At 40.3% G+C, this 60,151-nt stretch overlaps 1 protein-coding gene and 1 pseudogene across 5 annotated transcripts; both read left to right on the top strand.

The window, feature by feature from the left end:
* The first annotated feature begins 8,947 nt into the window (after nt 1-8,947).
* LRRCC1 (leucine rich repeat and coiled-coil centrosomal protein 1) lies at nt 8,948-56,694 on the top strand. Of its 5 annotated transcripts, none has more exons than XM_040993769.1 (19): nt 8,948-8,958; nt 25,486-25,494; nt 27,399-27,403; nt 29,101-29,268; nt 31,392-31,567; nt 31,671-31,880; nt 34,942-35,138; nt 36,348-36,495; nt 41,123-41,271; nt 43,926-44,130; nt 44,677-44,816; nt 47,502-47,703; nt 49,837-50,022; nt 50,618-50,792; nt 51,662-51,825; nt 52,492-52,700; nt 52,784-52,921; nt 53,578-53,713; nt 56,357-56,694. In XM_040993769.1, the coding sequence occupies exons 4-19, from the start codon at nt 29,106-29,108 to the stop codon at nt 56,477-56,479; spliced, it is 2,721 nt and encodes a 906-aa protein (XP_040849703.1). In that variant the 5' UTR covers nt 8,948-8,958; nt 25,486-25,494; nt 27,399-27,403; nt 29,101-29,105; the 3' UTR covers nt 56,480-56,694. The 5 variants fall into 5 exon arrangements, with proteins under 5 accessions (XP_040849703.1, XP_040849713.1, XP_040849687.1 ...); XM_040993753.1 differs by lacking the exons at nt 8,948-8,958; nt 25,486-25,494; nt 27,399-27,403 and adding exons at nt 23,064-23,178; nt 24,899-25,104; nt 25,412-25,477 and having other exon boundaries at nt 31,671-31,830; nt 34,940-35,138; XM_040993745.1 differs by lacking the exons at nt 8,948-8,958; nt 25,486-25,494; nt 27,399-27,403 and adding exons at nt 23,064-23,178; nt 24,899-25,104; nt 25,412-25,477.
* LOC121165207 lies at nt 45,324-46,563 on the top strand (annotated as a pseudogene).
* Nucleotides 56,695-60,151: the final 3,457 nt, after the last annotated feature.

Raw genomic sequence — 60,151 nt, 5'->3', positions numbered from 1 at the left:
CATCCATATGAGTCCCAGTTTCAGTCTGGCATGCTCCACTTCCAATCCAGCTCCCTGCTCACAGCCTAGAAAAGCAGTAGAGGAAGGCCTAATGCGGGGGAGACTTGCACCCACATGGGAATGCTGGAAGAACTCCTGGCTCCTAGCTTCAAATGGGCCCAGCTCTAGTCACTGGGGACATTCAAGGAGTGAAACAGCAGATAGAAGATCTCTCTATTCCTCTCTTTCTCTTTCTTTCTCTCTCTGTAACTCTGCCTTTCCAATAAAATAAATAAATATGCAATTTAAAATAAGAAAATTGAAACAATGTACATCAGTATAATGTTTTTAAAACCATTACATATGGGCCCGGTGCAGTGGCCAGCAGCCAAAGTCCTTGTCTTGAATGTGCCTGGGATCCCATATGGGCGCCGGTTCTAATCCCAGCAGCCCCACTTCCCATCCAGCTCCCTGCTTGTGGCCTGGAAAAGCAACTGAGGATGGCACAAAGCCTTGGGACCCTGCACCTGCATGAGACACCTGGAGGAAATTCCTGGCTCCTGGCTTCAGACTGGCATAGCACTGGCAGTTGCAGCCACCTGGGGAGTGAATCATCAAACGGAAGATCTTCTCTGCCTCTCCTCCTCTCTGTATATCTGACTTTGCAATAAAAATAAAATAAATCTTTAAAAAAAAAAACGATATGTTTTCAAGCTGTACCTAACCCTATATACTTGTCTGTATAGAATATAAAATTGTATTTAAAGAAAAACTTCAATTTATAATAAGCAATATAATTTGTATGCCCAGAAAAAAATGTTACAGAGAAATTTTTAAAATGCTTTATGATGGAACTGACTTATATTTATTTAAATATCTTGCTTGAGTGGGAGCCATTGGGCACAGAAGTGATGCCACAGGTTGAGATGCCAGCATCCCATATCCGAGAGCCTATTTTCAGTCTTGACTTCTCTGCTTCTTATCCAGTGTTCTGCTAAGGCGCACCTTGGAGGAACAGACGATAGCTCAAGCTCCTGAACCTGTTCCCGAGAGGAGAGTCCAGAGGGAGTTCTGAGCCCAGACTTTGGCCTAGCCCAGGCCAGACTTGTTGCAGACATTTGGGGAGTGAGCTAGCAGGTAGAAACTCTCTGAGTCCAACTCCACCTTTCATTTCAAGAAAAATAAAAATAAAGAAATAAAAAAGTTTGATTGTAAAATATTGAGTTCTTACATGCTACCCAATGTTTTAAGCATACAGCAATGCCACTGACCGCCTCCAAGCTAATTTTCTTGTGATCCTCACCTCCTGGTGCTCAACTCCTGTGTGGCTGGTTCCTCACTGAATCAGGCCCAGCAGGTGACCAATAAAATGCAATGGAAATGATACTGTGTGGCATCCAAGGCTAGGTCACGGAAAGCACTGACTCAATCTGAGAGAAACCAGCTGCTGTGTAAAAGAGGCACGAAAATAAACCTGGGCAAAAGGCCAAGTATGGAACTCATAGGGCTTTTAGAGTCATAGGCAGCCCCAGCTTGCAGGCATCTGACTGAGCTCCTTTTGGGAGCTAAAAAGACCTGCCTTTTCGGGTTTACAATGTAGAAGATGAAAAAAGAAGAGAAGAGAAAAAGAAAAAGAAAAAGAAAAAGAAAAAAAGAAGAAAGGAAGGAAGGAAGGGAGGGAGGGAAAGGAAGAGAAAAAAGAAAGAAAAGAAAAGAAAAGAAAAGAAAAGAAAAGAAAAGAAAAGAAAAGAAAAGAAAAGAAAAAAGGAAGGAAGGAAGTCAAGCTTTCACTATATGCAGATGACATGATCCTTTACATAGAAAAAACCAGGAGACTCAATACAGAAACTGCTAGAATTTATACGAGAGTTTGGCAGAGTGGCAGGGTACAAAATTAATGAACAAAAATCAACAGCCATAGTGTATGCAAACAGCCCCAAGATGGAAAAAGATCTAACCAGCAAGATACCACTCCAAATAACAGGAAAAGTATGAAGCATCTGGGAATAAATCTAACCAAATGTGTAGAAGACCTATTCAAAGAAAACTACAAACTACTCAAAAAAGAAATTGAACAAGACCTCAAAACATGGAGTAACATCCCATGCTCCTGGATACGTAAAATCAATATCATTAAAATGTCTATTCTACCAAAGCAATATATATTTTCAATGCAATTCCAATCAAATTGCCCAAAACATTCTTTACGGAACTGGACACAATGATTCAAAAGTTCATCTGGAAGCACATAAAACCACGAACAGCTAGAACCATCCTGAAGAACAGGAAGTTAGCAGGGGGAATCACAGTTCTGGACCTCTGGACATACTATAGAGCAGTGGTTATCAAAACAGCCTGGTACTGGCACAAAGATAGAGAGGAAGATCAATAGAACAGAATAAAACACCAGAAGGGAACCCACACACTTACAGCCAAATAATCTTCGACAAAAAGACCAACGACAGTCCAGGCAAATCGGAAGGTCTCTTCAGTAAATGCTGTTGGGACAACTGGTTGATAGCCTGCAGGAACAAAAAGATACACCTGCATCTATCACCATACACCAAGATCCAATCTACATGGATAAAAGACCTAAACCTACATCCAGAAACCTTCAAATTCTTGGAAGAAAATGTAGGAAATACCCTGCAAGACCTAGGAGTAGGTCCTGACTTTCTAAGAAGGACACCAAAAGCAATAGCAGTTAAGAACAGAATAAACAAATCAGACCTCATCAAACTAAGAAGCTTCTGTACAGCAAGGGAAACAATCAGCAAAGTAAAAAAGCAACCCACAGAATGGGAGAAGATCTTCACACACTATGTAGGGGATAGAGGGCTAATCTCCAGAATATACAAAGAACTCCAAAACAACCAAAACACCAAAACAAACCAAAACAAACAAGCCACTCAAGAAATGGGCACGCGAAATGGGCAAACATTTCACAAAGGAAAAAGCCCAAATGGCAAACAAACATGAAAAAATGCTCCAGTTCCCTGGCAATAAGGGAAATCCAAATTAAGACATCGATGAGGTACCACCTAACACCAGTAAGATTGGCCCACATATAAAAGAACACCAATGACGCTTGCTGGCGAGGATGTGGGGAAAAGGGAACCCTACTCCACTGCTGGTGGGGCTGCAGGTTGGTACAGCCTTTATGGAAATCAGTATGGAGAACACTTAAACAACTCAAAATCTGCATACCATATAATCCAGCAATAGCACTCCTAGGAATATATCCAAAACACCTGTTTCATGACAAACCAACATTCACCCTTATGTTCATAGCAGCACAATCAGTAATTGCAAAAACATGGAAGCAACCGAAATGCCCATCAGCAGAAGATTGGATAAGGAAGCTTTGGTTCATCTACTCCATGGAATACTATACATCTATTAAAAAAAGACAAAATGCAGTTCTTTGTGGCAAAATGGGCCCAACTGGAAACTACAATGCTAAGGGAAATGAGCGAATCCCAAAAGGTTAGATACCACATGTTTGCCTTGACTTAACCTGTAATATTTTTTTGAAGCTATCATTGATACTGTCTCAAACCATGTCTTTTGAAAAATTGAACTTGCATTATTTTTCACATATTGTTTACTCAATACTATGTCAATTAATTCCATAACATGGTATATTATTGCTGATGTTTTGTTAGGGCTTTTAACTGACTAGGATTTTACTCTGTTAGCTCTACCTTCAGACCAGAGAAGGTCTCCCCAAGAAGTCACTGAACTTATCTGGACAATAAGATGCTGGACTCAATGCTGGGTATGTGCTTGCAATGAAGGAATCTCAACTGAACTTGAACTGTGGTTATGCAGCAAGGTGGAGGAATCCACCATGGGGGGAAGGTTATGGGAGGGGTGGGGGGAATCCCAGTGCCTATAAAACTGTATCACATAATACAATGTTATTAACAATAAAAAAAAAAGGAAGAGTAAAAATAAAACTAGAGAAATCACAATTCCAGATCTCAAGACAAAGCAGTGGTCATCAGCACAGTCTGGTACTGGTAACAGAAATAAAGAGGGAGATCAACGAAACAGAAAAGAAACCCCAGAAGAGAGCCCAGACATGCACAGCCAACTAATCTTCAACAAGAAAACTGAAAATAATGCCAAGGAAAAGGTTGATCTCTTCAACAAATATTGCTGTGGCAATCAACTATACATGGATCAAGGACCTAAATTCACACCTAGAAACCATCAAACATTTAGAGGAAAATGTAGGAAACTCCACGAGACATAGGCCTTGGTCTAAAAAAAAATCCTAGACAAGTCATCAAAGCACAAGCTGTAAAGGCCAAAATAAACAAATGGGACTACATCAAACTAAGATGCTCCTGTATAGCCTTGGAAATGGTCAACAAAGCAAAGAAGTAGCCAACAGAATGGGAGAAAATCTTTGGATACTATACAATAGATAGAGGACTTGCCAGAGACCAGCTCCAGCTGACTCAAGCGCTTGCAAAGGATGCGTGGCTCAGTGAGATGATATAAAGGAGAGATAAGACACGGACCACTATGGCATGATGCTCATAATGGACAACTCAGCAAAGTTGCCTTCTTTATTTATACAGAAATCTTCACAAGATTTTGCACAACATCCAATTGTTTCATTTTTACTTCATGGTTAAGAGAATACAAAAACAATCCTAAAAAAACATTATCTTACTTCAAAGAAAACATTTTCAACAAACCATTACTCATTCAAACCTGCAGTCACCTGGCTGAAGCCAAGAACTCCACGGTTGGCAGCACATGTGGTTACATAGTGACAAGTGGATTACTTATGCTCAAAATCAATTTTTACTAAACACAAACTAATATTGCTTAAAATATTAAGAGTACAGAATTAAAAGATCATCAATAAAAGGATTTTATAAAAGCATATAACAGATTCTTTGCTAAATCTTACAATCAAATCAAGCATAAATTACTGTCACCTTCACCTAGTACTCATTCAATTGTTTTTTTGTTCTTAATATTGATTTAATTATTGTTTTGTTCTTTTGTTAAAGGGCAGTGAAACAGATCAAAGCAACTCAGCCAATCTACAAACAGTGGGCCTTTACAAGAAATTTCCTTTTATCTTTATAAACTGTTTTCTTTCCATAAATGTGAGTGCCAATATAAGACAGAAGTTTTTAGAAACTGTTTCTTTCCCTAAATATAAGTGCCAATATAAGGTTGAGATTTTAAGCCATTTTTGGGGGGTTCACATTTGTTTCCCTTTAGAAGATGCCCCATATACTTTCGGCTTTCTGTGGTGAGAAACCAAAATGCGGCATATTATATGTTGTAACAGTTTGAGGCGCATGGTAAACAACTCTTTGTACCCTCATGATTGCCATCTGTTCCAAGATATTATCAAGCCATTTCATAAGGAAAACATTATTTATACTAGGGCAAACTTTAGAACAAAAGTGGGCACATAACAGGATGTTTGAGGACATTGTGGGCTCAATTGTACTATTGTACACTTTTAACTGTGTGTCATACTCTTACGTTGCTAAAGATGTTTTTATCGTAACATGATTGATCAATTTGAGATGTCATACCAGTCACCAGAATCACTTCACATTAGCAAAAATACAACACCCTCAGGAGACTTCTATGAAACGTCAGAGAGGTGACTGAGTGTCCATACAATGGGGTGAGGCAGCAATGAGGTGACCAGAGACATTCTGCCGGGCCAGAAGCTCCTCATAGCCCTGCTAACCGAGGAGCGCTGCTCATCACACACCCATGCCATCCGACCCAACTGCATGGCTCCCCACAAAGACTCATATCCAGTGTTTACAGAGAGCTTCAGAAACTCAACAAAAGCAAACAAGCATCTCTGTTAAGGAATGGGTGAAGGAAATGAGCAGACATCTTCCAAAAGAACAAACTCAAGTAGCTAACAAACATACAAAAAAACACTCAGGTTCACAATTAAAAGCCACATTGAGGTTCCACTTATCTCCAGTGACAACTGCCTACATACAGAATTCTATACTAATAATACCACCTGGTAGCACACATGTGGGGAAAAGGTACCCTACTCCATTGCTGATGGGAGTGTAGACAAGTGCAGCCACTAGGGAAGTCAAAATGGAGAGTGCTCAGGTAACAGAAAATTCATCTACCGTATGATCCAGCAATCCCATTTCTGGAAATAACATTCAAAAGAAGTGACACAAACATATGAGAAAGTAACCTGCATCCCCATATTCATTACAACACAATTCACAACAGCAAAGACATGGAAACTACCTAGACATCCACTGGAAGATGAATGAATAAAGAAACTATGTTACATCTACTCTCTGAAATACTACTAAATCATTAAAAGAATGATATGCTACCATTTACAGCAAGGTGTTCCCAATTGGAGACCATTAAATGCTCAGTGAAATAAGCCAATTGCTAAAGGAAAGAAATCATATGTTCTCTCTGATATAAAATAACTTTCACAGACAATGCAAAACAAATGGATATCTAGGTAAACAAGTACATACCTGTATTTGCATAAGGAAGCTGCATAATGGAGATTAGAGTGCCAGGAAACAAACCAAAACAATACTGCATTATGCATCTCTACCACTAAATAAAAGAAAGATCCCCAAATGAAACTGTTAAATATACCTTGACAATTTGATACTAGTTTTTCTTTCAAGGCCTATTCCTTTAATGTCATGATATATGTAAACATCTGATTGTTGGAATTGTGACTGCAGCTGAAGGAATATAGTATTGTAATAATATAGGATAAATGGAGGGGAGGAATGGGAAGGGAGAAAATGGAGTGTCTTTGGGGAAAGGCACATATACCTACAAAACTATATAAACTATATAATGGAAAATAATAATAACAATAAAAAATAACTTTTAAAAAATCACATGGAAACACAAGAGACCCTGAATACATAAACAACAGAAACAAAGCTGGAGGCTTCAGAATACAAGAGACTTCAAGTCATATTTCAGGGAAGCTGTAATCAAAACAGCCTGGCACTGCCACAAAAATAGACATGTAGGTCATTGAAACAGAAAAGAAATCTCAGAAAATTAACTCACACACTTACAGCCAACGAATTTTTGACAAGTGAATTGAAATCAATGGAGGGAGAAAGCACAGTGACTTCAACAAATGATGCTGAGGAAAATTGGACCTACATGTGCAGATACATGAAACAAGCACACACCTTACACTTTATACAAAAATCAACAAAGTGGAGAAACAGTCAACATAATGGGGGAATCTATTCAAAATGTGCGGGATTTACAAAGAGCTCAAGAAACTCAAGCATAATAGACCTACCATATAACCCTAGCCTTTTACTCCTGGGAATTTACCAAAACTAAATGAAATCAGCTACGCTTCAGTTATTTGTACAACCATCTTTATCGCAGCTCAATTAACAATAGCTAAGGCATGGACTCAAACCAACTGTCCATTAATGTATTATGGGATAAAGAAAATGTGGTATTTGTACACTATGGAATACTATTAAGATTTAAAAAATAAAACATCAAATCCTGTCTTTTGTGATGATATGGATGCAACTGGAAACCATTATGCTTAGTCAAATCAGCTAGTCCCAAAAGAACAAATATCATATGTTCTCTTGGATACAAGGCAGCCTTCACACAAAATACAAGTTAAACAGATAAATAGGTAAGCATGTATATACATATATTCTCAAAGAGGAACTCTATAATGGACTAGCCTACTGGAAACTAAAGGTATGTTGCAGTATGCATCTCTATTCCAGAATAAAGGGAGGACTCCCAATAAAGCTGTTAAATATATCTTAACAATCTACCATTGTGTGCAACTACAATGTCACGATACACTTAAATAGCAGAATGATGGACCTGTGACTATTACTGAAGGACTATACTATCATCATAATACAGAGGAAGACAGTGGGGACCGGGAATGGGGAGGATGGGAGGCAGAATTCCTGTGTCTATGGAACTATATCATGAAAAAAAAATTTAATAATGTATATAAAATATGAAAATAGTCTAGGGCTATAAACAATAATTGAAAAGATGTTCAAATTTACTCACATAAACTTTAAGTCATGAAATCACTAAAAATCTCATAATGTCTAATTTCTATCAATTTTATGCATTTAAAAAGATAGTTTGGCAAAACATTGTGTTGGCAGCAAAACTTACACATGGGCATTTCTTTTCTGTTGTTTTTATTTTAGCTTCCACATATAACAGAGTATGAGGGTGTTTGTCTCTGAGTGGCTTATTTCACACAACATGATGTCCTCCAGTCCCAACCATTTTGCTACAAATGACAGATGCTCATTCTCTCTCTCCCCACCTCCATGTATGTGTCTGTGACAAACACATTTATTTGACCTAAGCCCATCTTTCCACCCAGATGTGGAGTTCACAGGCATAACTGGGGAAGACTTGGGGCCTTGGTCCTGGGGATTACTCCCTCAGATGCCCACAAGAGTGCAAAAAGGGAGCCTCAGTAGACTACTTCCTATGTGGAGGCTCTCTTCCCCCATCCCATCCCCACCCTGCCCCAGCCTGTAACCATGTGTTTGCTTCCAGAAATGTCGCAGCTCAGCAGTGAGGACAACTTCTTGGGGTGGAAAAGTTCACTCCCTCCAGTGTCCTCCTCCTTGCGTTGAGCAAGCTTGTCCCTCAGGGTGCTCATGGTCCAAAGCCCACAGGAAATGAGCCGGAAGGAGAGCATGTAGCTCTCATGGTGTTGGAGCTAGTAACCCAGCTGTGCAAGAGCTTCTCGTGGCTGTCTTCCATGCCCATTGCCAGCCAGCCCTGATTCGGACAGTGGTCGAGAAATAAAACCTGGGAGCTAACCGCTCTCCTGCAGAAACGGGAGGTGTTGTCCATGCCCCCAGATCACAGCAGAATGCTGTGATCCAAAACATGAGTGCGACTGGCACCCTTCGTATGACATTGGAATTGCCTAGCTTTGGTCTGGTTCTGCAGGTTCCAGAATGCAGGGTTGCCATCAGAAGCTGATTTTGGCGGTGAAGCTGATTGCCAGAGTAAAGCAAGCTGGAGCCGAAAACGTTGGTTCAACCTTGATGCGAGGTGTTAAGTCGCCGTGTTCCTAATGAATACGGTGTTAGCCTCACCATCCAACTTCACCAGGCAGTAGCTTATGGAATCGACCAAATACAGTCATTTTCATTTAGGCAAATGAGCTTGGCCACAGGCAGCTTGGCACCGGATTGGCCCCGCCTCCCAGAGCTCCACATGGCCCTTGCAGCTAGTGTGTGTGTGTGTGTATACGTGAGGCATTTAGCTGCTGAAGGTGACGACACAAACCACTTAACCTTGTGCCAGCGTGTGCACCTGCCAGGAGTGCCACAGGACGCCTGGACCCACCAGCGCGACAGGAATGGCTCCGGCTCCACCCAACCGTCAGCAGACACGTGGAAGGAGTAGGCCAGCTTTTCCCTAGGGATGCCAGGGGAGGGGGTGTGACCCAAAAGCTATCACACCAATGCGCTAGAGAACTGCTGATCTGTGGGGAGGTTGGGAGCAGGTAGAAGCTGATTTGGAAGAAAAGTTCCACTATAATGGTACTGTGGGAGCCCGGGCAAGCACGTGGTGAAGGGGCTGGACAGAGTCAGGAAGCTCCTCAGGGGAACGCCGAGATTCAAAGGTCTGGTCTTCACCACCAGCTATAAAAGTGACCAGCAAACACGGGCCAGGAGAAGGATGCTGAGGTACAAAGAAGCCAGACTGTCCACGAGGTCCTGGCAGGTGGAGAAACAGATAGGCGACTTCCCACGGGAGTGACAGCTGCATTCAAGGGCTTTAAGGGTTGTTCCTCGTGCACCTCTATGTTATGGTCACTGTCATCTTCTGCACTTTCATAAGGTCCTGACACCTCCTTCTGCCCTCTCCGATTCCCGTCGCCATCGGGGTTGCCCGGTCGCTCCTCCCCTAGATCTTCAGGCGGTGAGGGCGACGCTCCTATTCCTGCCTCGCTTGTCTCAGGATGCTTCGACGCCCACCTCGACACCTGCCTCGACGCCCACTGCGACACCGACAGGGTCCCCCTTGGCGTCCCTGAACTGAGCCTGAGCAGCCAAAGCCGGGCCAGCAGCCCTAGGAATCCGCTGCCCACCAGGTGAGGAGTGAAGGTCATGGAGTGAGGGGCACAGAGAGCACAGAGGGGAGGGATGAGACAGTAGCTGGAGTCACTGCCAGATGAATTTTTTCGTTTCCACCAGTCACCCGCTTGGCACACACCACAGTCTGCAGGATTGCTGGCATCTGCAGGATGTAGAAGAACATGCCCTCTGGCCTTGAAGTGTTCTCTAGCAGCACAGGGCTGACTGGTACCCTAAAGCAGAATGTAATTGAGCAGCAGCTATACCTCCACAGCTCAAGTCTAGAACTGCGGGCTTCAGGGTGGAAGAAGGCAATAATATATGCTCCTTGACAATAGCCAAATATGCCAAGTATGGCATGTAGCATAGCACAATGGATTTAAGAAAATTTAGAACACACAATAGAATATTATTCAACTACACAAAGAAATTCTTCTATTTGCATCAAAATGGAAGTAATGGAAAGATATCAACATTGAGTGAAAGAACCCAGACACAGAATGACAAATACATCATTCCCCTTACATGTGAGAGCTAAGAAACTCCTGGTATATCAGTATTGCCGCAAATATAGGTCTGATAAACTTTTATATCTTTGTCAAACCAGTAGGTATGAATGATATGCTACTACAGTTTTAATGTTGTGTGACTATTTTAAAATTTACTATGAGTGAAGTGCACATTTTTCCATTTGATTATTATATATTTACATAGCCCTTGCCTGTTTTCCTGTTGAACCAGGGTCTTTGCACTTTTTACTTGTTGAATTCTTTATTTTGTGGTATATTAAGTATTACGCCTTTGACTATGATGTACATTTAAAATGTGTTATCTCAAAAAAAAGGAAGGTAGGAAGGAATGAAAAAAAGCAGGGAAGGAAGGAAAGCAGGGAGGGAGGAAAGAAGAGGAAGAGAGCAAGGAGAAAACGGAAAAGAAGAAGAGGGAGGGGAGGAATAAAGGGAAGTGTTGTTGTTCTTAGAATAATATCTGTGAACAACATTGAATCAGTCCTCTTGTATCAATATTACATTTGCAAGGGCATTAATGAAAGTTGCATTGTAGTAATTACCATGCATTTGCTGTGGCCCTTAGAATTTATCAGTAAGTTCCTAACAAAGAAAAAATAATAAAGCCACTGAGGACAGAGATATTCTCTTGTAGTCAGAATGGAAGGTCTGTGGCATTGGCACTGGTTGTCAAGCTTTTGGCTTACCTTTCTCCAGCAAACTGAAGTCCCTCGAAGCAGGGCAAGGGTGCACACTGCAGTGAGTGATCCTCTCTTTATGTGTACTTTCAGAGTTCTATGCTGTTTAGGGTTCCTGTCACCTCTTCACTGAAGTTTTCCCTCAGTCAGCTTTTCTAGAAATTGAGTCCTTCCATTACAGTCTCATTTTTTTCTCTTGTGGAGGCAAGTGCAAGGTCTCTCTATTCAGCCATCTTCAATCTCTCCCTTTGCTTTCTTTATTAAAAGTCGTTCCTTCTGATAGCTTTGGATTTAGGCTGTTCTTTTCTTCTCATTTTTCAAGTGAAGAGGCTGATTCAATACTCAAGACTTTTCTTCCCTAAGGAAAACTCAGGAAAAGATGGCTTCACTGGTGAATTACATTAAGCATGTAAAGAATTACACCAACATTTTAAAACCCTGTCAAAAAAATGGAAGAGGAGGAGGGGAAAAAATCCCAGTTGACAGTACTAGGCTCATATTACTAGATGTGGACAACCATTTAATAATATTCCAAGAAAATAAAATTGTAAACTAATATCTCTTTTTTTTAAAGATTTATTTTATTATTTTTTTATTGGAAAGGCAGATATACAGAGAGGAGAGACAGAGAGGAAGATCTTCCGTCCGATGATTCACTCCCCAAGTGAGCGCAATGGCCGATGCTATGCCGATCTGAAGCCAGGAGCCTCTTCCAGGTCTCCCATGCGTGTACAGGGTCCCAAAGCTTTGGGCCGTCCTCGACTGCTTTCCCGGGCCACAAGTAGGGAGCTGGATGGGAAGTGGGGCCGCCGGGATTAGAACCGGCGCCCATATGGGATCCCGGGCGTGCAAGGCGAGGACCTTAACCACTGCATCACCACACCGGGCCCAACTAATATCTCTTATACTACAGATATAAAAATCCTAAAATTAATGCAAGAATGTGAATCAAGCAACTTATTAAAATGATTATATATCATGGTCAAGTGGAATTTATACTGAAATATGAGTATAGTTCCACATAAAGAAATAATTAGGGGATCAGGATTGTGGCATGAAGCAGAGTAATAATCACCAAAATATGTGTAGAAACAGATGCTCCCTACTGCTACTTACAAATCAGAAGCAAAGGAAGGCAAACATGAGTTATAATTTCATACCACCAGAATGACTCAACTTCAGATTGGGAGCTGGCATTGTTGCATAGCATCTTAAGCCTCTGTCTGCAGCACCAGCCACCCATGTCAGCACCTACTAATGCCCTGGCTGCCGCACTTTAGATCCAGCTCTCTGCTGATGCAACTGAGTTAGCAGCAAAGGATGACAGAAGTGCTTGGGCACTCCTGTGGAAGTGGATGATGAAGCACACAGCTCCTGTCTTCACCTGGCTGGGCCAGGCTTTTGGCAGCGACGTGAGAAATGAACTAGCAGATGAAAAATATATCTCTCATTCTGTCTCTCCCTCTGTCTCTGTAACTCTTTCAATTAAATCTTTTTTAAAAAAAAAATTTTGACAATATTCTAGGTTTACAATGATGTGCAATTTGAAATTATCTAATAAAAAGAAAATCCAAAAATGTTAGTGAATACTCACTGAAACTTTAAATTTAATGTCAAAAATGAGAGAAATATTTAAAATCCATATCAAGTAATATTACATTATTATTATGGTACCTGTAAAAGCTTTCTATTCTTGTGAGTTCTCTGACCCTCATACCTTATACAACCTTAGTTACTACTCCTATAGAACAACGAAAATCTAACAGTAAATTTTGCAAACTCTAATTTCAAAATCTATGAAGAAAAAGCTAAGTCCTTTATCCCCCAATGTGAGTGCTTAAAGCTGGGTCATCATCTAGAATCTAGAAAAAATATCTTTCTTCTGCACAGCTTCAATCTCAAAGTTCCAAGTTAATAAAATAAATAAGTACCAATATAACAAGGGACACTAGACGTCACAGTTCTTGGATAAGAGTCAGTAAATAGCAACACCAGCAAGCCACTCATTTGGCCCCAATGCATAAAATCCTTTTGTTGACATTGTAAGGTCAACAGGAGGTGAAACCTCTCTTGTGTGTCCCTGTGGTTCAGGGAAATATCTACCTCCCTTAATGCTTTCTTTCAGCACAATCACTACTACTGCTTTTATACACCTGACCATTATTGCCATACATCATTTCTTCACAAAGTACGCAGAAAAATGGAATTGGAAGATATTTATTTGATGAAGAAAAACCCTCAAAGCCATGCAGTTTCTTCATAATACTCATTTTTTATAAACAATTTGAAACTCATCAAAACCATTGGTTTCAATTTTTTGGCACTGAAGTAAACTTATGTTTTAACTTTATTTCACAAACTGTTTTATGCTTGCATGTTTGCTAATTTCTCTCTCCTCTAAAATTGAAAAATATCTTATCCTGACTAGAATGTATAGACTTTGCTATGACCCAAATATCTATTTGGTATATTTTAGGGGATGTAAACATTTGGAAGTTGATTAATCAAAATGTGTAGCCAAGGGTCCAGTGCAGCAGCCTAGTGGCTAAGGTCCTCACCTTGCAAGCGCTGGGATCCCTAATGGACGCCACTTCTCCCATCCAATACTAACCAGGCCTGACCCTGCTTAGCTTCTGAGATTAGATGAGATTGGGCGCGTTCAGGGTGGTATGCCATAGACTGGGCGCCAGTTCTAATTCCTGTGTCCCCACTTCCCATCCTGCTCCCTGCTGTGGCCTTGAAAAGCAATTGAGGATGGCCCAAGCCTTGGGACCCTGCATCTACGTGGGAGATCCAGAGGAGGCTCTGGTCTCCTCGCTTCAGATCAATGTAGCACCAGCTGTTGCGGTCACTTGGGAAGTGAATCGTTAGATGGAAGATCTTTGTCTCTGTCTTTACTTCTCTCTGAATATCTAACTTTCCAAATAAGATAAATCTAAAGAAAAAATACATAGCCAAGACGTGATAGCGGCGGACACAGGCTTTATTTGGGTGATGACTTGACTGATGTGCCAAGAGGATAGAATACAGGTAAGCAGGACCACTGTGCAACATAGGAAAGGAGGCAAGGGAACTCCAGGAGGAGCAGAAAGTCTAAGCAAGGTGTACGTGTCTCGATGTACCGCTCAGCAGCACCATTCGCACGCCTGGTCAGAGAGCACTCAACCCAGTGGCGGCCTGGCATCTCACCTATGCTCATAGACTTCAGCTGGCATTTCACAGAATATACAAGTCAGATAACCTCTAGTTAACTAAAAGTCTGCTTGTTGAAGCTATGTTTGAAAGAACTGGATAAGCAAATAAAAGTTGATTTTGGCGGTAGCTGACCTGAGTTAATGAATCTCAGCTTCCTGAGAAGAGGCAAGCAACCAGGCTGTTTGCATGCAGATGTCATCCTTGGCTCATTTACATAACTCGCATGAAAAATACTATCCAAAGAGACAGACAAAACACAACTTTATTTCTTCACAGCCTACAAAATGGATGAATAAAAGCATGAATTAATGAATATTCACTGGATGGATTAATATCCACACAGTGAAATAAATTAGATTAAGAGCAGCGGCCTGTGAATGTTTAATGCATATGTAAACTAGCTTGCATATGTCTTCATGATTAATATATACTAACTATAATAAAGGGATAATGTATGTATTCATTAACTCCTATTATGAGGTTATCTAATGTTAGTGTTTCACATACATTAATTCATCCAATATCATCAAACTAATCCTGTAATATACAATTATCTTTTATGGATGACACATGTGGATTTTAGAAATCACAAGGTCCTTAAAAACATGTGGGTAGTAAGATGTAGAAGAAACTTTAAAATTTTGGCCATTACAATCCAAAATTGACATTTTTCCCCTTAAAGCACAATGCCTTTTCTATCTACAAAATACTACTGTAGCGTTAAATAAGAACAACTATTATGCCTCCACAGGAGAACTCTCCAGGCAGAAAATCTGGAATATTTTTTTCATTTAACCAGCTGTGACTACCCTGGTCAGTGACATGTGTAATTTTTAAAAAATAATTAACATGTAATACATTTTAACTCTGGCCTTAAAGGTGGCTGGAAAAAGAACAATTCCCAAGTTAATCATCTTTAACTCAAGTGAAGCTCAACGTAACAATTTGCAAGCTTGTGTAAGAAGGAGATGGCTAAGAGGACATTTTTTGGAGAGCCTAGCAGAAACTGGAGGGAAGGTGCAAAAATCAGCTAGCCACGTAAAGCCTCAAAATTGCTCTTCAAAATTTAGAAAACAGAAAAACTCAATGTCATACAACTCTAAAAGGAGTATTAAAATACTCCTTGAGTATGCAGGAATAATACAGCAAAATTGTTGTGATCAGTGTATGTACCCTGGGATACAAAAAAAAATTGTTAATACTTGTTGAAATATCTTTGTAGTTAACTATATGTTCAATTTCATTAGAGTAAGTTTTCATTAGAGTAATTTTTGCTAGTCATATTCAAATGTGTGCATCTACGCACATCCACTGAAGTGAGTAAGTGGTAAGACATTTATATGGTTATCATATAAATGTTTTTATGGCAAAAAAATATGTTTTGGCCAATATAATTTTATGATAACAATCAAGCTTTAAGAAAAATGTTCACTCTTGCTTTGTATTATTATTTTTTTTAAATGTAGGACAGAGGGAAAAGAAAGATGGCCAATCATAGAGGAAAAAGAAAGGTGGCCGGTCACAGAGGAAGAAGGATGGCCAGTCCGGGGAGGAAGGTGTGGCAGTGAGTGGAGAGAGAGCTGTGGGAGAGAAGTAGATGCAGCTCAGAGCTGGAGAAAGAAGATGGCCGCACTCGATGGGCAGAGCTCTCAGGAGTACTGTAGAGAGAAGCTGGAGCTGAGTGGACGAAGACAAACAATTGAAAACGCCCGAGGCTGCAGCCAGCAGTGCAAGAGAAAGGTGAGCACAAGCGAGTTACGCGACGACACCCAAACCATACGCAGTACAAAAGCCTAGTGGATTTGGAAACAACAAAGGGAACCGAGGCAGGTGGACTCCCATAGGAGTCTCCAAAAGAGGTAGCATGTGGTAAAAAGCCATAGGACAAAGCACTGACGCAAACACCAGTGAAGGGAGGCAAACCTGAGGGGAATACCATGGGCTACTGATTATCTCTTCATCAAGGTAGTCATGACTTTGGGGAGCGAACCAGTTGATGGGGGCATGTGGGAAACAAAGCAGACTCCACCCTACACTCAGAAGGTCCTCACCCTAAAATCTCTGAGCTATAGGACCATCTGAGAGGGGGACACTGGAACATAGAGAGGCAGAGACTGAATTGGGATCTGCTACATAAATCCTAGTGAGTAAACCACAGCTATCATCCAAATGCATTTGTGTATAGGCAGACATTAGGACCCCATTGCACTAATTTCGATACCCAGAGCGCGAGCTAGACAGGAGGGGACAGTGAAGGCTACCTTGGTAAAATCCCTGCAGCGAGGGCATCCCAGAAGAGAACTGCAAGTTCCTGTGGGTTGTTGTCTGGCACAGCTCTGGGAGAGATGGGAAGCAGCAAGGCTTCCTGTGTACAGCTTCTGTGCAGCTTCCTCATGCCAATGGGCCCTAGGTGGCGTGAGTGAGGCAGGCTTGACTGGCATGCCTTTGTGTGGCTCTGCAGCTACCCAGGTGCCTGCCTCAGCTCCCTTGTCCCAGCATCTACAGCACTAGGATAGCAACAACCCCCAACGTGTGCCCAGGGCTTTGGTGGAAGTCATAAAAGCACAGCAGGGAACTCTACCACCAGGTAGAAACTAAGGGATGTCTGCTTAGAAGTCCAAGGAAATCTCTGCTCTCCCACCTCCCCTCCTCTCCTGCAAAAAGAGTGAGATATGCCCTTGCTTCTATTTCCAAGATGTCTCCTTTCTCATCTGAAGAAGATTGGAGGTAAGCCAGACACGACTCTTTTGTATCCAAGAGTAACAGTTACCCAATTACCAACTAGGGTGGATCCCACCTGGGAACACCCAAGGCTGAGAGAGGCAGCTAGTATGGCACAAACTGGAGACAGAGCCTGGAGACAGAGGCAGGACCAAAGCACCGAAGCCTGAGCCTGAAGTCCCCTGGCCATAAGCTCAAAAGCCCAGACAAGAGCAAACAGGAAATTGTGTACAGAGTGGGAACAGTACAATCCACCCACAAAACTGGAGTGACAGACACAATATAAAGACAGAATCTAGACCCAGCACAGTAGCCTAGCAGCTAAAGTCCTCACTTAGCATGCACCGGACTTCAGTTAGGGTGCCAGTTCTAATCCCAGTGACCCCCACTTCGCATTCAGCTCCCTGCTTGTGGCCTGGGAAAGCAGTCAAGGACAGCCAAAGCCTTGCAACCCTGCACCCATGAGGGAGACCCAGAAGAAGCTCCTGGATTCAGATTGGCTCAGCTCGAGCCATTATGGCCTCTTGGGGAGTGAAACATCTTCTTGGATGGAAGATCTTTATCTCTGTCTCTCCTCTGTAAGTCTGAATTTCCAGTAAAAATAAATTAAATCTTAAAAAAGAAAGAAAAGAAAGAAAAGAAACATAGAAAGAAAGAAAGAGAGAGAGAGAGAGAGAAAGAAAGAAAGAAAGAAAGAAAGAAAGAAAGAAAGAAAGAAAGAAAGAATGAATCTGCCTGAAAAGAAAATCTGCAAATCTGAAATACAATGGGCCAAGGTAACAGACAAAACAAATTAGAAAACCAGTTTTTCCCCTCAAAAATGAGTAAAAGACTATCTCAATCTTAAGATCAATAGGACAAAAACATCTCCCGGACAAGGAAGTAAAAAGAAAAAAAAATGGTAAAACTCTTCAGAGACAGCGAGAGAAAAAGGTAAGAATTTAAGAAATATATTACAAAGATAAAAGCTACAACACAAGAAATAGAAATATCAAAATATCTATACTGCCAAAAGAAATATAGATTCAATATAATCCCAATCAAAATCTCAACATTCTTCACAGAGCTGGAAAAAAAAACAACCTAAAAACCCATTGGGAATCACAAGAGGCCATGAATAGCCAAAGCCATCTTAAAGAATAAAATTCAAGCTGGAGGAAACACAATTCCAGACCTTAGGACAAATTAAAGGGCAGTGATAATCAAATAATCTGGTACTGGTACAGATACAGAAAGATCAATAGAATAGAACAGAAACCCCAGAAGAAAGAAAGTCTTCACATGTACAGCCAACGAATCTTCAACAAAAAAACTGAAAATAATCCAGGGAAAAGTTGGTCTCCTCAGCAAATAGCCACATGAAGAAGTAAGAAACAAGACCTTCACTTTTCACCTTACACAAAAATCAGCTCTACATGGATTGAAGACGTAAATGTGCACCCAGAAACCAACAAACATTTATAGAAAAACAGGAAGCACTCTACAAGACACAGGCCTTGAAAAGTCATTAAAGCACAGGCATTCAAGGCTAGATTTTAAAACTGGGGCTACGTCAAACTAAGAAGCTTCAGTACAGCAAAGGAAAGGTCAATAAAGTGAAGAAGCAGTCAAGAGAATGGGAGAATATTTTTGCACACTACACAACACGTAGGGGACTAATATCCAGGATATACAAAGAGCTCCAAAAACACAACAATAGCAAAACAAGCATCTCTGTTAAGGAATGGGTGAAGGAAATGAGCAGACATCTTCCAAAAGAACAAATTCAAGTAGCTAACAAACATACAAAAAAACACTCAGGTTCACAATTAAAAGCCACATTGAGGTTCCACTTAACTCCAGTGACAACTGCCTACGTACAGAATTCTATACTAATAATACCACCTGGTAGCACACATGTGGGGAAAAGGTACCCTACTCCATTGCTGATGGGAGTGTAGACAAGTGCAGCCACTAGGGAAGTCAGAATGAAGAATTTTCAGGCAACCAAAAATTCATCTACCATGTGACCCAGCAATCCCATTTCTGGAAATACATTCAAAAGAAGTGGCACAAACATATGAGAAAGTAACCTGCATCCCCATATTCATAACAACACAATTCGGCAAAGACATGGAAACTACCTAGACATCCATTGGAAGATGAATGGATAAAAAAGCTGTGTTACATCTACTCTTATAGGAAACTACTCAGCCATTAAAATGGATGATATTCTACAGTTTGCAACAAAGTGGTACCAACTGGAGACCAATATGCTCAGTGAAATAAGCCAATCCCAAAAGGACAAACATCATATGTTCTCTCTGATATGACAATTTCACCCAAAATACAAAACAAAATATTTGTTTATAGGTAAACAAGTATTCACTCATAAGCTCTGAAACAAATGCTGTAATTGAGACCAAAATTCCAGGAATAAAAGAATGGTAGTATGCATCTCTACTTCTGAATAAAAAAGGGTCCCAATGAAATTCTTAAACATACCTGACAACAAAATACTAGACTCTCTACCAGTTTTCTACCTACAATGCCACGACCCACATAAAGAGTAGGATGCTGGAGTTGAGACTACAGCTGAAAGACCATATTATTGTAAAATACAGCAGACAGGGGCAGGGAGGAGGAGGAGTAGAGGGAGGGACAGTGGGGAAGCCCTATACCTGCAAACATATAAAACATAAAATAAGCATAAGAATGAAAATTACAGGATAAAATAAGAAAGGCATTAGAAAATGGTCCACCAAAACTTGAAATGAACAATTGCTCTGGAACGAGGAAAAGCTCCATTAGCACAAAATTCCTTTTTAAAGGAGTTATTTACTGGAAATGCAAAGTCACAGAGGGAGGAAGGGAGGGATGAAGACAGAGAGAAATGTATATATAGAGAGAAATATCTTCCATCTGCTGGTTCACTACCCAAGTGGCCACAACAGCCAGGGCTGGGCCAGGCAGAAGCCAGGAAGGAGTCTTCAACTCCATCAAGGTCCCCAATGTGGTAACAAATGCCCAACTACTTCAGCCCTCCTCCGATGCTTTCCCAGATGCATTGGCAGGGAGCTGGCTCAGAAGTGGAGCAGACAGGATGCATACCAACAGTAAGCATTCGATAAATACTAGTCAAAACTGAAGTATTATTGTAACAACCCCTTAATTTATTCATTTCGCTCAAATTTCTTCTCTCCACTCCAACTTCCATTCAGTTTTTATGGACTACTTTATAAAACACAAACTAACCACATCCCTTCCATAAATACTACTCTGCTATCAAGTTCCTTTGCATCTCCTTCCGAACTTTCTCACAAACCTACAGCCATTTCCACACCATCTCACATCTCCACTTGCCTTCAAAACACTTATCATTTTCCCAGCTAGTTAGCCACAGCAGGTTCTGAACAAAGGTTTAATTCAGGTTCAATTTTCTGTCTTCTTGTTGCACACACACACACACACCCCTTATCACCTTTCTAAACAACATATTACCCTTTCCAGAACAGATGCTATCCTGACTCCCGCACAGCACCATCTTACTGCTCAATTAAAGTGCCTGTCTCCTGCTTGCTCTCACACTACTAAGACTGAGGTCAAGCGTATTGCTCTTTAGGAACCACACAATGTCTTCCAACGCAACCATGAGAAGTGAGCCCTGGGGAAAGTGAAGCACAGTTTAAAAACATGATACAAGATCTCAGAGGGTAGTGGTTGAATTCAAGCTGTTGCTTTCTTTAGAATGCCAGTGATACAATATTTTAATTTTAGAACTGAGATGTCATGTAGATGCTAGTTTTAAAAAGTTTATTTGATAAGTAATGTATTAGAGGAAAAAATGAAGATTCTTATAAATGTATAATCAAAAATAGGCAAAAATACCATTACTCTCAAGAGCGTTAATCCTTAAATATGAGGACAACAAAGATACAAGCTACAAGTTTTTTTTTTATCTCTATTCCCTATAGCCAGTTTTCTGATTGATAAAAATCCTTTGATATTGGAGGAAAGATCCAGGGCATTTATATCGTGATGACACATTTTTTTTTTTCTGAGATCACCTATTTGTTTTAGGTGAGACTATAATATTAGCCCCATTAAAATCTGTAGTGAATATTTATAGTGTTAATGATGATCCCAGTCAACAAGTAACCATCCCTTGCACTTGTTAGCTTTACATAAAACGATTTCATCCTCATTTCAGTATTAGCTGTGACCAGCTGGTCCGATCTCTGCAGGGCTCACACATGCATGTGTGTATCCTTCACCAATGTCATGAAGTGGTCATGCCCCTCTCCTCCAACATACACTTCAATCCTAACACACAACACCATGTATGAAGAGGTGCATTCCTTAGGAGACCATCAGGTCATAAAAGTGGGGCCTTGGTGCATGGGATTAACACTCTTCTAAATGAAATCCCAGAGCCCTCTCAGCGCTCTGTGTTTCTGGGGAGGAGAGAGCAGCAGGTGGCAGTCTGCAGCTGAGAAGAGGGCTCACACCAGAATCTGACCCTGGCAGCAGCCTCATCTCTGGCTCCAGGCCTCCCAAGAGCGAGAAACCCCTTCCTGCTGTGTGGAAGCCAAAGCTCACTCAAACACGCGGGGAGACCTATTTCAGCTACAGACAATCTCTCATTCTTCACTCGGTTAGCCTCGGCTGACATAAATGCTGGCTGGGCAATTATGAGACAGAAATGTCAGCTGTAGTGGAGGCGTGGCTTACCACCCTCAAGGCACACTTTCTAAAACACTCCTCTAGCCAAAAGTTGAGGACCAGCCCAGAATCTTCTAACAGATCTCACTGCTGTCTCCTGTTGAAAGGAGTTGTAGATATGTTACACACAATTTGGCTACAGTAAATAATGAATGTGGCCATGTGTCTTAGAATCTGGCAGGAAGTCTCCAATGTTAGATTTGAAACATACAAAACTTAAAAATAAAAATAACCACACCATGATTAACAGCTGTGAACTACAAAATAAACAGAAAACAAAATCCTTTTAGATACGCATTATAAAATTGCAATGTAGTCAAATTAATTTTAACTGTTTTCGCATATTGATTTTCACACTAGGTGTTAACAACAAAATAGATGGACTAACGTGGTACTATAGATACCTAACGTGTACTTTTTGCCAGCACAAACAAAGAAAACCGCTGCAGTCTTATTTTGTTCCCCTTAAAGGGTAACCTTGGAAGACTTAACTGCAGGATAATGACAGGGTCAAATTTAAAGATATCTACTTTTTGTTTCCATCTTTAAATGCCATGCCATGAATCGGGACGCAGTGTCCTCAGGAGAGTTCTCTCATGCAGGAATGGATTTTCCATCTAATTCATTGAATACGGTCTCAGTCATCAATCAGCTCCTCTTATAAAACTTGTCGACTACTCACAGCATTTACAATGAGCTTGGATGTCCCTGCGCTATTCCTAGCCATGCTGTGTGGCAACTCCTCCTTCCCTCCCCTGGGCTGAGGAGGCTTCTCTCTCAGGGCGCAGCGAGTGGACACAGTAAGACCCCCACAACGTTTTACGAATCAACAGCAAGCGGCATGGACGGTGGGGACACCCTGTACACATGTGTGAGGCCGGGTCGGGAGAAGCCACGGTAAAACCGCCTCGGGAAGAGACAGGCTGTCACGCCGAGCCGCCCAAGCTTCTCCTGCTGACCCGTGGCGCCGTTTTACGGCAGAGCTGCGGTAAAAGCGACCCCGGCGCCGGCGCAGAGCGGCGTGGGCGTTTGCGGCAGCGTGTGGGCGGGAAGGGCCCGGCTGTCGGTTGAAGGGGCGTTCTCGGCCCGCCCCCCACCCCGGGCCGGTACCGGGCTCTGCGCCCCAGCGCTGGCCGCCGCCTAAGACCCCCGTCCGCTCCCCGTCGCTGGTGCCATGGAGGCGACGGGAGAGGCAGAAGTCGGAACCGAGGAAGGCGACAGCAGCTGCGGGGATGTGTGCTTCATGGACAAAGGTCTACAGAGGTGAAGGGCGCCCCGCCTCGCCCCGCGGAGCGGCCGGGGCCCGGGGCTGCGGGCGGCGGGAGCGGGGCGGCTGCGGGCGGCGGGAGCGGGGCGGCCAGGGCGGCGGGAGCGGGGCGGCCAGGGCGGCAGGAGCGGGGCCCGGGGCTCCCCGCACCCCACGGCCCAGGCTGTGCCCTCCTCACCGCTCTGCGGGACCTCGAACCCGGCCCGGGCGCTTGCCGCTGCTCGCGTCTGCTGACCCGGGCTCGGCACTGGTCACTGCGTTGCTTGCCCTTTCATGGTTGGTCTCGTCTGTCCCTCAGTGGCAGTCTGGTGTCTCCAGGGCCCGCGGCTCTATCGCTAGCTTCTCTTCCCTAGTGTCGCCTCGCTTTCCTGGCTGCGGTGTTAATGTCTTGGTGATGCTTTCCACAATACGCTGTTGAAGTCATCGCTTGCTGCCTGAACTTGTGCATGTGATTGGAGGTTCTTGGTTCTGAGTTACTTTCTCTGTCTGCTCTGGAACATTTCTCCAGCTAGGCTCTTTGGTTAGCTACCCAGGGCTGGAAGAGGTCCTCGCTGTCTCCCCTGCACTTTTGCTCATGTTGTTCCCTTGTACAGTTGTCTGCTGTGCCTTCTGTGCTACTGATGAGAAAGTGCTTCGTATGCATTGAGTGATGAAAGACAACCTCAGTAATCCGCCAGACTTCATGCATGTGGCGAGACATTAATGTTTAATTCAGATCCATTTCTGTCTAATCTCACAGGCTGCTGTTTCTACGTTCCACAGCATGTGTTAATTTCTAGGAACAGAAATGTGTCAGAAAATGTAGTGGTTGTGGTTAAGAGCATATAGTAATAGTGTCAGAGAACTAAGAGTTCAGTAAGTAACACATTGGATAATGGGAACATTCTTAAAACACTCACACTTAGAGATTTCTGATCTGAAATCCGTGGCTGCTTCCCTGCTGCAGAATTAAGTCGTCTTCAGTGGAATAGTAGCAACTACAGAGCCTGCAAGCCTTCAGAGAAGGTTCCAGTTGTAAATAGTCATTCAGAGAGTGAAGTGATGGCTTCTGCTTAGGAGAAATACGTTGCAATTTTCAACAGTTGCAGTGGGGACTTCTTTTTCCCTACAAACAGCAATAATCAGTGCTTCTATCAGAAGCTAAGTGCATTCTAGATTGAATTAACCCTTGTAGGCAGTGAGGAAAATAAGCTCGTAAACTAACTCCAGCATCAGGTCGGAGCTCGGCTTAACCTAACTGCAAGACTGTGGGCAACTTATTTAATTTCTGTGTGCTTAAGTATTTTTAGGAAACCTACTGATTAAAATTGCTGTGACAACCAACAACCTAATAAGTAAAACGACATTTTAAAAGGTCATTTGTTGAAGTAACAGCAAAAAAAAAAAAAAGAGAGAGAGAGCAAGATTGAACGGGAGGAATGTTTAGATTTTAGAGCTCCTACAATTACTGACTGTCCGCGTGTAGTGGCTGGGTTTGTCCAGTTTCACCTACCTTCCTTGAGAGGGTTTGGGTTCATACTCATAGTCCAGGATACTTGTTCATATTGTAAAAGCAGTGTCTGAGGAGACATTTGAAGGCCACCCCAGTGGTAGGATTCCACTGTAGCATGAAAAGCAGCACATGCTGTCTACATGATGTTTGACTAATTTTGATTATTTGGTCATGCATTTGAAATGCCTGCTTGCTTTTTTTTTATACTATATTTTCTTTTGTAGAATATCACAGTTATCTTTAGATTCAACCCTTCATGCCATCAATCTCCATTGCAACAACATCTCTAAGATTGAAGCCATTGATCATATTTGGAACTTACAACATTTAGACCTGTCATCTAATCAAATAAGTCAAATTGAAGGGCTAAACACTCTGACAAAACTATGCACTTTAAATTTGTCCTGCAACTTGATCACAAGAATAGAAGGTTTGTAAGTGATTTTTATGTAATACTTTGCAAAAAGAAGATGACTTGAATTTATTTGCCCAAAAGAATAGAATAAAAAATGATCAGAATCTCTTGAAAACTGACACCAAAATTCATTACACAAAGTTTTCCTCATAAAGTTATCAAGTTTTAAAGACTAAATATTTTTAAAAATACCAGTAAAATTGATTTCAGTGTTACCGGACTGGGTTTGCTTCGTAGCAGCTGGAACCAATACTGCAAAGCTACATCCAGTTTGAATAATTATGTAAAGGCTTTATTTTCATTCTGTTTTATTTTGTTTTAGGACTTGAAGCACTAATTAATCTGACTAAACTGAATTTATCTTATAACCACATAAATGATCTTAGTGGTAAGTAGATAACACTTGTTTTCTGTAATGCTGAATGTTTTAATGCATGAGGAGGAAGCTTCAACTCAGCATGTTCGAAAACTTACACATGTTTGAAATCATTGTATTCATTTGTTGGTTTTATTTTTGCTCCCCGCTCCAAAAACAATACCTTATGCAGGTGCTTAATATGCCAAAAATAAAAAGACCTATTTATACCCTTCAGCTTAAGTAGCAGCTGTTTAATTTTTCAGCCTTTTTCCCTCTAAAGACATGAAAACATCAAAATTGAGTTTTAGCATTTTATGCAAACTACTGTATTTTTTTAAAGATTTATTTTATCAGAAAAGCAGATATATGCAAAAAGAGATATAGGACCCGGCACCGTGGCCTAGTGGCTAAAGTCCTTGCCTTGAATGCTCTGGGATCCGATATGGGCACTAGTTCTAATCCTGTCAGCTCCACTTCCCATCCAGTTCCCTGCTTGTGGCCTGGGAAAGCAGTCAAAGACGGCCCAAAGCGTTGGGACTCTGCACCCGGGTGGGAGACCCGGAAGAGGTTCCGGGTCCCGGCTTTGGATTGGCGCAGCACCAGCCTTTGCGCTCACTTGGGGAGTGAATCATTGGACAGAAGAACTTCCTCTCTGTATATCTGGCTTTGTAGTAAAAATAAATCTTTTTTTAAAAAAAGAGAGATAGAGATAAAGAGAAAGATCCTCCATCTGTTGGTTCACTCCCCAAGCACCCGCAGTGACCAGAGCTGCACTGATCCGAAGCCAGGAGCCGAAGCTTCTTCCAGGTCTCCCACATGGGTTCAGGTCCCAAGGCTTTGGGCAGTCTTCAACTGCTTTCCCAGCTCACAAACAGGGAGCTGGATGGGAAGTGGAACAGCTGGGATTAGAATCAGTGCCCTTGGGCCTGATGGCGTGGCCTAGCGGCTGAAGTCCTCATCTTGAACGTGCCTGGGATCTCATATGGGTGCTGGTTCTAATCCCAGCAGCTCCACCTCCCATCCAGCTCCCTGCTTGTGGCCTGGGAAAGCAGTCGAGGACGGCCCAAAGCTTTGGGACCCTGCACCCCCGTGGGAAACCTGGAGGAGGTTCCTGGTTCCCAGCTTCAGATCGGTGCAGCACCAGCTGTTGTGCTCACTTGGGGAGTGAATCATTGAACGGAACATCTTCCTCTCTGTCTCTCTGCCTCTCTATATATCTGACTTCGTAATAAAAATAAAGGAATCTTTAAAAAAAAAAAAAGATTCAGTGCCCAAAGGGGGTCCCAGCATGTGTAAGGTGAGGGCTTTAGCCATTAGGCTACTGCACTAGGCGCATTACTGTAGTGTATTGAGCAAACTACTTTGAAAGAGAAAATTTTAGTCACTTTTAAAGTACAAAGTTTTCACAGTATTTCAGCAACATAATATTTATTTCAAAGTTTGCACAAGAATTGCTCAATTTAAGTCTTTATAGTTGTCCTTTAAATTTTTTTTATTTAAAAGACATACTTCAAGAAGGAGAGACAAAGAGAGAAAGATCTTCCATCTGCTGGTTGATTCCCCAAGTTGCCACAATGGCCAGAGCTGAGATGATCCAAAGCCAGGAGCCTGGAGCCTCTTCTTCCGGGTCCCAACATAAGAGTAGGGAACTGAGGACTTGAGCTACCATTTGGTGCTCTCTTACCTCATAAGCAGGGAGCTGAATCGGAAGTAGAGCAGCCAGGACACGAACTGTTTCCCGTAAGTGATAAGGGCTGTGAAGAAGACAGAAAACGAGGCAGTCACATGTGTTCTGTTAGATTCGTGAAATAAAAGTATATGTTCCGAAACACTTCAACAAAGTGGCGGGAGGAAGGCAGCATCAAGCTTGCCTGTAGGAAGACTAGTCTGTTGTGTCATAGCCAATTATAGATTCATCTATTGAAAAAAAGTGATGGGAAGGTAAGCAGAGACCAGGTTGCATAAGCCTTCATAGGTAGGATAAAGAGTTCACATTTTACTCTGGGAATAATAGGAAGACATTAGAGGTTATTGAATAAGGGAGTGACATAGTTTGTCTTTTAATTTTTTAAATCATTTTTTTGAAAAGCCAGGGCGTATGGGATGCTAAGAAAAAGGGAGATAGATGTTCCTTTTGCTGTTTTCAACGCTAGATTGCTGCGACAGCAAGTGGTAAACCAAACCCAAAAATAGAGGGGAGCTCCCTCCCACATGAGTGATGGGGTGCCACATCCTGGAGCCATCACCTGTTGCCGCCCAGGGTGCATTTAGCAGAGCACTGGGACCTGAACCCAGACACTCCTTAACTGTATTCCTGAGTGCTGAACCAAGAGCAAACCCCAAATTGATGTTCTTAAAAGATCATTTCAGGGCTGGCACAGTAGTGTAGCAGGCTAAGTCTTCACCTGTGTCATGGCATCCCATATGGGAATCGGTGCGTTTACCGGCTGCTCCATATTCTATCTTGCTCCATGCTTACGGCAAGGAAAAACAGCAGACCGTGTCTCAAGCCTTTGGGTGCCTGCACCCCTGTTGAAAACCTGGAAGAAACGCCAGGCTCTTGGCTTTGGATCAGCTCAGCTGCAGCCACTCCTGCCTTTGGGAAGTGAACCAGCACATGGAAGAAGGCTCTCTCTGTTTTCCCCTTCTGTAACTGACTTTCAAGTAAAATTTTTAAAATCTTAACTAGAGAGAGAGAGGATCAGAATGTTTAAACATATGGAAAACTAGCAACCTGGATCTAGTAACTTATAAATGTATTGATTCTTTAAGGAGAGTGCCAAGTGCTGTGAGAAAGTATCACAGGAAAATCAGATGTCATAGAGTAGTTGGAGAAGACTTCTGAAAATCAGCCAGAAAGCATTGAGGAGAGAAGGGTATTCTAGTTAGGTTTAATAAACTAAAAAAAAAAAAAAGAGGGATTAATGTTGAAGATGGAGAGAGCTAAACTAAGCAAATTTGTGAGGACGAGTATAGGAAAACTAAATTGTGCATCTCAGCACAGTCCTTCAAAAGAAGGAAAACCAGGACATTGAGCCTGTCCCTGACACATCCCTTGCTGCACGCGTTCCCTCCTCTTTGGAGAGGGTCCTGAGACAGGAAAGGAGATAAACTGCATCAGCAGTGTACAAAGCACGGTTCACAGTGCAGCTGAAGCCAGGTGGGCCAGGCATCTGCTGCAGAATGCTCTGGGTAAGTTCCTGCAAGAAGTACTGCCCATAAACTAAACGAGCACCGTTTGTGTTTATTCTCTACTCAGACCAACAAAATCAAGGTATAGTATATGGTTTGCTGATGTCAGCTAATCCAAAAATGATGCCTTGAGAGTTTGCATGTAAGTGTGTACACTGGCCTGAGGTGGGCCTTTGGTTTTGCAGAGAGCTACAGCCCAGGAACCTTAAGCAGTAAAGCCTCAAAAAGACGCTGATCCTGTGGTTCTTCAAAAATAGCTCACTCGTTCTTGTTGGACAAGGGTGGCGAGATCCTATTGCTCTTTGATGGAAGGTGTTGTGTTTTTTTTTTTTTTTGTCTGCTTTGGTTTGGTTTAGTTTTTTGCCTTTCACAGTATAACCTATGTAACAGTTATTTTTAATTAACTATTGGAAAAAATTCTCCTGACAAAAACAACCCAAATGATGTTTGTCCTCTTACAGGATTGATGCCCCTCCATGGACTTAGGTATAAGCTTAGATATATTGACCTGCATAGTAACTGTGTAGATAGCATCCACCACTTACTTCAGTGTACAGTAGGATTGCACTTTTTGACCAATCTTATTTTGGAGAAGGACGGAGAGGGAAATCCTGTCTGTCATGCACCAGGTACGAACAGTTTGTACTACTTTTTGTAACAGCTAATATTCTTGGCCTTTACAATGTTTTGTGTATTTGTTTATACAAACTAAATTGCTGCTGAAAGAACAACCCAGGATGAGCAAGTCAATAACTCTAGTTAGATGTATTTGATAAGAGAATTCCTCAAAATAGCATAATTACCAATGTTGTAATCAAGTAATACTACATAGCCATAAAAAATACATAGAATGTCCTTATTAATAGGTGTCAATTATAGTAAAAGAAAAACGCAGGTTGCAAAGTATCACATATAATAGGCTACCTTTTGTGTGAAAAGATAACATATCCTACATACACACTTACATTTATGTATTTTACTGAGCATGTACATAAAACACCTAGAAAATACGCTAAAAACTGATAATATTGGCTAACTCCAGAAAAAGGAATTGGGAACTAGAGCTCAAGTAATGTTGAGAAAACATTTGAATTTTATGTCAATATTACATTATTAATAAGTGATTTTTAAACATTGAACAGTATAGTTGATGATGCTGAAATACCCTTTGATCTAAATCAGAATTAACCAAGTGACAACATAAAAAACCTGAATGCTGTTTCCATAACTCCCTTATTTCAGACACTTAACCAAATAATAAATTTTTAGAATATGAATCCAAAAGAACTTCTTGGATACAAATTGGCTTTGGAGGCTTCTGGCATTCATATGCATCTATGAAAAGGCTTTTCCTTTTTTTGCAGCATGAAAACCTGTTTAAATTTTTGTTTTACAGAAATACTTACATAAGAAGTAGTTTCTCAACAGTGTACAACAAAATCACCCTGCAAAACTGGAAAAAAATTGAGAGTTCTCTGGAGGAACTCTTGGAAGAAAATCTTGTTTCCAACTCTTTATATTTTTCTTCTCTGTTAACCCAAGGGTTAGATTTCTTTTCCTAACACTCTTGTCTCAAGAATCTCTAGTTCCTTCAATTTGATTTTTTGTTCTCTTTTTAAAATGTTTTATTGCTGTTAGTATTTTTCATGATAGTCCCTATAGCATTGTATTTTAATAAAAGTGCATTTCACAACCCAGTTCCCTCCAGAATCAGAAGGGGCTGATGGCTGGAACTCCTTCCTTAAAAGTTGCAATATTAATTTGGCAGTTTTCTTTCTTTAGCTTCTGTAGAAAAGTACTTCACTTTTAAATTACAGTTAAACAGAGGCAAGCATCGTGATGCATCTGCTTAAACCCCTGCTGGGTCACCTGTAACTCCTGTCTGAGTTCTCAGTGCCTGTGATTGAGGCCCCCCTATTTCTGAGCCAGCTTCCTGCAAATGCTGCTGGGAGGCAAGGGAGGAACCCAGTAATAGGGTCCCGCCCCGCATGTGGGAGGCTTGGATGGAGTTCCTGTGGCCAAACCCCAGCTATTGCAAACATAGAGTAAAACAGATGAATGCTCTGGCTCGCTCTCTTTCACTGTCTTTTCTTCTTTCTGTCTCTCTGCCTTTGAAATCTGTAAATAAAACTTTTTAAAATATAGTTTCAAAGGAACACAGTTAAGCAAGGGGAAACTACTCCTTTCAGCCTCAACACAAATTAATATTTGTCATATTCTTCGAACTGTTGTTAGGGAAAGTAAATATTTACTGTATTTAATAATAACTCAGCTAGCTTAGTGTCAGCGATGGATAACTTAACAGAGCAAAAGGGGATGTCTTACAAATGCTTGAGTCTTTATTATGTAAATTCTGACACTCTGCTCATTATCCACATAGTCCTGATTCATGTTTGTTATTTGTGTTCATACTAATTAAAATAAACAAAAGATATGCTAGCTGTCCCCAAGAGCAAATTGCTGTGCAGTTTCATGTGTTAATAGCTTTAAAGAAATGTTTAGAGATGATGATTTTATCTTTGTAAACTTCATCATGAGGGTTATTTGAGAGGGGAGCACAGAAGGGATTTTTATATTTAATCAGTATATGCCGGAGAAGATAAATAAGTAACATTTAATACAAGTTTATTAATTTTTCTCTACAGCTAGCTTTGATCATTCAAGTGATAAATCTGAGAACTGGTAGATTTTTAATTCTAGAAATAACTGTAGTTAATGTTTAAATTTTCATTTTGTATGATTTGTTTCCAAGGGTACAGAACAATTATTCTCCAGACATTGCCACAGCTTAGAGTCCTAGATTGTAAGAATATCTTTGGTGAACCAGTCAATTTGACAGACATGAGTTCATCACGCCTACCGAGCTTTGAAGGTCTCTTGGATAATTTAACTTCTTCTGATTGTCCCCTAAATATGAGTGAAGATGAGGTATAGTATTGTGGTTCTGTCCTCCTAACATTAAAGCCACCTTCAACTTTTAAGTATTAGATGAATGTGAATTTAAAGGGCTCTTGGTTTGTTTCTGTGTCAGGTTGTTGATTGCGTGCCAGTGGTAACCCCACCCATTGAGGAGTTACCTCCCATGGAGCAGTATACAAGCACACCACCGGAGACTGTTTTGACATCTTTTTTATCTGTGTGTCCATCTTCAGAGCCGGAGAAATGTAATGCCGAAAATGATTTTCAAAATGACATGAAACTTCAGAAATTAGATGATCAAATTTTGCAGCTTCTTAATGATGTAATTATTTTTCCTACTTTTCTAAAAGTGTGTGTTTAAAACAAAGGGTCTAAAAGTCAAAATTATATAACAGCGAATCAACCAACAATAACTGACGTACAATGCATCACTCTGTGTCTTTTGTTTATCTTTATAGAAATGGTATTATCTATAATAGTGATTGGAAAAGTAATGTGTATTTGTTTATGACTTTTCCTTGTCGGCGTCCTTCAGACCTTCTTTATATACTTGCTCTGTCTTGTGCAGTGCTATAGGCTGCCTCCCTCAGTCATCTTTCAGGGTACTCTTTAGACCCAGTGCCTGCTAACACAAAGGACAATGAGCTGCCTTTGGCCTCTACTCTCCCTGTGGTTGTTCCATGATTAAAACATTTCTAGAAATTGGCCCTAAGTAGCAAGTTATTTGGCAGACATTGCACTCCAGAACTGTTTATTCTTTTGTTACCCTTGCTTCTGATTCCCTGATTTTTAGAATCTATGAACAAACTACAGTTGTGAGAATGTACTGCTATCTCCAAGCATCCTTACTCTGGTTCACAAGTAGTGGTAATTTTCTAGGATACCACACCTCCTGAACATATTGGAATTGGAGTTTGCTTTCCACCCGGGTTTAAGATAGAAAAATGGTGAGATGGGCCACAGATGCTATTAATCAAATGTCATTTTGACTCAGAAATTCATTATTTTATGTTTATGTTCCTGTTTGCATTTCATTTGAAAGGCAAAGAGACGGAGAAGTTTTTATGCACTGGGTTACAACCCACATGTTCACAATAATCAACGCTGGGCTGGCCAAAGCCAAGAGGCAGGAGCTCACATCGGGTCTCCCATGTGAACACCAAGGTTCCAGGCATTGAAGCCACACTGTGCCTTACCAAGGAAACCTTTGCATCAACTCTGAGTGTGAAGCAAGGGAACCGATGTTTGAACTGGACACTTCAGTGTTGGATGCAGGCATCCCAAGCAACATTTTACCTGCTACCCAAACACTTAACCTCTGGATATTTTTAAGTTAACTTTTATATTATATCTTAAGTAATACTTTCTCTGAATTTGTTTTATTTTTAGATTTTTGGTTTATTTTGGTTGCTGTATATAAAAATAGCCCACAGCCTACCGAGGGTTAATACTTATTATTCAGTGTAAACTGTAGAGATCTTATTACCTGTTACTTTGTTAGTGTTGTCACTTCGTACCACATTTGGATGCACTATACCCACAGAACATTTAGATTTTACTTTAAAGAAAATAAAAGGAAAAATACATAGATGCCATTTTTATTTTCCAAATTTAAATCAGATGTGATGCTCTGTATTTCTTTCTAAGAGGTCAAGTTTCCTCCTGGTTATCTATCTCCCTTCTGCCAGCATTTGTCTTTTTATTCACAGAAGAGACAGCCTGAATTTAGTTTGGCACAGCTGGTAGTGTACACCTGTGAACAATAAAACTCTCTATTTCGTCTTTATTTTTGAAGGACATGTTCACCAGTTATAGAATTCTAAATTGCCGTGCTATTCTCTTTCAGCACTATATCCTGGGCTTCAAGTATAAAGTCACCATTAATTCACATCCTTGATTTTTTTTTTTTAATTTTTTAACTTTTAAAGGTTATTTATTTATTTGAAAGGCAGAGTTACAAAGAGAATAATACAGAGAGCACAAAGTCTTCCATCCACTGGTTCACTTCCCAAATTGCCACAATATCCAGAGCTTGCAGGTCTGAATCCAGGAGCCAGAAGTTTCTCCCAGGTCTCCTGCGAGTGCAGAATCCTAAGGCCTTGGGCCAGCCTCCACTGCTTGACCATGCGCATTAGCAGGGAGCTGGATAATAGGTGGAGCAGCTAAGCCTGGAGCCGGCGCCCTTATGGGATGCCAGCACTGCAGGCAGGGACTTCACTGCTACACCACAGTGCTACCCTCCCCCCTTGAATTTGCTTTTTGTTTTATTTGTAAAGTGTTTCTTTTACTTGGTGCTTTTGGGAATTCGTCTTTGATTTTCTGCAATTTGGACTCATTGTGCCTAAGGACTTTCTTGAATATAGAAATTTATGTTTATTCAATATGGAAACTATTGGCTGTAATTTCAGTAAATATTTTTCCTGCTCCATTGTCTCCCTATCAGATTTCCACTTAGACTTTTGATATTGTCCCCCAAGTATGATGGAGCTCTACATATTTCATCAACTTTTTCCTTAGCTATTTTAACATTGAGCTATTTTTAATTTCACTGGCTCTTTGTTTATTGCTTCATTTTGTTGTTAGTCCTACCCAGGCCATTTTTACTTCCAATGTTGTGTTTTTTGATCGTGGAATTTCTATCTTGATGGTTTCTGAGTTTTGTTTTCCTTTATAACAGGTATACTTAGTCTTTGCGCAAAGTTAGATCACTGTTTGGAAGTTCTTTGCTAGTCATTCAAAAATTGGGCCATCCTCATGATCACCTCTTCTCCTGAGAACAAGCATTTTTTTGGTTCTTTACCATGAGTAATTTTGGAAGGTTTTCTGTGCGTGGTGAATGTTAGGTTGTGGTAACTGAATTGTGTTAATAGTCTCCCAGACAGTATTGACATTTTTATTATAACAAACATTTAGCTTGGTTTACCTAAGCTATCAGTTTGTTCCTTTGGACAGCTATTTTCAAATTTGATTTCATTTCTTCCTTCATTGGGCTACTTGCTGTCTACACTGTCTACTCTACACTGTCTCTCATTGGGGTTAAGACTTTCTGCAGGGGTAGGATAAATTCTCTAGCTGAAAACTATAAAACACTCAAATCTGGTTCATCTTCCCCAAGTGTCAATTCCCAGCTAGATAAATCTTACTTTCTGTTCACTTTTCAAGATCTTTGAGTTATTTTTTTCTGATTTTTATTTCCTCTTGTTTGTATTTTCCCAGTATAAGTTGTTTTCTGTGGGAGAGTTAGCCTGGTAGCAGCCTGTTTACTCATACTAGAAGTTGAATTCCAGTTTTAATTTCAAGCATGTCTAGTCCATTAACTCTGTTTTCTAAGCAGTCAATGATTTGAGCTTTTAACAAAGTTGCTAATTTTTTTTTTATTCTAGACTTCTAATTGTATAGCAGATACTGTTCCTGAGCAAGACCTGTGCCCGAAAAGAGATACGGATATAACTTCTGAAAGTGAATGTGGAAACAGGAAAGAATGCTGTAGAAGGGTTCCTCGACGATCAAAAATCCCATATTGTTGCAAAACAATTCAGACTATTAGGCACCACAGTAAAAACAGTTGCCATTTTATGAGGTATGTGTCTTGGTTTTAGAAATTTGAATGCAGACTATAAGAAGTTGACTGGCTTTTTCGTTAAAGCTATCCCTTGTTAACTCAGATTTTATGAATGCAGTCAGCCCTTAGTTTCCAAGGTTCCATACCTGCAGATTCAACCAGCTACATGTCAAAAATACTTTACAAAAAAGTAATGTTGTGGCTAAGCCTGTGTACTCAATGTTTTTTTCTTTGGCTGATCATTGTTGTCTAATCAGTACAAACATTTCCATAGAATTTACATTGTATTAGGTAGGACAGTCTGGAGAGGATTTGAAGGATGCAAGAATGCATATAGGTTACTGCAAGGATTACATGAAGGACTTGAGCTCCTGAATTTTGTTGTGGAAGGCGGGTCCCACAGCTAACCTCCACAGATATCAAGGGTAGACTACACAGTCATAGAAATGAGAAGTTCCTTTTCTCTGTGTCATTACTAGAGTAGCAGGTTAACATAAAACCAAAATTGCTCTATTCATTTACATGGGAAAAATAGCAGAAAGGCTATTCTTGAGTCTCCGTGATTAGCCTTTTTTCTTTGTAGGCAGGCCTGATCAGCTGGTAGTTACTGACCTTAGGGTCAAAGGTGAAGATGATGCTTGTGTTCAATGCCATCAGGATTAAGTTAAGGGGCATCTGCTGTCTGTACATGAGATCACTGTAGCACTGCTTGAAATGACTCCATTGGAATGTTTACAGTCAAATCTGCCTCTGAAATTCTCCTTTTTAAAAAATACGTTTTTGCTCTTGCCTTTACATTTCCTGGAATCTCTTTGGACTTGCCTAGTAGCAAATGTGCTTATTTTTGGCATAGTATATGTCATGTTAAAAATTTCAGTCCCCAAAAGATGATTATATTCACTCTTCCCAAGTTCTTAGGTGTCATGTTATCATTGTCCCAAGTCCTGACACTACTTTGTAAGTCACTGTGACGCATACAAGAATTATGTCTTGCTGGAGTTTGCCGAACACTGAACCTTGACAGAATCATTATATTCCCAGAAATCTTGGCACTGTCACTAATCAACAGCAGTCACCCATTGTAAAATTCATATAGCACTTTGTTCAAGTTACTGTTGTTTTATTTATTCTTTCTTTTAAGCTGTGTGTGACCACAAATTTTAATGTTAAGATATAAACACCGTGTTTTTCTTGGGATTATTTTTTCTTCATTTTATTCTTTTGTAGCTGTAATCGTAAAATGAAACAACCGTACTTTAAGGAATTATACGTCAGATCATCTTTAGCAAACTGTAATGTATCACGAGACTCAGAGGACCAGAAGACTGATATCATTAAAGTAGACAACAGTGGTTCTGAAGACAACACTTACCGGGTATGACGTAAGAGATTGAGAAAAACGATGAGTTTGTATGTCTTGGTTTTAAATCGAAAGTCCCAGAAAAACCATACTTTGATGAGCAAAAATGTTTTGTGGTTTTATGGGGGAATGAGAAAAGACTGTCTGTCCCTTCTAGTTTCCAGGTTTTGTATAAAGTTAGAATTTTTTTATTTCCTTTGTATTTATTTATATTTGAAAGGCAGACATGCAGAATGAGAAGGAGAAGCAAAGAGAAAGATCTTCCATCCACTGGTTCACTTCTCTAGTGGCCACAATGTCCAGAGCCGGGCAGGTCTAAAGTTGGGACCCAAGAGATCTCCTCGGTCACTTACCTGGGTACAAGGGCTTAAGGCTTTGGGCCGTCCTCCCCTGCTTTCTGAGGTCACAAGCAGGGCGCTGGATCAGAAGTGGAGCAGCAAGGACTTGAACAGGCACCCATGTAAGATACTGGCACCAAAGGTAGAAGTTTAGTGTGCAATGCCACAGTGCCAGGTTCATTAATTTTTACTTGTTAAAAAAATGAGTGAAAAGTGGGAAAGAGACACAGAGAAAACTGGAAAGATCTTCCATCTTTTTTTTCAGTCCTTAAATGACTACACTGGCCAGGACTGGGACAGATTGAAGCCAGGAGCTTCACCTGGGTCTCTCACATGGCGCCAAGCATCCAAGCACTTGGGCCGACTTCAGATGCTGTTTTCTGCCCATTACCAGGGACCAAGATCAGAAGTATAGCAGTTAGGACAGAAACCAAAGCACACATAGGATACCAGTGTCACAGGTGGCAGACTTCACCTGCTCTTCACGAGTCCCTTGAGTTTATCTTTTTTAATTTGTTTATTTGGAAGGTAGTTAAATAGACATCGAGATCTTTTATTTGCTGATTCATATCCCAAATGCCTGCAGTAATAGAGACTGGGACAAGCCAAAAGCAGGAGCCCGAAACTCAGTCAGGACTTCCCTTGAGCTGGCAGGAACCCAAATGCTTGCGCTATCACTGCTACCTCCCTTGTTGCTGGATTAGAAGTGGATCTGGGACTCTGAACTCCATCTCTCCTGTATGGAGTGCAGGTGTCCCATAAGGCATCATAATTGCTCATCATTTTAATAATTTTTATTTATTTATTTAAGATTTATTTTTATTAGAAAGGCAGATCTACAGGGAGAGGGAGAGTCAGCAAGATCCTCCATCCACTGGTTTGATCCCCACGTGGCCAATCCAAAGCAAGGAGCCGGGAGTCTCTCCCGGGTCACCCACACAAGTGCAATGTCCTAAGGTCCTGGATCATCTTCCACTGTTTTGCTAGGCCCTAAGCAAGGAGCTGGATAGCAGAGACTTGAACCAGAGCCAATATGGGATGTTGGCACTTGCAGGCAGAGGATTATCCAGTTGAGCCATTGTGCCAGCCCCATTTTTTCTTCTTTGACAATTTTTACATAGTTAATTAAGGTAAAAAGGTTTAAGGGCAACAGGAAAGTGGGTAAGACTATTTTTTTTCCATTTTGTTTCCTTCATGTTTAAAGGGGGGTAATAAGGGAAAAGGCCCACCCAATTTCCCACCCTCCCCAGGTCCCGGATGTAGGGTATGCTCTGAGGTTCTTGCTCAAGTGGTTTTGATATTGCAGCAGTTATGAATCGCTGCCAGTCTTGCCACTCCAAGCACTGTGAGGTCCTTGAAGAATCCACTGATTCACTTAGTCCATCATACACACTCTGCCCCGTATTTTGCTGCAAAGATATAGCTGAGATGATTGGTTGACCTGTTCTGTCTTCTCTCTTTTCTTGGTTAGGGTTCTGAGTCCAGCATTTTGATTGGGGAGATCACCAAAGAAACTTTGTCTGAGGTGTTCTCAAACCAGATTCTTGTATGTGCTAACCAGTACAGGGCCCGGCACAATCCATCGCCCCGATCAGCTGGTGGTTGCAATTGCTGGGTTGGTTCTGTTTTCACTCCCAACTTCCACTGGAACCAATGGGTGTTGCAGTCCAGCCTGGTTCTGCCCAGCACATACTCGGCCCTCACATGAACCAGTGGGAGCTGCAGCCTAGTTGGACCCACAATAACCCCCACCAGGCCCGCCCCTACCCTGGTTTACCAGTATGTTTAGCAATAGTCCAGTCTGTCCCACACCCCATTCCACCCCAGCAGCTATCTTAGTTTTATGCCCTCCCGTGGAAGTGGTAACCCAAGAGGGAGGAACCCACTATTTCCCTCCCTGGCCTCTCCCACTCCCAGATTATGCACTCTCAAGATAGTTCTGTGGTTTGACTTAACAGAACTAGCCCCCAGTGCCAGCTTCTGCCAACTGATGCTGTGGCTGAGCACAAACAACCCTCACCCACTCTGATTTTGTTTGCACCAGTAAGAATAATCAGCCCAGCCTGGCTTTTCCCAGATCTAGTCTGCATGAGGCACACAGGTGTTGTAGCCCTGTCTAGTCTGGTCTGCCCCATCCCAGCCATGCTCTCCAGCAGGAGTATCTGTCCAGCAAAGGAACCACCCCTTATTCCCCTGCCAGCTCTGTCCCCTCCTTCCTTGTTCTCATGCTTGCTGGTTGGGCATTGCGGTCCCTTCCGGTACAGGCAACCTCACCTTGGCATTCCATATTGTGCACTAGTCTGTTGCGCACGAACCTGGCTCGACCCACACTGTTCTGGTGCTTGGATTTGCCAGTGGATGTCGTGGACAGATTCAGCCTGGTCTTCCCCCAACCCCTGCCAATTGTATTCCAGTGGGTAACTTCCATGGCCTGTGCTGGACTGTTTCCTATCATGTTTCTTGTGCTTACCTGCCGGGTCTGTGTCCTGCCAGAGGAGTTGCCCAGGCTCCTCCATCAGAACCTCTCTCAGTGCCAGGTTTCATGCTTACCAGTGGGTCCATGAGCCAACCCTACTCAGTCCACCTCCTGTCCTAGCAGGAACAGTGGCTTTTCCTGACTGGCCTTCATCCCAAACAGGTCCTTGCTGTTGGATGTTTCAGCCCAGCCATGGTTAGTCCATACCCACAAATGGCTCACACATGACTCAGTAGGGGTTTGAGACCTTGCCTAGTCCGTCGCACATCTAACCCAGTCCTCCAGGACACCAGAGAGTGTTGGGGTCTGGCCTGGTTCGGTGCATCCAATCCCAGTCCACACTTGTGCCAAGGGAGACTACAACTGTTTCCAGATCAGAACGCAGCCCCCATTCCAGGTCACACACCCCTTGGTGGGAACCTCAACCCAGCTAGGGTTGTCCCCTTAGCTCCCCAACCGGGCCTGTTCCCAGCCATAGATCATATGCATGCCAGTGGTTACTCTGACTCAGCTTGGCACAGCCCCTCACCTGTCCTGACCTCTGCCTTAGACACTGTGGCTTAGCATTCCTGGCTCACGCAGACCAGTAGGTGCAAGAGCCTAGCTCAGCATGACCTGTGCTCCATCCTGGTCTCTAGTTTTGCTTGTACAGCCCCCATTTTTTAAATCTTAAGTAGTGATTCCTCACTTTTTGGTGACATGTCAAATTCTTTTAAAAATCTAAGAGAAACTACAGGCCTTTTCAACACAGTCTACTTTCATTTATGCTCAGAAAAATGTGTGCACTTGTAAGTTTTCATTGAGACTATTGTGAAACCCAATTTTGAATCTAAACCAATGGATTCTGATTAACAGTGCTCAAAAATTTAAAACATCTGTCCTGGGGCATTTGCTTTGTGCAGTGGGTAAGACACTGCTTGAAATTCCTGCGTGCCATGTCGGAGTGCCTAGGCAGCAGCTTGTCCTGACTGGTGACTGTGGGTAACCAGTGATGGCTGCAAGGCTTGAGAGGCCTGGGTTGAGTGAGCGGCTCCCGAGCATTCCAAGAGGAAACCAGTGAGTGGCAGGTCTCTCCATTTCTCTGTTTCTCAAAGTAAATTAATTCATTGAAATTTTGTTTTCCTTCACAATTCTCATATTTTTAAAAAATTTCTAATTTGGTTTTTTTATTTTTCATTAACTTCTCATTAGCTTCCTGAAGTAGTGCTCATTCTTTTTTATAAGATTTATTTTATTTTTATTTGAAGCATAGCTTTACAAAGAGAAAGTAGGACAGAGAAGGATCTTCCATCCACTGATTCATGCTCCAAATGGCCACAGTGGTCAGAACTGAGCCTGTCTGGAGCCAGGAACTTCTTCTAGCTCTCCTACATGGGTGGAGGAGACCAAGACCTTGGGCCATCTTCCACTGGCTTCCCAGGCCATAAGCAGGAAGTTGGATGGGAAGTGGAGCAGACAGGACAAAAAGCAGTGCCCATGTGGAATGCTGGCACTTGCAGGTGGGGGTTAGCCTGTTGAGCTGCGCTGGCCCCAGTATCATTTTTTTTATTGCACCCTGTACTCTTCTCCGATGACAAAATTGTGTTTTAAAATAATTGATACTTCTCCCATTAATTTTCCCCACATTATTCTTAATGGTTAAGAAAATTCATAAATATCATTATGACAATAATAATCTGTTTATAAATGGTCAGTGCATGCATTACTTCCATTAATTTTTTAATTCTCAGTACAGCTCTTTCAAATAGGTACTATTATTATCGAATATTGAGGCAATGAGCAAGTGCTAGTGTTTTCAAGTTTACATAACATTATCGATTTCTTTCAGTGCCTTGTTGAACAGCTAGACCAAGAGAGAGAAATGAGATGGAAAGCTGAACAAGCTGAAAAGAAACTGATGGATTACATTGATAAACTTCATAAACAAGCAAGTGAAAAAAAAGATGTTCACAGTCTTGCTCTGCTAACCACAGACAGGTAAGAGGAAAGTGTATAGACGTAAAGACAGCTCACGACATAGGAATGTTGACCTTGGGTCCGTGACACTTGAAACGCAGTGTGATGAAAAACAATGTGATTTTGCTTTGATTTTGACCAGGCTTTTAGTATGATTTGAACCAACTTTCTATTCAGTTTAGTGATTTATTGTTACATAAATGAGAAATTAATTTGTTGTGCCCTTAAGCTGGGATTTAGGCTGTCATGGTACAGCGCATTAAGCTGCCACTTGCAATGCCAGCAGTTCACATCAGAATGTCAGTTTGACTCAGCTTCCTATGCGGCTTCCTGCTAACGTACCTGGGGACCTTGCCACCTATGGGAAGGCTAGTTTGGAGTTCCTGGCTCCTGGCTTTGGCCTGGCCCAGCCCTGGCAGCTGCCTACAACTGGGGAAGGAACCTGTGGATAGATCTGCTTTTCTATCTCTTCCTCTCTCTGATTGCAATTTTTGAATAATTTAAAAAATCCTAAAGCAGGATTTAATGAACATTTTTGTAAAGTGCCAGATTCTGCAAAGGACAGGAGTTGACAGACTTTAAGGTTTGTGTGTACTGTTACATCTCTGGTCACACATGTGCCTTCTACAACAGGTTTTGGTATCAGAGAACACAGATTTCTGAATGGTTTGTCTGTTCCCTTCTGTCTCCCATCTTAATCGGTTGTTTCTTTTTTCCAATATTGCTTAATACAGGTATTACTCCATTCTATAATGATGTAAGATTTCTAAATTACGGTTTTATAATTTGTAATGTTTTGCCCTCTGTTGTCTCAAATTCAAAAGTTATACTTTTCTTGTCACGGTTGTAACATTTGGCCCAGATAATTATCTGCTGGGTTTTCTCTTCCTGGCGCTGAATGAACACTCACTTGCTAGACTTGCTTTTTGCCTACAGAGTTTGGGGAATTTCTCTTGGCTCTGATTCCTGTTGGGTTGTACAGTAAGATCTCCATATAAGATCTCCATTCTATGATTAGTTGGTATCTGCAGGTATCTGCCCAGTTCCAAAGTCTTTTAAGCATTTAGCTGGTAAGCTTTTGTGCTACTGATGTAGTATTTCGTAATTAACACAAGCTGTCATCAGGTTTACAGTAAGTGACAAGTAACGGTGTTGTGTAATGACAGACTTATAAAGACCCTGTGAGTCATGGACAAGGAGAAAAAGGGGCTGTATCTTTGGTTCTCCACCCGCCCACATCTGAATGTGTTCTAGGAGTTTTGTTTCAGTTTACTTCCATTTATCTTTCAGTTGAAATTCTTCACAAATTTTGGCAATATGTCACTTTTTTTAGCTATACGTGTATGATGTTTAGCTTTATTTTGTTCATATGTATTATTTAATTGCATATTAGAAGAAGCTGTGTTGAGACTGCTAGCTTCATTCTATTTAATTTGGAAGGCTTTGGGCACACATCATCTTTTATTGTTCCTTAGCCTGTGTATTGTTATTATGCTCTTTTTTTCTTGTTACATGCATGCTATTTTCTTGGGAAAAAGTAATCAGCTTTAGCCTTTTCTGATTACTCTTACCTAAACTCCATGTATTTGTTTGAGATTAGAACTTCACCATCTTGAAATGCTTCCTTATTTGCCATAGCAGGGACTTAAATCCTGGGGTCTAATACAGGATGTAACATGTTGGTTCCATGTCATAAGTGTGTTGTCTAAAAAACTTGGATTTTATCCGCTGTGCTATCTTTATTGTCAAGTCATGCTTGGTGACCAGATCTGTTCATCTATGTAACAAAAACACCAGGAAGTGCCCCAGGATCAGCACGTGTGCTTGAGCAGAGGCATCCTGCTTGCCTATGCTAACAGTGTGCCATCAGCATCCGGCCACTGCCAAAACTAGAGACTGAAGAGGTTTCTTTCTTTTTTTTGTTGGTAATTGAAGAAGTCAAGAAGTCAGATCTGCTGGTTGACTCCCCTAATGCCAGCACCATCTGAGGCCACAGCCCAGAGCCCAAACAGCTCAATTCAGGTCTCGCTTTGAGAAGCAGCAGCTTAGTTATTCAGACCTTCACTGCTACCTCCCAGGGTCCACATTAGCGGGAAGTTGGGAAAGACAAGAACCAGAGCCAGATGTCCAGGGGAGGGTCACAGGCATCCATCTGCTAGGCCAGATGCAAACATTCACCCATTAAACAGTGGGTTATTGCTTTTGTTTGTTTTTTTTTCCCCTTTGCCCTAAATTTGATTATGTTAGTAAATTTTTTTATTTAAACTCATTAAGAGTACTCTTCAGTTGTAATCAAAGGATTTTTAACTAAAAGAATTCTGAGATCAATACTTGGTATTTGGGGAAGACACAGGAAAGAACAATGGCTCTTCCTGAAGCATCATTGTGTGGCTTTATGAATGCATTCGTGTCTGTTCCCTCTGTAAGTGCTGAATTCTTCAGGGCAGACTGTATCGTATCTTGTTTACTGGCACAAATTAGGTGCTCAGTAAAGTTTTGCTGTTCAGTAAAGCTCACACAAGCTTTGTTAGTTTTTTTATGTGGGCACTTTTCGTTTCAGTGATGGGGAAAGGCATATAGTATTGTTGTGAAACATACTTTAAGTCATCAACTTATGTATTTTTGTCATGTACTATATAAAACATACTTAGTTGCACATATGATTTCCATTTCAGATTAAAGGATATTATTTTTAAAGAGAGAAATTCCAAAGCACAACTTGAAATTATGGTTCACAGACTTCAAAATGAAATTAAAAAGCTGAGTATTGAATTAATTAAAGCAAGAGATCAACAAGAGGATCACATTAGACACTTAAGGACCCTGGAAAAAGCATTAGAAAAAATGGAGAGGCAAAAAGGGCAGCAGCAGGCGGCACAGGTATCTTTGTATTTTGATATTTCATTGACATGAAGTAACACAAACTCTTCACTTCCATAGTGGAACAGGCCCTACTCTAGCAAAATTAAAGCAGTTAGGCCATTTGCAAAAATGAAATTATTATTCATTTAAATATGTTAGCAATGTCAGTCATGTAACCTGTTGAATTGTATCTCAGACTGCAAGCGAATACACAGCACAATTCCAAGAGGAGTTAGTGGAAATACTTCAAATACTTGAGCTTCTGTTCTGACAGTTTTTTTTTTTAAGTCTTTGTGGTACTTGAAAGAATTTCACTGGCGTACTTTCTGAATGGAAGTTACCATGAATAATCTGTGATAGAAATAACCAGTCATCAACACTAACATGACTAATGCTTTCCAGGCCGTGCTTTGTGTGTGACTAGAGCATCTGTAATTTAATCAATTTTGAGAGCCAACTTAATCACTAAATCATGTCATTTTAGAAATATGTTTCTTCTGGAAAATGCAATTAAAAACAAGATATTATCTAAACCCTATAATTGTGTGTATTTAACTTACTCAGATGAGACTTCTTCAAGAGGTGGAACTCAAAGCTGCAGCTGCTGATAGAGAAATAAACTTGCTCAGGACTTCCCTTCATCAGGAGAAGGAACAAGTACAACAGCTTCATGAACTCCTTGCCTTGAGGCAGCAGGAACACAGGTAAAGAATAAGGGATTGGGGAAACACTGAGGCTTTAGTGCGTCACTGATCTTCCCTGCCCATTCTCACCCTGCCCCTCCCCCAGTGTCTGACAGCTGGGATTGAGCATTGATGAAATCTGACAGAATTGGCCTGTGGAAAACACTTCATGTATGGATTAAAATCACCAGTATAGCAAGGACTTACACAAGTGGGTACTTTATTGTTCACATTTGAGCTCTGGGCTTACAGCATTGAAAATTACTGTGCATTTCTCCAGACCCATCTAAAAGTCAATCATTATAAGTTTGTGGGGAGGACTGCCATGAGGCAGGCGGCCCCCAGGCTCTTCTCGCCCACTGTCTTCTCTGCTCCTTCACTTTTCCCTCTGCCTTTGCCTTCTCCCTACACCCCCCAAATTCCCTATTTAGCCAAAGGTAGGGGAACTTTTCCCCTACTCCCTTAAAAAAAAATTAAAAACTTTTCTAGTCCAAAGAAAGCAGAGGCATGAGGGTCCCCTGGCTGGCCATGGAGCTGCTGTGCTGCAAGAGGGACCCATGCAACCTGCTGGACAACCGTGTTCTACAAATCTTTCTCACCTTCGAGGAGTACTACCTTCCACGGGGCTCCTACTTCAAGTGCATGCAAAAGGACATTCAGCACTACATGTGCAACATGGTGGCCATGTGGATGCTGGAGGTTTGTGAGGAAGTATGAGCTGGAGGTCTTCCCCCTGGCCATGAATTACCTAGACCGCTTCCTGGTGGGAGTGGCCACTCCCAAGACCCATCTGTGACTGCTGGGCACAGTCTGTGTGTTCCTGGCCTCCAAGTTCAAAGAGACCATCCCGCTGATGACAGAAGAATCTGTGCATTTACACCGACAACTCCTATCAGGCCCCAGGAGCTCCTGGAGTGGGAACTGGTGGTGTTGTGCAAGTTAAAATGGAACCTGGTGACTGTCACCAACCCCCCTCTCCATGACTTCATCGAACACATCCCATGCAAACTATCCACAGCATGGGGAAAAGCTGTCTGATCTGCAAGCGCACACAGGTCTTCATCACTGTCTGCACCTCCTGACTTCAAGCTCCTCATGTACCTGCTCTGAATGATTGCAGCTGGAAGCGTGGGGACAGCCATCTGCTGGCTCCAGCAAGACAAAGAAGTGAGCTCACTCATTTGTGATGCCCTGACTGAGCTGCTGGTCAAGATCATAGAGACATGGATTGTCTCAAAGCCAGCCAGGGGCAGTTCAAGGCCGTGCTGCTCAGCAGTGGGCAGTAGTCCCATCAGGAGCAACATGATGCAGCCAAGTCCAAGGATGAACTGGACCAAGCCCACACCCCTACAGATGTGCAGGACAGCGACCTGTGAGGCTTCCTGGTGGGCTGGGCACGAGAGAGGCACGCTCTTCATCTATTCGCTCTCCTCTCTCTGCTTATGTTTTGTTCTCTGTGCTTTAAGATGAAACTTTATTGGGAGGAGATCTGTTCCCACACTAAGAGCATATTTAAAGATCTGTTAGAAATGAGAGAAAAAGATCCTGTCAATACAGCATCATTTAAAACGTTTAGTGACTATTCAAAAGTACAACATAAGGAAAACCCTTGTATATACAAACAGGTTTTGTGGTACTGTGTAAAAGTCATAGTAAAAGTGCTTGCCGGGGGAAAAAAAAAGTCATTGTATAACTGTTGACATTATCTGTAAGTAACTACGTATTAAACTAGACAGGATTCTTTATGGTTCTGAAGTAGAATTCAACCAACCTCTATGAAAGGCTTCATAGAAAATATTTCAGACTTTACAGGCCATATTATACCTAAGTTTGCTTAAGTAAGCACCAAAGTACTCTTAGACAATATATAAACAAATGGCCAAGACTATCTTCTGATAGAATTGTATTTTAAAAAAGAAAAAATGCATCTCTGTCCAGATTTTGCCAACCCCTGCTGTGTAGAGTCCATAGTAAAAATTTAGCTCACGTTCTTCTTAGTGACTTACCAGTTAAATTGTCTGATCGCTGTAAGTTCATTGTATTTATTCCCAGCCTATTTTGATTTATATTTACTTGAGTCTTTGATGCATAAAGTAAATTTCAATGCTCTGGGGAAATTGCATCCTAAATGTAGAGGAAACAACTGGAAGACTGGTAGAAAATCAGAAAAATAGCAAAATTTGCACCCAGTTTCCTTTATGGGTAAGTTCTAGTTTAAAGATACCAAAACTAGAAGTAACAGTTTTTTGCTGGAAAAATGGTGGGAAACTCCATAAAATATAAGGGATGAGCTTACATTTAAATAAAAACAATTGACCTCTTCAAAGAATTCATAAATGATTTCATATTTAAACCTGTCTTATCTGTAAAGCAACAACTGCCAGTCAGAGTATATTTATTCTAGCTGCAGGCCAAGCCACATTAAAAAAAAGAGATGGCGTGAAGTAGAACTTAACTTCTACAAACACACCTAAAGAATTTCAGAATTCATAGAAGCAGTTCTCAAGGGAGGTTAATGTTTAACCTGCCTCTGTCATCCCCTTACCATTAAATATACATACCTACCAATGCACAGTGTAGAACTGAGTAGCTTGTGGTAAATTCGCAGTGGGCTGTATAGGATATTGAGAATTTTTTAAGAACCTTCAAAAAGTTTCTTTTGAAATAAACAGCATCCTTTAACTTTTGCTTTTTTTCTCATTCCAGAAAGGAACTTGAAACAAGGGAATTTATTTCTGAAGCTGAATTCCAGGATGCCTTAGCCAAAGAAATAGCCAAGGAAAAGAGAAAACATGAGCAAGAGATAAAAGATTATCAAGAGAAAATTGATTTATTAAACCAGCAGTATATGGACTTAGAAAATGAATTCCGTATTGCTTTAACCCTTGAAGCCAGGAGATTTAAGAATGTAAGAATTATTGAAGAATGCTCAAAATAATGATTTGATAAAATGACTTTGTTTTAGAATCCTAGTTCTGTTTATACATTGGCCAGATGTTTTTAAGCAAATCACATACAACAGTAAAGCCTTAATTTGTTCAAATAATATTCTTGATTGCTCTTGCAAAAGAAAGATTATAAATGATAAAGAGTACTGGAACAGAGATTAGGGAACTTGAATTCACTGTTACTGTGAACCCTCATCAAAGCTTCCAGGGCAAGTGCACTCCATTGCCTGTTGGTTTAAACAAAGTTCTATTGGAGAAGAGCCTGGCTTATTTACTTACTATTATTTCTGGCTGCTTTTTCAGTGCAAAGGCACAGTTTATTATTTATAATAGAGACAATTTTCCCAGGCCTTTCGACCCCAACAGTGTGCTATCCCAGGCTTTGACAGAGTTTGGCAACCCAGGCTGTGGAAGAGCCATCTTTGTCCTGCAGTCAGCTCCATCATATAGGTATATTAGATCTGTTTTCCTCTTGCCCCCCTTAAGGATAAGGGTTCAACAGCTCTTCCCTCTCTCTTTCATCAGCAGTTTCGTCAGTTGGCTCATTCCCTTTATCATGCAACATGTTGTGGTTTCTTTCATCTTAAAATTCTTTCCATCCCATCTCTGACTGTCTCCGTGTTTCCGTTTACTGCTCAGATGCATTTTACTGTCTCTTTTTTCTCCTTCTCTCCCCTCTGACTTCTGCTTATGCTTTTATCTGTTTGCTACACTTGCATTGCTCTAGTCAAAACCACCAGCAGCCTCCATACCTTGGGATCTGGGTGTCGCTTTCGTCCTCATCTGGTGTGACCTCATAGCAGTATTTGAGGTGGTTAGTCTCTCTTTCCTCCTGACTTTTTTTCACTTGGTTTCCAGTGTATCACATCTCGGTGGTTTCTTGTCTGTCACCTTTGTTCTATTACCTTTGTTAATTTCCTATTTTTCCCCCAAGTCTCATTACTGGGATGCCCAAATTTTGATCTGCAAATCCTTTCTCTTTTCTAGATGCATTCATTCTCTTGGTAAACTTATTTATTTTGTACCCAAGCTTGGACCTTTACCTGATTTCCATACTTTGATATTTAATTACTCATTTAAAATCTCTAACTACTGATTTTCTCCCCAGAACCTGCTTCAAAAGTCTGCTAGTGAGTGACCACACCGTCCTCTGGGTGCTAAAATGCAAAATCCTCAGAACATTTTTTGACTTTTCCTTGTTCTGACACTTTGAAAAAATTGACTCACCATTTTTTTTGAAGAATAGTTAATCATTTCTTCTCACCTGTTACCACTACTTTGATATTGATCATATTGTCTTCTACATCTATTATTAAAACAATCTTTTAGTTGGTCTTCCTATTTCCAACCTTGTCACCCATTTCTATTTGTAGTGAATGTAGTAGTTTGAATTTTCTTAAAGTATAAATTGAATCACAGTTCCTCTCTGTAGAGACCTCCATCAGCCATCTGTGTCATTAAGGGTAACAATCAGAATTCTTGATATCCTGTCCCTTTGACTATACCTCCTACTACTTGCCCTTCATGCAACTCCTGTGATAATAACCTCCTGCTTTTCCTCCAACATACCCGTAGGCACACTCCTGCTTTCCTTGTTTCTAGACGCCTCTTCTTAATTTCTGCACCAGTGAGAATGAACTGGTATCTCTCAAGACTTCACATCCCTATAACCTGTTTTCACACAAGCATGTATTAGCATTAACATACTGGCTATATATGCTTACTCTTACCTCATCAGCTCTTACACTGCAGCGTAACCTTACAAAGGCAGAGCCTCAGTCTATGCTGGTCACTGATGCTCTCCAGCCCCTCAGCCAACGTTTGTCACGTAACAGTCTCAGTACATATTTTCAGATGAATGAATTATTTTAGATATGCCACTAATTCACTGGGTTACCTATGGGAAAATATATAACTTCCCTGGACCTATCTCAATACATGGAAGCTAGTAGGTTGAAACAAACTATTTGTGAATTTTATTCTTTTGCTAAAACTATATGATTTTAAATTGAGAGATAACAAACTGGTCCCAGAAGCCCATGTTTTCTAGTTATTCGGAGGACAGTTGTTTATAATGCAATTTTAAACTACAGGTTAAAGATGGTTTTGAAAATGTTGCAACTGAGTTAGCAAAGAGCAAACATGCTCTTATTTGGGCTCAACGAAAAGAAAATGAGTCTTCCTCTTTAATTAAAGATCTGACCAGTATGGTGAAGGAACAAAAAACCAAACTCGCGGAAGTTTCTAAATTGAAACAGGAAACAGCAGCAAATTTGCAAGTAAGAAATTGCAATATATTTCCTTTGTTTAATTTTTCATGCCATTTTCTCAAGTGTATTGTGATTTTTAAAAATACGTAAAATGAACTTCTCGGTGTTCCTAATTATATAACATTGTTTATGAAAAATAATATAATGAAAGAAGCTAAACTCAGTGAATTGCTTACATAAAAATAAGTACGATAGGTAAATTCATTTTTTTCAAAATCTTTTAAGTAAATTCAGTTTATAAAATATGTTAATAGGCAGCAATAGTGGAATAATGCAACAAAGGTGATTAGTCAGATGGTTTGAAGATATCAGTATTTGTATTGTCCAGACTTAGAGTTGGTCATGGTTGTAGTAATTTAAAACAAATTAACTAACTTTCTCCTGGAAATAATTTTAAACCAATGATATACATTCTCTCTGAGGAGTTTTAAGCATTACAGGTAAAATGGTTTTAGAATAAATCAATGAAACTAACACAGAATTTACATTTGTTTTGTATGTTTTAATTAACGTTTTTTACAAGATTCAAAAATAAAAAATTTTGAATCACTTAACCATGATAATTCCTAACTTTTTTTTTTTTATAATTTCATGGGTTATACAGAATCAAATCAACACTGTTGAAATTCTGATCGAAGATGACAAGCAGAAGAGTATTCAAATAGAACTTCTCAAGCATGAAAAAGTCCAGCTTATTTCGGAACTAGCAGCAAAAGAATCACTCATTTATGGTTTAAGGACAGAAAGAAAAGTATGGGGATATGAACTGGCCCAACAGGGTAAATCTCAAATTGTCAAAGAAAAAAAAAATAGCTCAATCTTATAAACCAACCAGTCTTGGTGTGTAGGGAGAAAAGGAAAAGCTTACCTAGTTTAGCCAACAAAAAAAGATGATGTTGTCTCTGGAAGTTTAAAAAAGCAATTGTCCGCCAAACAAGGAGGGGGCCTTGTTAGAAAGATGGGGAACAATTTATTGTGCCAATTTAAGAAGTTAGATAGATATGATTTTTTTTTCTTCCAAATGTTAATTTGGATACCTTTCTACCCCATATATATCTTTGCACAGATACCTGTGCTACAGCTGAATAAATTAAGAAAATAATTCTTTTTATACACTAATAATTTTAAATTATTGGTATAGTTATTATAATTTTCGTCTTTTTAAGATGATTATAACATTTACCATATAGTAGCTGCAGAAATGTATAAAATGAGAACCACTCTTCAGATAAGCCCACAGTTGCATTCTGTTTCCATTCACTATGAAGCAAGAAATAGACTTTTGTAGAGTTCACGGGTACCTTAAAAATTATGAATTGATAGATGCTGGCTTTAATGAAGTTTTGTTCATTGATCCACTCCCAGTAAGAATTTTAGTACGATTCTGCTTGAATACCATGGCATGAGTTAGGTAGTATATTGTGTGCCTTGTGTTTCTGCTTTCATTTTAGCCATGGTTTTAGACTTTTAAATTGCCACAGTGTGTAGAAAGCCTTTCTGTTTACTTCCCTTTTCTGCCTCGTATCAATACTATTCTATGCTTTTTTTTCATTCAGTTTTTCTAAGTTGTAAATTGTTAAATTGTCATAAATCTCAAAACCTCCAATTTGTTAAAAAAGTTTGTAACTATTAGTGTTTGCTTTCTTAGGATCATCTCTAGCCCAAAATCGTGGAAGATTAGAGTGCCAAATTGAAAGTTTATGTAGAGAGAATGAATCTCTGCGAAAGGCAAATGAAAGTGATAGTGATGCATTAAGAATAAAGAGCAAGATTATAGAAGATCAGACTGAAAGCATTCGAAAGTTAAAAGATGTAAGTTTCACATTTGGGGAAAAGAGCAAATGGCAAGTTTGAAAGAATGTATATGCAAATATTTTGCAAATGCTGACTCAGTGATTCCCAATTACTGTGGAATTTAGGACAAGCATGTATTTCCTTTTATACTGTGTGTTCCTTCACTCTTAAAAATATTAGCTTAAAATAAATTGTACTTCAAAATGTAACGGAAATTTTTATTGTGGCTTTGGGTAGCAGGAAATAGTGTCAGTAAAAAGGAATGAAGAAAATGAACAGCTCATGTAGATGAGTAAAACCATGTATAACTAACTAGAATTTGGTGCTGTCTTGATGCAGCAGGTAGCAGATTAAACCACCACATGCATGGCACCCATGTTAAAATGCTGATACAGTTCCCCTAGCTACCGTGCTTCTGACCTGCCTCCATGCTCTTTTATCTGGACAGCAAGGAAGAGTGCTTGAGCTGCTGCCACCCTGGGAGACCCAATTAGAACTCCAGGCTGCCTTACGGCTGGTCCTTGGAGCCATGTGAAGAGTAACCAGCAGATAAAAGAGCTCTGCCATTTCCTCTGTCTTTGTCACCCATCCATCTTAAATGGATAAATCTTTTTTTTTTTTTTGAATGACCAGAATGTAAAAAATATTTAAGATTAATAAAAAGCACTTATTTTTTTCTCAAAGAGTGTACAAGAAAAAGATGAACAAATCAAAGCATTAAAAGATAAGATGGCTGAGAAAGAAAAGTGTATGCAAGAACAACTTGATGAAAAATCTTCCCAACTAGATAATGTCGTTGAACAATTGGAAAGACACAATGAAAGAAAAGAAAAACTTAAGCAGCAGTTGAAAGCAAAGGAATTAGAACTTGAAGAAATTAGAAAAGCTTACAGGTATTCCACAGTATTTCCCCACCGAGAGGCGTGGTTTAATCGTTTTATGTGTCCAGTATTAATGTGACTTCTTTCTGCATTAGTACGCTTAATCAGAAATGGCGGGATAAAGGAGAACTTCTGTGTCACCTTGAAACACAAGTAAAAGAAGCGAAAGAAAAATTTGAAAACAAAGAAAGGAAACTTAAAGCAGAAAGAGACAAAAGTATTGAACTACAAAAGTAAGCATTAATTCCTAAAGCATGTAGGAATTGGTGTAGGAGGTGGGTGAAATATATGTAAAGAAAAAGGTTTTAAAAACTTAGAGGGTATTTGAGTTTGCTATTTCCATCTTTAAATTGAAGTGTAAGAGTTTCTATCTTTAATGTTAGAGATAAAGTTGGTATGTGTTTATGAATATGTAAAACAGTGTTTTTAAAAAACTTTTATATGAGTGTTTATAACTCTGGTTATTGTTTTAAACTCAATTTACATGAAAGCAGCTAGTAATAATTTTGATTCTAAATGGAGTTCAGAAAATTTTTTTTGATCAGGGCAGTGAGTTCCTGAAGAGACCACAGTAGAGCTGGACAGCTGGCAACCTACAAAACTGAGAAGTAAAGAGGAAGGGGGTGCACCTGACTACCATTATTGTCTGGATTGTATAAAATGCTCAAGAGGAAATAAGATTTTTAACTTTCTAAATATCCCAGACTGGTTAAAAGTATTGTGTAAGGCTGAGATACCTTGATGAGTAAGAACTATACAGTCATCACTTTTCATGTAAAGATGTGGAGTGGTGTATATATGTGTGTATATGTGTGTGTGTGTGTGTGAATATTCTGCCCCTCACATGTCCTCCCGCTTAATGGCCAATCCTCTTATTTTTCTTTCTAAGGGATGCGATGGAAAAGCTTCATTGTATGGATGATGCCTTTAAAAAGCAAGTTGATGCAATTGTTGAAGCTCATAAAGCTGAAATGTTACAACTGGCAAACGAAAAGCAGAAGTGCATTGAATCTGCCAACTTAAAGGTACGTTACGCATAACCTAGGCCAGTTAGCAGTATTAAAACATATAGCTAAGTAGACTTTGATGATTATAAAGAAAAGACAGCATGATTTCATGACCAAGTGGATAAGAGGAAACTTGTCAAACTATCATGAAACCAGACCTGGTAATGTTCAGATTAGTTATAGAACATAATTACAATGAGACTAGAACTGGGACTTTGACCCTGTATGTCCCTGCTCCATGCCCTCTGGATGAAAATGGTCATATCCCTAATAAATCCAGAGTGGGTGTTACTTCGGTTACACACAAGCATAGAGAGAATATGAATCACTAAATATTAAATAATCCATTGCTATATATTTTTTTAAATTATGATTTAGTTTTATGACACAGTTTCATAGGCTCTGAGATGCCCTCAAACTCTCCCCCCATGTTGAATTCCTCCACATTGTTGCAGTAGTGCAGTTCAAATCTAGTCATGATTCCTTCGTTGCGGGCATGTCCATGCATAAAGGCCAGCGTCTTACTGTCCAAATAAATTCAGTAGTTTCCTTTGGAGACCATCCCTGGTCTGAAAGCAGAGCTAGCAGAATATCATCCCCCCCAGTGAAAAGCCACAACGCAACATCAACAACAGTTTACAACATCATGGAGTTAATTGACATGGTATTGAGTGACCAGTATGTTAGAAAATGCAAGTTCTTAACCACATCCTGTGACTACTTGATTGACATTTCAATTTTAGTTTATACACAACCGGCTGCTATACACCTTAAAATAGTTATAGGGTACTATTCAGCTGTCTCATGTCTATTTTCATTTTTATATTTAGCAGCTTATAGTATTGAAGTGTGATTTTTACTGAACTTGGCGAATTTTAAGATAACTCAAACAGGCTTATAACTCTAACAAGCCATATGTTAACAACTGAGGCGCAGAACAGTTTTAGGAGGGGTGTGCAGGAAAATCTTCAATACCTTAGTAAAGAGTGACTGATCTTTGTGTCCTACCTACTAAGGTATATGGAAGTCCAAACTGACTATTTCCTGTCTGTTCTAAGCTTTCCTTATTGTTCTCTCTATGTCTATCTGATCTAATTTTGGGGGAAGCTCTAGAGCATCCCTGATGGTCATTGCAAGAGAGGGTGGGGATCCAAAGTTGGTACTAAATTAGGACCAGAGAAATCTCCTCTCCCAGGTCTTGAAGGAAGTTTACTGTTCTGTTTCTGAGGACCGCTCAGGGCTCCTGGCTGTTGTTCTGATGACATTAGATCCTGTGAGGAAGGATCTGGGCTTCTTCCATCCTGTGTGGGAGGTCCGATAGGGAGTGGATGACCTCAGAGTTCTCAACCTGTGAGAGCATTCCAGTTCCCCATGATCTCCTTGGCAGATGGGAGATAGTCCTTGGTGCCCATGCTGATAGTCTTTGGTGAGGATCCGGGAGTCACTGCGGTTGAGGTACAAGCCTCCTCCTGTCCTCCTGATCCACTCTGGGGTCAATCCATTGCTATCTTACAGAAAGTTCTCAAAGTATTTTTTATATATTTGGGTTAAACCCTTTAACGGCTTTATCAACCTGATAACACTGACAGATATTTCAGGTGATGCTAAATCAGAGGTAAACTTGAAGACCACCTGTGCAGCTTTTCAGTAATATACACTTATGTGCTTTCCCTCAGGAACTGTTAGTTCACTTTTTGTCAGGCTCAGATATTTTTAAAATTCCACAGGTGACAGTGACATGATTCCTCAGCTGAGATCCACTAGTAAGGGGATGTTTGTCAGCTACCTTGTCCCCTGCTGTTGAAATAATAAGAAACCAAAGGATCTATAAGACGGAAGATCCAAAACTCAACCAGGGAAAGAATTCAACAGAAAGCATCATAATGCTTTATATAAAAATCATAAACGTGTTTGTTGACCTGATGTTTTGGGATTCCATGCAAAGAAAAGGATGAGTTTTGGAGCTAATCACAGTGAATTAAGGGTATCACTTGTCAAAACCTTAATTATTTCAATCAACGGATTTTTCAGGTATTAAAATCTGCCAAGAATTTTTTTGATTTAATTTTATTTGAAAAAGTGACAGATGGAACAAGAAATTGAAAGAGCTTCTTTCTGCTGATTCTCCCCAAATGGCCATAATGGCTAGAGCTGGGCCAATTCTACAAATATGCCTAGGAAAGCAGCATAAAATGGCTCAAGTCCTTGGGCCTGTGCTTCTGCTTGAGACCTGGATAAAGCCCCTGGCTTCTGGCTTCTGGCTTCAGTCTAACCGAGCCCTGGCTTTTACGACCATTTGGGGAGTGGACCAGCTGGTGGAAGATCTTTTCTCCCTCTAGTTCTCCTTCTCTTTGTAAATAAGTAAGTAAATAAAATCTTTAAAAATTGTAACGATGCAGCATTATATAAATTTTCTAAGTTCTAACAGAGTTAAAATATATCGTCATGTGTTTTATACAAAACCCTTATGGGAGCTAGATGATATACGTGAAAGCCCTCTATGCTGTTTTCCATATGGGCATTTGGATAAGTTGCATTTTTACTAATGTTACTGCCTGAGATGAATCAAAACGCCTAAAAATGAACTATTGATTTTTTAAATTTCAGAACGTGTATTTTACAGTATATTTTGTTTAATAAAAATTCACATGTTTGGTTTAGGTTCATCGAGTTGAAGAAGAAATGCGTGGACTTTTGGAAGAAACATGTAAAAACAAAAAAGCAATGGAAGAAAAAATCAGGCAACTTGCTTTTGCTCTAAGTGAAATTCAACAAGAAATGTGATGGTTTTGAGAATGAATTTAATTGAAATGGACCAGCAGACCTATTGTAAAAATTATTAAATATTGTAATAGTAGTAACTTGTATGACTTTGAAATGTCTCTTTCTACACATTTCATTATGAATATATTTTTTAAAGACTTTTGATCAAGTGTTCCTTAATTGTATATGTAGGTTTTCATAATAAACTTGACAATTATGTGTATTAGAAAAACCTATCACAATAATTAGACTTACAACACTTCTTGTTTCTGCGCTATATATTATTTGGTAATTACACATGTGCCTTTAGTATTCGGACTATATGAGGGAAAGTGTTTTAATCATTGTTGTTACTTTATTGTGTCAATGGAAAATTAATTATATTTATTGGTTGTCCTTTAGTTGATGTAGCTCCAAATCTTAATACTCATAAATATAATCAAAAATTATTTTAAATCTGTATTAGAAGATATGGCATCTTAGGAAAGCTATGTAGTCATCACCACATCACTCATTTGAACCCTTTTTTTATAATGAAAAATCACTTCTCATTAAAGATCATACCTGGGGCCCAGATAGGGTATGGGGCAATGTCATGGCTCAATTAGCTAATCCTCCCTCTGCAAGCATCAGCATCCTACATAAGTGCTGAGTCCTGTCCCTGCTGCTCCACTTCCCTCTAGCTGCCTGCTTGTTCCCTGGGAAAGCAGTGGAGGAAGGTCAAGTCCTTGGTCTGCTGCACCCACATGGGAGACTTTGTAAGGATCTCCCTCCTGGCTTCCGATCAGCTCAGCTCCAGCCAGTGTGGCCATGTAGGGAGTAAACCAGTAGATGGAAGAAATCTTCTCTTTGTCTCTCCTTTTTGTGAAATCTGCCTAATAAAAGTAAATTTTTTTTTAAATCACACCTAGGACTTCGTAAATATATTGTCCCTAAAGGAGAACACTGCAGTTAACATCCTTATTCTCCCTAATCAGTGTATTTCAAGAAAACGCTGATATTACAGCTAGATGCTGTTTACTCATTTCATATCCAGTTGTTTTGCTGTTGTTGCATTTTTGTCACCTCTGTGCTATGTATATGGAGCAAAACTCATGTTTTTAACACCTTAACTCTGAAAAAAAAAAAGTTTTAGACTATAATAGTGAGCTGTTTTAGAAAGGAACTGAAACCAGAACAAAATTACATGCTTTCAAGAAAATGCTAATTACTTAGAGATAACCTTGTACTGAAGTCCATTATGTCACCAGTCACAGCAACACGTATAATAATTATGGAAGGAAGATTTAAAAAAAATACTCGGAGAAGTAACGGCCAAAACATCCTAGATTTTATTAGAAATGATTAACTTGAAGATACAAGAAAATTTCACCTCGAGATAAACAAAACCCCCAGATATGTTTAATTACAATGAAAGAGGCAAGAAAATGTGATGTGTCACAGAAGAACAACATAACAGCTAATCTCTCCTCAGAAATAATGTAAGCCAGAGGGCAATGGATGATATATTTGAGATGCTAGAAGGAGAGAGGCTGTCTACCAAGAATTATGGATCTGGCAAAAGTGTTCTGCAAAAGACATTCCAGATGATTGAAGATAAAATGCATTCCTGGCCAACCTGTCTTAAATAAAATCCTAAAGGTTAAAGTGACTTCACCAAAATGAGCATTCTAAAAGGTAAGATTTGTGAGTAAGGTTTTGTATAGACTGTTTTTCTTCCTATAACTTGAAGAAGAGCAGTAATTCACAATTTGTTGAATTTTTTGACAGTTGCAAAATATATGACAAAAATGGAAGGAAGGAAATAAAACTATGTTGTACAGTTTCTTTTACTAGATTAAGATAACTGTTTAACTATACTGACTAAATACAAAAATGAAAATAGACACAAGACAGCTAAATAGTATATTATAGCCATTTTAAGGTGTATAGAAGCCGGTTGTATACAAACTAAAATTGAAATGTGAGTGAGGTAGTCACAGGATGTGGTTAAGAACTTGCATTTTCTAACATATTGGTCACTCAATACCATGTCAATTAACTCCATGATGTTGTAAACTGTTGTTGATGTTGCGTTATGGCTTTTAATTCGTTGGGACAATATTCTGCTAGTTCTGCTTTCAGACAAGGCATGGTCTCCAAAGGAAAGTGTTGAATTTATCTGGACAATAAGATGCTAGACTCTATGCATGGTAAATGCTTGCAATGAAAGAAACATGACTGAATTTGAACTGCAATACTGCAATAAGATGGAGGAATCCACCATGGGGGGAGAGCACGGGGAAGGGATGGGGGAACCTCAGAGCCTATGAAATGATGTCATAAAATGAAATGCAATAAAAAAAAATTTTTAAATAAAGTGGAGCAGTAGGGACTAGAACCATTGCCCAAATGGGATGCCAGCACTGCAGATAAAGGATCAGTTCACTATACCATAGCACTAGCTGCACAATCCTAAAGTTTAAAATAATGCAATCATACAAATTGTTCTCTGGCCATGATGGAATGGAATAGGAAAAACAGAAATTTGGAAATTTGCAAGTGTATGTGACAATTAATAGACTCCTAAGTAATCAACGTATCAAGAAGTCGCAAATGAAATAAGAACATTACAGTGAACAAAAAAGAAAATGGTGTGCCAAAACATAGGATGCAATTAAAGCAGTTGTTGGAGAAAATCTATCTGTGACTGCAAAATGTAACAACAATATCCTACCATTCTAGTTTAAGATGTTGGGAGCAAGAAGCAAACTAAATACAAAAGTACACATTATAAGGGAAATGATAAATACTAGAACATAAATTAGAGATTAGGAAAACACTAGAACATCAGCAGCGATAAAATTTGGCCAGATCAACAAAATTTAAAAACCTCGAGGTATACTAGCCAAAAAAGATGAATCAGAAAAGGGGCATTACTTTTGATGTGATAATAAAACAAAGGATTGTAAGGGAATATTGTTAATAGTAAATTACATGCATTAAAGAAATGGACAAATTCTAGAGAACACATCAAAAAACAAAAAATCTGAATAAACTTATAGCAAAAATATTAAATCAGTCATCATAGTCAAAGAAAACGTCTGGATAATCCTCCCTGGTGAATTCAAACATTTTATGAATTTATGTTAAATATTTGAATATTCCTCCTAGAATCAAGATGACAGATTAGGGTAAGGACATGTTCAAACGGATGGAGAAACATTTAATCAGGAGGAAGCTGAGAGGACACATTCCAGGAAATAGGAAAGGACAGAACAACAGCAGAGGGGCACCTAGAGACTGACAGACACAGAAGAGCAGCAGGCACAGCAGTGTGGTGTTGCAGTGACTGATACCCCAGAGGCATTCAGCTAATGGGAGATCTGAACTCCACCAGCAGCAAGAACTCTACCAGCAACCAGGTGGGAAGGTGTAGGAGGACATTGTGACCTAGAGGGTTAGGGAGCACAGGATTACAGTAGATTGGATAATATTTGCATAAGAAGAACCGAACCGCTACCTTTTGTATAACTGACTGGATATCATTTGTATGAGAACAGTTGAGTGGACCGCATGTGAATGAGAACACTTGGTGGAATATACAAGACAAAAGGAGTTCCAAACAAGAGTATGGAAACAGTTGATGGGTTTTATTGCTAAGCTCAATACCTCCTCTCTTAACCAATATAACCCTCAGTGTATAAAGTCTGC

Source organism: Ochotona curzoniae, unplaced genomic scaffold, assembly GCF_017591425.1.
Source record: "Ochotona curzoniae isolate NIBS_2020 unplaced genomic scaffold, NIBS_Ocur_1.0 contig_1071, whole genome shotgun sequence".
In the NCBI taxonomy this organism is placed as follows: domain Eukaryota; kingdom Metazoa; phylum Chordata; class Mammalia; order Lagomorpha; family Ochotonidae; genus Ochotona; species Ochotona curzoniae.
Note: the sequence above shows the minus strand (reverse complement) of the source record. Positions and strands in the feature narration are given on the sequence as shown.

Excerpts from the sequence above, each read along its gene's own strand:
- LRRCC1 (XM_040993745.1), top strand. The coding sequence starts at position 23,090 with ATGGAGGCGACGGGAGAGGCAGAAGTCGGAACCGAGGAAGGCGACAGC. Across the intron at positions 44,817-47,501 it reads TTGAGGCAGCAGGAACACAG|AAAGGAACTTGAAACAAGGG; the intron begins GTAAAGAATAAG and ends TTCTCATTCCAG. Across the intron at positions 50,023-50,617 it reads AAACAGCAGCAAATTTGCAA|AATCAAATCAACACTGTTGA; the intron begins GTAAGAAATTGC and ends TGGGTTATACAG.